Consider the following 72,089-nt stretch of genomic DNA (forward strand, 5'->3'; position numbering starts at 1 on the left):
AGAAACATTCCCAATTTTGCCCTTGAACCTAAACCAAAATAATTCCAATCTCATTAGAATTATTTGTTAATCCATCCTTTGATTCTAAACCTATCCTTTGATTCTCAATCCAAATATCCAAATTCCTCCTTTTGATTTAGCCACTAATTAAATTTCTGTGGCTTGATTTCCTTCTCGGCACAAGAATAAAATTATTACGAATATTGTGAACTCTTGTGCTAAGAAAATAGATTATATCTTTGTCATCCAAATTTCCTATTAGCCTCATTCTTTGAAACCCATGCCATATATTTTGAGGCTAAAACCCTATTTATCCTTCTCCAATTATCTTTTTCCCACCTTCCTATTTACATATTAAATTTTATTCATTTATCCCTCACCCTTTCATTTGAGTGCATCAAATAAATTCCATTATATACTACTTCTAAAATATTGCACTCAAATAATTAGGAAATCTCTATTTGAAAATTACTTCCAAAATAAATTCATCTCATAGGTTAGCCACTTAAATTTCTTCCAAATATTAATTTGGATTCAAACTCCATCCCTCAATTCCCTACACAAATTAGAAAGCCTTTCTATTCATTTGGGCCGAATTCTCCCTCTCTTCCTTCGGCCCAGACTGGCCCAATTCAGCCGAGCCGCCTTCTTCCAGGTGCGCGTGTGCAACACGCGCACGCCGCCGCCAACCGACGTCGCTAAGAAATCGGCGACGTGCTTGTTTTCTCCAGGTCGCCGCAGCCGTGTCTTCGTCGACCTTCTCCTCCGAACCGCCTCTCTCCACCGCCCTCGACCCCTATAAATAGACGGCAAACCTTTCCTTTTCTCCCCCACAAACCAAGCTCTCTCTCTCTCCTACCATGGCAGCCACCACCGGCTATTGCCGATCTCCCTCATCGGAGCATTGCTGGCCAGATCCTCGCGCCATCGGCTTTGCCTCGACGAGGCGAATCCATTTCCTCACTTCCCCTTCCTTTCCCCGTCCAAAATAAATCACCACCATCACCTCTTTTAATCGGCCGGACCAAGCCCTTGTGCTCGCCGTTCCGACCTCTTCTCTCACCCCCTTGTCCGGCTAGTGCCCTCCCTAGGTGCGCCACACCCGGGAACACCACCAGCCGTCGGAGTCGCCGTCTTTCAGCCGCCGGAAAACCGGCGCCCCTCCTCCCCTTCCTCTTTGTTCAACCGAAGGAGAGAAGAAGGAAGAGACGGGAGGAAGAAGGAGGAGAAAAAGAAAAAGAAAGACTGACAGGTGGGCCCATGAATAGTAATCTTTCATATTTTCTAGATTTAATTCAAATCCTATTCTTTAGAAGCCCATATCTCCTAAACCGTAGATCCGATTCCGATGAAACTTGGACCTAAATTCATCTAAATTCAAAATCTATATGTTGATACCCAATTTGCTATTTTATAATTTTATTTGAATTTATTCAAATACCGTTTAAATTTATAATTGCCTTTTGCAAGCATTTCCTTTTAACCCAAAATATCTTTTAGCCATTAAAAAGCCGCCGGTTGGAACTTTACGCCTTTCATGGAGACGTTTGCGGTTACCTAGGCCCTGACGTCAAACCGTTGGTTGTAAAGCGCGGCAAAACCCAAACCCAAGGTCGAAGTGCTGCTCATGGCACCCCACGCCTTGATGCGTATAACGGTCGGAGCTTCACTATTCCCTCGACCTCCATAGCACGCCGCACAGTTAGCACTCTGGCTCTGTGTGATCCTAGCCACTCCGCCGCCACTCACGGTTGTCGGAGTAACACTTCCACCCCACTAAACCTACACAAATCTCCTATTCCTCTAGTCGTTATCCTTTCTGTTGACACTGGCTAGAGAAGATACCAAATCTAGCCGATACCTTGCTAGTCAAATCCCAATTGTTACCCAAATTCCATACCCTCTACAATACCACCTATCCACCATACTCTTAGCCACCTACTCTCTATCTACCAGAACCTACACATCAAATATAGAGCCTAGCCGATATGCTGTCCTATCGGCCCAAAAATACTAAACCCTAGGTATGATCCTACCAAAACCTACCATCAGCCGATACTAGCTATATATCTGTTTAACCAGTTCAATCATCCAGTATATTTCCTATCCTCCAAACTACATAAACCCACACATGAAATATAAGTGACCCTAGTTGCTTAATTCCCCCAGCCTCCAACCCTTTAGAAACCATACATGAAATATTAGCCTAATAATCCCTATACCCAATAAAAAGGAGATATTTATACCCCTCCAAACCCAGCCTTTCTCGCTCTTCATTGTTTTCTTGCTATTTCATGATTTTTATTGAATTTGGTTCTTCGTTTTTCTTAGTAGAGTCTATTTTATTTTGGATGGCAACCTGTGGTATTTCGAGGATCGGATAATCAGGTTGCCTATCTCGGATTTATTTGCGTTGGAGCAAGGCAAGTTATTATTCCTCTCCTTTGAGCATAAATGCCCTATATTCTATATCTTTAATCTATGCATTAGCCATTCATGATTTCGAATGCATAACCTGAATATAGCAAACCAGATATGCTAGCTTTTGCTTAGCCCTGCCTAGTTACACCGCATAAAAATATAATGAACTTAGATTGGGACAGTACGCAAGAATTGGTTGATTTCCGGGTGGCTAGTACTGTCTCGGTCGATATAATTGCCACCAAATACTTATGTCAAACGAACGAGTACGACCACAGCTTGTAGAATGGGGACAGACCTAGCTATTATGTTAATTAACAATGTGGCACCTCTGTACAGTGGTTCCTTTTGTAAGTCCTCGCGCAGGAGGCAAATTTACGCCGCGAAGGGTGATTGTAATATTTACCGAGGCGCAGGTAAATATTTGAGATAAATTATGATGACTAGTCTGTTTGTGAACCCTGATTGCGATGACATGGTGTCATACAATCAGTTCTCTCTAAAGACCCCGGGAAAGCCAGAACTCCTCTTGCTGCTGATAACGTTACGTTCAGAGCGCATGGGGATTAGAGTTCATGGAACAGGTGCCACAATTGTTAATAACCTAATACTAGGCCATGACTAAAGCCGATGATTATCAGCAAGTCGTGGACTGCGGGTAAAGCGTACATCTACTGCAGTAGAATATTCATGAAACTATTCGAATAGCCATGCTCACGGAATTGAGTAGCGGGACTCATATGGTATTTGGTTAGAAACCTAATTCAAGATTTTACTAAATACTGTTGCATTAAAGTCATTACAGGCTTTCTTCTTCTACATCCTCTGCTTTCTGCAATTAAATCTAGCCCTACTCAAATGCTACTATTTCATACATTCATATTGAATATAATAACTTGCTGAGTACGTTGTACTCACCCTTGCTTCAACCCCACCTTCTTCAGAGTTAATTTGGAGTTCTAATCGAAGCCGGGAGTTCAATCACATACGTTAGTTCCCTTTAAACCTAGTCTTGAAGTCTACTATTGTTAGATGGTTTAATTCTATAGCAAAACGGCAGAGTTGAGTCATCATATAGCTTCTGCTGTATTAGTTAGCTACAAGTTTGTAAATATCCATATATTTTATGATAATACCTCCTCTGAAACTTTAATCAAATGTATGCAATGAAGATCCAGATCGTTAAACCTGTATCAATCTACTAATCCAGGGCTTGATACAGTCTAAACATGTCGGTTTCCGAATCATTAGTTTTGGGACCCGACACCAAGCTGACTCAATACTAGATAATCCCATGAAGCTCTGTTATTTTCTACTTCTAAGTTTTGTCCAAGCCTCTTTGTATATAGCCAAATTAAATGGTCAAGCAGTAGTTAAGAAACATTGTAGTATAGTCATTAATATTTCGCTTATTGGATAATCTACCTGATCATGCTTAGCAATTAGCTAGTAGAATTAGTAATTAGTGTTTGTGTACTTGTGCACCTGTCTGTAGCGAAGTCCAATTTATTGGCTTGAGTGATTTTTATGTCATCCATAATTGGTTGATGCATGTTAAATAAACCTAGAGACTATGCAATAAATCTAAGCAACATAAAATTCCTAGAAGCTCATCATGTCTATTAGACAACCTAAGATGAGCACTATGAAGGTTTCATAATTTTATCATTCTTTTGACTACCTCAAATATATCAGTCAAGTATAGTCGCACTTAGTTAATAGAAACCTAATCGGTAAATTGAAGAAATTTCTAAATGTGTATAAAATTGAACAGAAGTGTATAAGGACCATAATTTATTCTAATACTATTTTATTTATCTAAAGTTAATATAATTTTTCTATAATTTTTACACTTAGTTTTGACCTACTTAAAATTCAATTTATTTCTCAGCATACCCTTATTCACCTTTTTGCCCGAATTAAAATATTTTGAATTTTTGAGTGAAACTTTGAAAAATGGAAACTAGGTGTCTAGGTCTATCTCCACACCAAAGGATAAAACTTTATCGCTATTATTTATTGAACTAACTGAGTGTCACAGTGGAATAGGTGAAAAACTGCTGAAAATTTCTGAAATCTGCCCAAATTCTTGTTCCACCTCTATTTTAGCCTTTACCTCTTAGACCACCACGACTTGGGCCCACTTGTCAGTGACCTTGGGTGAGCCCAAAACCCACCCTTGGCCGTGCGCCCCACCTCACCTCTGGACATAAGGTGAGCAGCAAAAAAAAACCTTCTTCTTCCTCCCCTTTCACTTCCCTCGCTTGTTTTTTCTTTTCCTTCTCAAGCTGAGCTCCCAGATCACTTCTCCTCCTCAAATCCAATATAAGAATCCAAACTCAAGCTCTGCATGTTGGACCACAGCAATCCCCATCATCCAAGCTTTTCATCCATACCAACACCTTGCACATGCATGGAGAGTTGCGGGACATCGAAAAGGGAGAAGAGAGTGGTGGTTTCAGCCTGCATGGTTGCAGCAGCAAGATGACTTTGTTTCCCTACATTTGGTGAGCATCCTTCCCATCCATGGTATCCCTCTTGTGTGTGCCATTATGCTGAGCATTTCTAGCCTCCTCCACAGGTCACCGGTTCAAGATTTCAAGGCTAGGAGCAGATTGCAAGCTGTTCTTCTTTACTTGACTGACAGAGCTCGGTTTCTTTGCTTCCCTGTTTTGGTGAGGTTTTAGCCCTTCACCTCAAGCTGAAATGTGGCTTCTTAGCAGTAGGATAAAGTCCTTAATGTATGTTTTTCTTGCATGTGATGTTCTCTACATGCATGCAATAGATCGAGCCATCCAGTGTCGCAACGCTGCATGCATGGTGTCACGAACTCGCTGCCACTTGCAGCCACCGCCTGCGCGGGTTCAGCCACCACTATCTGGGAAAAGTAGAGGAATGGAATCACAATGTCTTGCTCTACATGTTCTCTTTTGATGTCGCCCCCATTCGCGCAACTGTTTGCCCGTCGGTGAGCTTGAGTTCGAGCTCAGCCATGGCTCTGTTGTGTCTCTATTCCGTTAGAGAAGAAGACAGGACCTCCTTGTAATAAAAATAAAAGCTTAGGGTTTGAGCTGCAAAAGTATAGTCCAAAGAATAATTGAAAACATATATGAGAACTAGGAAAACTTCAAAAATCCATAACTAATTCATCTTAACTCATTTTTGAGTGAGCCAAATTTCTATGTATTCGTAAATTCGTATTTTTTTTGTTGAAAATTAAAACTTTACAACTTCGGTACTGAAAAAGTCACTCAAATTGTGAGTTTCATAAATACACTTATTTTTGCACCTAGGAGTTGTATAATCTCTAGGAACTTTATGCTATATCCTAAAATTATGAAACCACTTTTGGTTACCTTATAAAGATGTAATCTTTTATCTGAAAAGGAATAATTTGATAAAACTACCTCCTAAAGTAAGTCTAAAACGATTAAGTAATCCTCTTTTTATTAAAGTTGTAAAATTCATAACTAACTATTTGAACTCCAAATGTAGTGAACCAAATTTTGTTAGAACCAGTGAGTTATGCTCCATTACTTGAAAATGGTAGCTTGTTAAAATTAGCTAGAAAATGTCAGTTTTTATATGACATAGGGTAGTTCTTATGTAATTACAGAAATGCCATTTTCAGTGTATATGGCTTATTATTTTTATATCTCTCAAACCACAAATGTAAATGAGATGATTCTTGTTTCTAAAACCAGTTTATCATACTCTTTACCTACTGTAATTAGGCCATGATTTATAGAGCATGTTTATGCATGCTTATTTGAATCTTATTTGCATATTTGCCTCTTATCGGTAGATTCGGAGAATTCGGAGTGCGTGGAGCAAGACTCTGAGGTTGAGTGTGTTTCCACACAGCAGAAAGGCAAGCGTCTATGCATATTGAACCTATGATTTCACAAAACTTATTTGATTGCAAAAACTATATATATGCATGAGTCGATTTGCCTTAAAATGTCGGTAACGGGTAGAGTAGTTTATATCTAATTTCATGCATTTCCCTTCCTTTGATATATTGTTGCCATGTAACCTTGTCACCTTCAATTGTAAATGGTTAGGATGGTTTATTCTATCATCGAATGCTTAGTTTTAGTATCGTCGAAAGCTGATGGGTCGAGCCATTGGTAGATTCTAGATTGTCTTAGCAAACAAGGGCATAAAATCTGAGAACTAAACTATTGTTAATTTTGTGAACATGCTTTGATTTGGACGGGTGATAGGGCGATGACGGGATGGAGGTTTTCCACGATGCAAGTAGCCCCATCTGGATCATCAAGGACCGAACATGTTGACATATATTCAAGCACACTACGTACTTACCACACGCCTTATTTGGGACCAGCTTGTCTTAGTACTAATTGCACTGTGATCATTTATACCACGTTGGAGAGTCGTGAGGGTAGGTAACCCTTTGGAGGGCCTCATTTGTGCCAGTTTGTTTGGGCAAGGGGTGCCTCCCGCGTGGTGCACCCGCCTTAGCCACATCACACATGCACGTGGCAGAATCGTCGGGAACCCCGGCGTGGTAGGTGGTTGGGGTGGGATTAGGAAAGGACATGTAATGTGCTTGAATGACTTGCGGACCACACCTGTGTGGTGTGTAGCACTTGATCCTTGTCCATTACGTGTGGGTCCAGTAGTACACCTCTGATCAGAGTATAATCTATTCGAATAGCCGTGTCCACGGTTACGGACGATGCTTGATGTGTATCTCACTCATTTTAGCATCAAACATGGTTCAAATGGTGTGGGTTTTTCATGGTGTGATGTTGGCATGTTGTGCCACATTGGTTTGGGCAATGGTTGCCCATAGTTGATGATGAGAGCACCGGTTGTGCTCATTTACTTTTCAATTTCATATTTACTTGCTTGCTGTCCTAAATTTCAGATTATGCTATTTCTACAAATGCTATATTTGCAACTTACTAATTGCTGAACAAAATTAGCTTTATGCAAAATCTGAACCACTTAGCCATTTTCTTTGATGTAGAAACATGCATACTCCTTTGTACTATCATATATGGTGTAAGTCTTGCGTACCTTTCGTACTCATGTTGCTATTTTCAGGTGAGGATGCCGGCGTTGATGTTGTGCCCTACTACTATCCCGCTGAGGGTGGCGAGGGTAGTGGGTAGTTGCAGCTTCGCTCTTGCCCCGGTTGGTAGCCCTTGTGGGGTTGTTGGCACACCACGGGTTTTACTTTTGCTTATGTGAATTTGCAAAACTTTCGCTGCTATATTTTGTGTTGTATGATGGGCTTGTGAACCCCGTTTTAAAATATGTATCTTGCCGTCCTTTTATCCATAATTATACCTTTGTGATGCTTATCAATTGCTTCCGATGAAAGTGTGAGGCTAGTCGCTTTTCCTGGGGACTAGCTAAGCATGAGTATGGATTTTGAGCAATTGAGATGTTGTAGAGCTTTAGCAATTTGAGTCAAGTCTCCTGAGATGCGTAACACATTTGGTCGCCGCCTTCGTGTGGTTTGACGGGCATGTCTAAGGCTGAAGTTGACTGGCATGGTAAGTCCGAACAATATCTCCTTTGCTCATTATTCGGCATTGTGGATTTTATATCGAATGGTGTCAGTTTGTGATTATATGCACATTGAGGTATGAGTGGCTATTTATGCGTGTATGGATCCCACTCATCCAAAATTATGCGGTGATCACAAATTGCATTGGACGGTATAATTTCTGGGTGCCCACAGGCTCTATTGTATACTAGATTAAGGAGAGAGTAAGGTAGAAAAAATTGGAGGAATTTCGGAGTTGTTGGTAATCTGCTCTTACTTTTTGTATCTTGTTAATTACTCTGCTTTAAGCGAATATCATTCTGAGTAATTAAGATTTATTCTGTGAGAGTTATCTCTTAGTTAGTTACTAATCAACGTTATAATATATAGTGATTACTTTAGTGAGTTATAAACGCTAAAGTAGTTATTACCTGTGTAGACGTGGTGTCTGGGTAGTTAATTTCCGGCGTTGCTTCGTATCCCACAGTAGGTTTGAGGTGGGTGTAGAGTTGGTGACAGCCCTCAAGTACACTAAAGTCCTCGCTGTCCGGGTACGTTGTAGAGCCATATCCGGGAGCAGCGAGCAGGCCAGCGCCTGAAGTACGCGTTAGGATAAAATAGAGTATTCTGTAGACACTATCTCTCACTAGTAAATCCTCTCTATCGTTTGCCTATCTTTGCTTCGTGTCCTTAGATGAACCTGGTGAAGAGCTGACACACACGTTCCCTGTGGAAATCGACACCTTAGAATACTCTCGGGTGAAGTGCTACATCGGCATCATCCATGCGCTTGCGGATTCTATCTGTGACGTCTAAGAAGGGTTAATTGGATCCATGTCACTGCAAATTTACAAAATTAAAAAAATGCCACTACTATTCATCATATCAGCTACATTCCATTGGAAATTTCTAAAATTGGAATGATGCCACTTCCGTCCCTTTTTCCGTCTCCTCCCTCACACCGTCTCATTGCCCTGTTTAAGCATTTCCATCTCCCTCTTCTTCTCTCTGCGACTTCAAAAGGACAGTGGCGGCGGCGGTGGCCGAGCACTCCCGCCGTGGATGGCGTGAACGACGGCGAGCCTCGGCGCCAGCCACCTTCTTCCGGTGGCCGAGCTCGCCTGGTGCATCGTCGAGCACGGCAAGGACAATGGCGACGACGGCAGCGACGACTCCTGAGAACTCCCGCTAAGGATTGTCCGTCGCACACTCCCGCAACTCAGCGACCTCCTCCGCTTCCTCTCCACTCCCCCGCGGGCGTCGCCGTCTTCCTCTCCAGCCTTCTCTACCTGCAGGCGCTCGCCGTTGTCTACACCTGGTTCTCCAGCTACGCAAGCGCGGCCTCAGCCTCTCCTCCACTCGCCTCCTCTCCCCCTCAGCCACCTCCGCCGACGGCTGTGGCGGCGGCGGTGCCATCGATACCGCAGGCTCCTCCCCAAGCCCTGCAAGGGAGTGGCGGATCTCGATTCCCAACGGCTTGGTGCCTGTGACGCCCCCTGTCGCTGGGTTGTACCCCATTTGCCCTGCCTAGTCCCTCCTCTCCGCCAGTGCCCACTCGACCACGGCAGCCGATGCCCTCCACCTACTCGCCACACGCACCGTTGGTATCCTCCACGCCATGGTCATCCCTGTCGAGCTCTCTGATTGCGACTCCCTTGTTGTCAAGTCCAGCCTCCTCTGCCCACTCGCCGTTGACCTTGCCGTCACCGTAATCGATCTGTCTCACCCGGACGTCCTCGATCTCCACGGCAGGGACGGCGAGGCGGACCCAGAGTTGGCATCGTCCGACTCGGGAAGTCTGCCGCAGTGGCGAGCGCGACTGCGGCCTGGACATCTTGGGCGCGGCAGTTTGTGGGCGAGGTCCGATGCGTCGAGGGAGGGGGATGAGGACCAAATAGAGACGGCGTGAGAGAGGGGACAGAAAAAGGGACGAGAGTGGCATGGTTCCAATTTTAGAAATTTCCAGTGGCATATGTAGCCGATATGACGAATAGTAGTGGCATTATTTTAATTTCGCAAAGTTGCAGTGGCATGGATCCAATTAACCCTAAGAAAAACCAATAGGCAGTCCCCTCTCGTGCCTAGGTAAATCCGGCTATAGCAGAGACCAATGTCCAGGTCCGAACTGCACCATTGCCTCTACCCTTACCATGGTATGTCAGCTAGGTTAAGTTATACTCTAGATTTAGCCTGGAGGCCACGCTGGCCTGTGGTAAGTACGATTATATCTTGCAGGGATTCCCAAGAACCGGTCCTTAATTGTCATGGGCATGACTTCCAAAATCATGCATGTACCCACAACCCACCAATTAAGCATATTTTAGTTTAATTAAACCATAACCATGGTGGCACATGATAATATAATTAAGGACTAAATTATAATGAATCCCATTCTGAGCTAATTGATCTAAGCATGGCTAAGCATTCCTAAACCAATCATCTAGTCAATTATAACCCAAGTTATCAATGACATAAGGTATTCAACAGGCTGAGTACGATAGGCATCCATCCCACGTGACATTCTAAAACAATGCAATTTAATAGAAAGCATGGGATTTTATAAAATGGGCTCAACATGATCAATGATGTATTTTATAAAATAGGCTCAACATGATCAATGATGTATGTATGACTTTCCTTGCTCTTGAGCTGACTGAACCTCGGCAACCACTTCGAAATAAACTGGATCACCGGAACTGACGGAATCTAAACGACAAACAAAGCATACAAGAAATACAAACAATAAGGCTACTGAAACAGGAAAAGAAACCAATTTTAATGGATTCTATACGTTGTAATGAATTCACTGCAATTTGAATGGGTTAAAACGGAGCTCGGATTATTTAGTTATGAATTTTATAATATGAGCTGTGTTATTACAAATAACCGAAAAACCTTAATCAATTATTACATATTATTGCCCATAGATAAATAGATCAATGGAAATATACCTCCAGTGAGCAAGCCTCACCAGTTAACGACTCAACGAGCCAATACTTCGTGATACGGGACCATCTAAATGGTCAACCGAACCGGCGAACGGAACCGGCGGCTCAGAACGACAACGGCTAAACTGGGAAAGCTCGACACAGTTTACGGCAAAGACTCGGTACGGCAAACGATTGGCCGTAGGAGTTTAGGGATGCACCTATGGCTTTGCGACTCGGATACCGAGCTGCGGGCAGAGACAAAACACGATGACGACACGGGAGAGCAGCGACGGCGGCGGCAAAGGGTGGCGGTGGCACAGTGCGGAGGCACGCAGGCGCACGGCGGCTAGGGCGGCAGCGGCGGCACATGGCGGCGTCATTACTAGGGTTTTGACGGGACTAGACAATTAGTGTTACGACGACGCTAAAATAAATAACACCTAAACCAGGAGATTACGGATAGGTTCCTCACCAAACCGAGACGATCGGCGAGGAGGAGACGACGACAATGGTCCGGCGGCAACACGTGGAGACAACGGCGACGCTAGATTAAAACCTAGGGCGGAGATAAATTAGAACATAGATAGATAATGGCGGTAGCCATGACACGGAGAGGGAAAACGAATTACCGGTGACGCAACGGCGACGACAGGAGGCGGCAGCGCTGCAGCGGCGACGGTGGGCTAGGGCGGCCGGCGGCGGCTAGGGCTAGGGACAAACAAAAAAGAATAGGAAAAACATGGGTGTTATAACTTATATAGGAGAGGGGAAAATAGAGGGAGGTGGAGCCGGTGGGGAGTCGGATTAGGAGGGTGAAAGGAGGCCAACTCGGATGGGGAGAGGGATTGGGGGGGGGCTAGGGGAGGGAGAGGGTGTGCGGTCGGCTAGGGGGAGGGAGAGGGAAAAATAGGAATAGGATTAGGATAAGGACTTTCCCTAATTGGAAAAGAAATACGGTGCTGTTTTAGGAAAAGAACGGAAACGGTCCCACGAACGGAATCGGACTCGGCTCGTCATGCAAAACGAAATCGCGGACGAAGCGAGGATTGAATCGGGCACGATTCACGATCAAAGGCGGTAGAGGAAAAAATATTATTAATTCAAGTCTTGACAATTTAAATTAACAACATTAACTCTGATGCTTTGAATATTCCGCTTTAAATCCTATTAATGATTTTAGAGCAAAGAGAATTCGAGAAAAATTCTCTCTAACATTTCCTATATTAAATACATTGTTAATTTGGGTTTTCTCCAGGTTAACCAAAGTAATTTCTATAGACAATTTATTGGTGAATTAGAAAATACGAAAAAGGGGAAACTCCGGGTGTGACATTGGAGTATCATTGCTCTGAGGGATCTTTCGTACGCTCTGATTTATTACCCTTTTTTAAACTAACACTAAATGTTTTTATTATAAGTTTGTTAGCTAACATTAACACTGCCTGCTCATAATTAATTGTTTTTCTTAGGAACTGTGAAGTTAAACTTGTATGCATATATGCTGTGTGGACTACTCTCATATGCCCGGTGAACCATTGATTCCTTTGGCAGCAAAGAAAAAAGAAATAAAAGGAAAATATTTAGGCACTTAGCAAGAAATGTTCAGTGTTACTCCAGGCATTAATTAGCTGGTGATTTGCCTGATTGGATGGCTCATGGATGTTTACTGTTTGAGCCAATGGAGAAGAATATACAAACTGTGAAACAGTTTGAGGTGATCAGCTAATGCATGCTTGTGATATACTGACAGTGCTTGCAGTCTAATCTTTTGCCAGAGCCCTTGACACCGACGGATCTTTTTAATTAATCCAATTATGTTATCACTTAAGACTTAACCACCGGCTCTGGCAATGTTCTCTGTATGATACTGATAGTGTGGTTGTTCTCTCTGTGTGTGCATGTAATCTGTAATTGGGAGATTTGCTTCAATCATGGTGAACATCGGAGTAAGTACTTGTTGATTCCTCCTATTATCAGTCAGATGCAGGGAATGGGAGGCTACTCACACAGTCACACCTTTGTTAATTACTACTAACTAGGAAGATAGCCCACGCATTCGCGCGGGCATGCGTTGTACGCTAAGTTTGAGACACTTATAGAAGCAAACATCTGCCACGATTTCTCTATAATTTTTTTTCATCGGCCTTAATTGCTTTTATAATTCTCTAACCTATTAGCTTTATAGTATATCATATTTGTGTTATGCCACGATTTCTTCATAATTTTTTTTCATCGGCATTAATTGCTTTTATAATTCTCCAAACCCATTAGCTTTATATTATATCATATTTAAATAATATTTATAAGTAATTATTTGTAATATTCTTCATCATTTGAAAAGATGGTAGACTTATTTTCTTCAGAAAACATGTCAACAAAAGTAAAAGTAAGGTGTTTTGTCTAGATTCGTAGCTAGAGTTTGTCTTTTTCTGGGACAGAGTAGTACATACATGTGAATAACAAAATTGAAAAACCAAAAGTGAATTAGGCCATGTTTAGATTCTATGCCAAAACTTTACACCATGTTCACATCAGATGTTTGAACACCTGAATGAAATAATAAATATCGGCCAAAACAATAACTAATTGCACATATTGCGATTAATTTACGAGACGAATCTTTTAAGCCTAATTGCTCCATGATTTGACAATGTGGTGCTACAGTAAACATTTGCTAATGACGGAATAATTAGACTTATAAATTCGTTAGTATTCGTCTCGCGGTTTACTAACGAATTTTGTAATTAGTTTTTTTATTAGTGCCCAAACACCCCATGCGACACCCTATATAATACCCGATGTGACACGCCAAAACTTTACACCCCTGGATCTAAACACCCCCTTAATCATCAGCCATGGCGGGACATACGAGCAATAGCAGGATGACTACGGTGACGCCCTAGGGAAGCTTCCCTCCGTCCGGCCCTTAGCCGCAGTTCCGGCGGCGGTAGGTTATTTTAATCTCAATTAAGTTGGACGGCTAAAAATATTGGACCCACTGAATTAAGTAAAAATTGAGGGATGGATTTTATTAGCGTCACGTGTTAGCTTGAGAGCATTTTATGGATTGGCACGTGGCAGTGTGAGAGCATTTTAAGAAAGTTCAAATGGACTTTTAGTATTCAACAATTAATATAAAACAAAATTATTAAATTATCTAATATTATTAAATTATTATAAATTATGGTCCTTGATGCAATAATTCAATAACATAATCCGGGTTATCGAATTTTGTTATAGTTTCTCCGTTTCACAATGTAAAACTTTCCAACATTACCCATATTCATATAGATATTAATGAATCTAAACATATATGTGTCTAGATTCATTAGCATCTATATAAATGTGGACAATGCTAGAAAATTTTTACATTGTGAAACAGAGGGAGTATTTATTAAGAGAAAGCGGGCTAATCTAATGGTCTAACATATTGCGTGTTTTTATAGTATAGAAAATCTTATTTTAAAAAGATGGTCTAATTTTTTCTACTGATGTGCATACATATAAATTTTAAGTGCGTTATAGTTCTTTTACATACGTAAGCATGTTTTTATTTTTTTAGTAGGTTTTTTTATAGTTTTTCTTCTCGTACTTACGTATGATTCTTGATTTTTTAAATGAACAGTTCCATAGCTTTTTCCCTCATAAGTAGGCATGCTAGTTTTACCCATATGCACGGGATACTAACAGCAAGCAAATAGATCTAATCTACCGGTCTAAAATTATGGGCCCACTAATTTAAATGAAAATCAACAGTGAGATTATAAAATGCCATGTGGCGACTTAGGAGCGTTCGTAGGGACGCCACATGGCGGATTAGGAGCGTTTATAGAAAGATTAATGGACTTTTAGTATATAATAGAAAATAGATAGATAGATAGATAGATAGATAGATAGATAGATAGATAGATACTAGCAGTCAACACAACTTCCAAAGACACCTAAGATAGTTTCTGCCTTTTTTCTCTAGTTTCTTTCTCCTTTTCCATGTCTTTTGACACATTGGAGGATGCAGCTTTTCATGGTTCAGCAGGGCATTGTGATATTCAGGCTATAACAACCTCAGGACCAGGCCTACAAGAACACTAGAAAAAAGTTCAGAGTAGGAATAGTAAACAGTACATTTTTCTAGAGTAAAATGAAAAAATCTACAGTGAGGAGGCACTCTCACAGTGCATATTTTCCCCTTATTACATCTGGGATTTAACTGTTTATTGTTTAATTCTTTAGTTCAGGAATTTTTATTTCAGGGTGTTCAACAACTGATCTTTTCATATGCTCTATTTGGATATATTCCTGCTAAAAGTAATTTTGTTTCAATAATTTTTACTATGCAAACAAGTCCTAGGTGCTACCTTTTAGTAGTAGTGACTAGGGCTAGTCATGATGTTACAAAACCATGATTCAGCCCAGAATAAATGAAACCCAACATAAGTTTGGGACTTTAACACAAACAACTCCAGAAACATAGTTCGACGACCCATGCAAGAATTGCATGCACAACAACATCAATGGAGCAAAGCTCCCTAAGGCTCACAGAGCCACACGCCGAGTCAGGAAACGACATGGCTAAATTACTCGTTGAAACGGAAATGATGCGGACGAAATCTCAGGTGCCAAATGGATTGAAGACGAACGGTCCAGCTTCTTGATGATCAAGCTTGCTTCTTCTTCCTCCCACCTCCACGCTTCTTGCTACCACCACTTGAGCTCCCCGGAGCATCTGCAGCACGCACGATCGAGACGGCAAAAATTGTGTTAGGATTGCATATTTGTACATGGTGATCACGTGCAAAACCAAGCAATTAAAATTGACGACGCGATCGATCGATTACCTGGGCGCGAGCGGCGGCGGTGGCTGCTGGGCGCGAGCGGCGGCGGCGGCCTTCCTCTTGTCCATCCTGTTCTTGCGACGCTCCCTGGCCTCCTTGGCCTCCAGCTCCGCCCTGTCGCGGCCACCGCCTGCCACCGCAAACATGGGGCCACCAGTTTTCCTGCTTCTGCCGATCATCTCCCATGGCGTATCGTCCACCGTAGCTTCGATCGCGCGGCGCTGCACGAGGTACTCCTCGAACGCCTCTGTCGGTGTGGCAGGCGCCAGACGCGCACGCGCTGGCCCGGTTGGGGGACGAACCAGCAGCGGCCAGGAAGGCAGGCCGGACGGCGGCGCCGGAGGCGCAGCCGGGGCAGCAGCAGCAGCAGGAGGAGTAGGCGCGCGCGGCCTAGCAGCAGCAGGGGGAGCAGTGGGCACGCGCCGTGCACGAAGATGAGGAGCAGGCGAGCGCAGTGAAAGAGGAGCGATGGGCCCGCGCGGCGTAGTATACGACAAGCTCAGGCCACCATAGCTGAAGCTGTAGCGGCCGGTGGTCGGCGGCATGGTCCTCCCACGAGGTGCAGCAGGAGGAGGAGCAGCCATGGACGGCGCACGAATATGAGGAGCAGGCGCGTGCAGTGCAAGAGGAGCAGCGGGCGCGCGCGGTGCAGCGGACGACGAGCTCGCACCGCTGTCGCCGAAGCTGTAGCGGCCGGTGGTCAGTGACACGGTCCACTCACGTGGTGCAGCAGCAGGAGGAGCCGATGCGGATGGCGCACGAGGACGAGGAACAGATACACGCAGCGCACGAAGATGAGGAGTAAGCGCGCGTAGTGCAAGAGTAACACTGGACGTGCACGGCACAGCAGATGGCGAGCTCGCGCCGCCATAGCCGAAGCTGTAGCGGGTCATGGTTGGTGACACAGTCAACCCGTGCGACGCAGCAGCAGGAGCAGCCATGGACGGGGCTGTAGCAGGAGGAACAGTCACGGGCGGCGCAGGAACTGTAGGGAAAGGCATGGACGGCGTAGGGATGGGGGGAGCAGGTGCGGGCGGCATAGGAATAGGAGGAGCAGGCATGCGTGACACACGAAGATGAGGTGCAGGCCCGCGCAGTACAAGAGGAGCAGCGGCTGCACGTGGCATAGCAGACGACAAGCTCGCTCCACCATAGCCGAAGCTGTAGTGGGTGGTGGTCGGTGACACAGTAAACCCAGGTGGCACATCAGCAGGAGGAGCAGTCACGGGCGGCGTAGGAACTGGAGTGGCAAGCGTGGGCGGCGTAGCAACAGGAGGAGCATGTGCGGGCGGTGTAGGAACAAGAGGAGGAGGCATGCGTGACACACAAAGATGAGGTGCAGGCGCGCGCAGTGCAAGAGGAGCAGTGGTGGCGTGTGGCATAGCAGAAGACGAGCTCGCTCCACCATAGCCGAAGCTGTAGCGGGTGGTGGCTGGTGACACAGTAAACCCGGGTGGCACATCAGCAGGAGGAGCAAGCGCAGGCGGCGTAGGAATAGGAGGGGTAGGCGCGGGCGGCGCTGGAACTGGAGGAGCAGGTGCGCGTGGAACACGAGGATGAGGTGCAGGCACACACAGTGCAAGAGTAGTGCGCATGCGTGGCATAGCAGACGACGAGCTCGCTCCATCATAGCCGAAGCTGTAGCGGGTGATGGTCGGTGACATGGTAAACCCGGGCGGCACATCAGCAGGAGTAGGCGCGAGCGGTGTAGGAACTGGAGGGGCAGGCGCGGGCGGCGTAGGAACATGAGTTGCTAGCGCGGATGGCATTGGAGCAGGAGGAGAAAGCACGCGTGGCACACAAAGATGAGGTGCAAGCGTGCAGTGCAAGAGGAGCAGTGGGCGCACGTGGCATAGCAGATGATGAGCTTGCTCCACCGTAGCTGAAGCTGTAGTGGGAGGTGGTCGGTGACATGGTCAAACCGAGTGGCATAGGAACAGAAAGAACAGGCTCGAGTGGTGTAGAATGACCAGTGGGCGTGAGCGGCGCAGCAGTCGACGAGCTCGTGCCGCCATCACCGAAGCGATCATTGCCGATGGTCGGTGATACGATCCACCAGCCGCGTGGCACAACAAGAGGAGGAGCAAGCGTGGGCGGTGCAGGAAGAAGAGGAGCAGGCCCCCGCGTGGTAGTAGGAGCAGCAGGCGTGCGCAGCACAGTAGAGGATGAGCTCTCGCCGCCAAAACCGTAGCCAAAGCGATAGCGGCCGGTGGTCGGCGACACGGTCCACCCACGTGGGGGCACTGGCCACGTGAACATGGTAGCAATGGGCTGCGCCGACGGCGCCGCGGGGCGGCGCACGGTGGAGACGAGCAGCGGCGGCGGTGGCGCGGGCACGAACACTTCCTCGGAAGTGAAGCTGGTGTCAATGATGTGGTAGCTCTTGCCGTCCGGGAGGAGTGACGGGATGATGCGGCTCCAGCGATTGCGACTAGGCAGGCGCCTCTGGGCTGCGATGGCGTGTTGGGTCGGAGGCTGCTGGGCTACCGCCCCGCCACCACCGCTGAGAAGCCGAGCCTGGCTGGCTAGGCGAATGGGCCGGTTCGCCATGGCAGCGGCGACAGAGTAGGGAATGATGAGGTGGCGAGGTGGAAGGCCTCGATGGGCCGGGTTCCCGTTGGCATCTCCTTGCTGGGCCAGGTTCTCGTTGGCGTCTTCCATGCTAGCCAGGTCAGGTCGCGGATTTCACCACCTTCCTCCGTTTGAATCTTGGAGACAAACCTGCATGGGGAAAAATATATGAAAAAACGGCGTTGGCCATGGCACCACACAAAACATACAGGAAGCTGCAAAAACCTGAAATAAATCGCTAGAATTTGACGGAGATCTGATAATCACAAGCATACAAGAACATCTAAACCTCCTGTAAACCACTGAGTCCCATGTAGATCTGATTAGCAAAAGCTTACAACAAAGTTTAGATCCTTAGAGGTGGATTTCAGGATTTCACAAGCAAGAAACGAGTTTTTTCTCTCTCTACTCTACGGTATTGAAAGCTATGTGCTTCTAAGAACAGAAACCAGATTAGAATTTGTGACAAGCGAGAGGGAACTTACCTCTCTACAATCTACGGTATTCAAAACTATGTATTTCTAAGAACAGAAAACATGTTAGAATTTGTGTTAGAATTTGTGACAAGCGAGAGGGAACTTACCTCTCAACAAATCTATAGTATGCAAAACTATGTACTTCTAAGAACATAAACCAAATTAGAATTTGTGACAAGACGAGAGGGAACGTAACTTACCAGGCGGCAGGAAGCTTATTTCTTCATGTATCTGATTTCCTTCGATCTGTGTGTAGTTTTTACAGAATGGGGGCTTACTTTTATAGTCGAATTTCAGTGCTTCACCCTGTCTTTGTGAACGCGTTCTGCTTCACCCTGTCTTTGTGAACGCGTTCTATACACTCTCTTGTTTCTTTCTAAACACAAACGATTTTTTATCTGTGTGAAATATGTTGCAATGCTAGAAAAAACTACTCCAAGCAAGGAAATGTTTTATAGTATATCACAATTGTATCCTCTAAAACAGGTGAGATAATGTCACGGTTACACAAGTTTCAATTTCAACCGATTCTCAGTGGTACTGATATATTGAGATATGAACACAGATTTTTTTTTGAAATAGAAAAAAATGGGTATGAACACGGAAAGTGACTGCCAACCAGTACAGCTGCATCCAACCGCTCACAGCTACTACTGATTTGGCCATAATAACATTACTGCCAAATATACAAATCTTCATAGACTTATTTGGTGGAGCAAATCCGGTATCACCAACTAATTCATATCTAAGTATGGAGGTTCTCATTTATTTTTACAGATATATACCTCCTCACTACCTAAATTAAATGTGTAAAATTCTACTATCGCCAATGTCAACTCTTTCTTAGACTTGAGAATTAAAGGATGTATATAGCTCCTAGTATAAATCAAGAGATATAAACCTACGCCACTCAAAGACTTGAAAAAAGCTCAAAAAATATAAATTAATTTCTAATCATGTACCCATGTAGTATTAGTTTTGGCACTTCGAGCTCCCTTAATAGAGGGATCTCTCTCAAGGAATGAGGTGTATATGTCTTTCTAAAAATGGGAGAAAACCTCATAAGTATATCTAAGTATAAGGGTGGCAATTGAGTTTATATGTTTAAATCTCAGCATGAAGATCGACGAGATTTGGCTGAAATGGAAATTTATACAACTAGCTTCCATGTGAGGACATGACCTGACATGTTTGAAGAGGATAATTATGATTTACTAGAAAGACATTTCCTTGCTTGGAGTAGTTCTCGCTATCATTGCAACTTATTTACATGGATAAAAAAGTGTTTGTGTTCAAAAAGAAAGAAGAAAGACTCGTTTACCTAGATACATGGGCTTAGGGTTATCACTGAGAACCGACGGAAGAAGCTTTTCAAAAGCACGGTCCCAGGAGTGGCCTTGGGGCCAAGTTTGCCACCCTCTCAATGCATTGTCATTTCCTTACTAACCAAAAGTGTGAGAGTGGATTGTAAACTCTAAGAGGACATCCCCTTATTATTCACATGTCATCTAAATGTTTATATTTTTTTAAAAAAATATATAGTAAGATAGATTAATTGTGAATATACGCTAATTAGCCGTAGTTTTTTTTTGCAACTTATAGAAGTTTAATTTTTACTGGCATGTTTGTGAAGTTATCTATCACATATTAATTTATCCAGTTGAATTTTTTAAATTTTTTCATAACCATTTAGATGACATGCAAGCAACGAGAGAATGTCCCCTCGAGAGTTTAGAATAGTTTCTCCCAAAGTGCTCTTTTCACCAAGGTGGCGGCAAAGGTGCAAGAGGGAAAGAATAATGCAAATGTCCACCCTTGATCGCTATGCCTTGATCATTTATTCCTGTGGATACCAAATCACACAAGTAATATAAGAACACATCATGCTGCACATGGGCAAGGATGATACCTTGGTCTCTACCCTAAAATCATCAACCTAGATCAAGGATGCAAGTGGACAGACCTGCAAACCCAATTATAATACAAATAAGCGGATTACCCGGCACACTTATAACCAAGATCTAGTGGCCGGTGCGTGCAGAAGACAAGGCCATCATCTATGTACAAGAAGGGAAATACAGCCCCACAAAGGATTGTATGGATGCCAAATCAACCATGTAAGAACATATCATGCCACACATGGGGAAGGATGATACCTTGGTTGCCATCCTAACATCATCAACTGAGATCTAGTGGATGATGCATGGGGAAGACGGGGTCATCATCCATGTGCAAGAAGGAAAAGCTAGCCCTGCCCAAGATCCTGTGGATTCCAAATCAGAAAAGTAAGAACACATCATGCCGAGATAAGGAAGAATGATACCTTGGCCGTCGACATAGTTCGACTAGCTGATGAGTGGGGAAGATGAGCTGCCATCCTTGCACGGTGAAGGAAAACTGGATCCAGCACAGGGAAGGGGAGCGACATCAAAAACCACCTAAACGTTGTCCGCCCAAAGGCCCTGGCCCCAGATCCTAGATCTGGGTAACCAACAACTAGGGAAGGCACTATAGAATGTGGCGGTAGGTAGCGACGATGGCAACGATTGGCTTGATGGTGTTGGAAGGACGGCGATTTGCTCTCTCGATGTCATATTGGTGCTAGAAGAATGAAGGTGAGCACCAGATCTTGGGGAATGAAAGTTTGGTAGAGTGCGGCGGAGGGGTGGTAGTGGATGGAGGGGGAGAAGTGGCATCTTCTACTGATTTTAGGGTTTCGCAATAGGTTTATATAGGTGGGGATAGTGCATCAACTTTGGCCCAACTAGGCCCAATAGACGGGGGATGGTAAAATAGTTGGTTGTTGGCTTTCATTTGTTAAACGTCCCTGTCCCCAGTGGCAAATAAAATTGTCAAACCCTGTCGAAACAAGATTTCGGCAATAATAAAAGGGGGTGGGTTTGGAGACAAAGGATTTTATACAGGTTCAGGCCTTCTTATTCAAGAAGTAATACCCTACTCCTGTCCGGGGATGATTCCGCCGAGTGTATTATTGATTGTATATACTGGAAAAAAGAATCGTGCCCCAAGAGGCACACGGACCCTCCTTATATAGGGGAAGGGATCCGTAATGCAAGGTACAATCCATATCCTAACGGAATATGGGATCACAGATAAAATACAATCATAGCCGACTAGGATCCCGGGTATTTTCTTGACATACAAGTTTAGAATCTAACCCGAGTCCTCATAAAGATATTCTATCTATATTTGGTACCATATATCCGACTAAAGTATAACTGTCATGCAGATATGGGGTATCCATAATCTCCACAGTAGCACCCGAGACCTTCGCAGTTGACGAAACAACCTTCTTGAAACAAAAACCAGTAGTCCGAGTGCTTCAATTCAACTTGCTCCAGCTTGCCGAGTACTAAAAATCAAAAACTGTGAAGGGCGAAAATAAAACATGGTGCATCGAGTAGATGCACCTAATTAGGTGTAGCCCCCGACTATGTGATTAGTTGAAAAACTAAACATATAGTCAAGAACCGAGTGGTTTTATAGCGAAGCACGCATGGTACTTAGTAAGATACCCAGCCGACTGCTTCTCAACTCGAATATATCAAGGACAAAAAATACAAGAAGGACCGAGTGACAAACACTCAAAAGGCCCAAAAATAGATATATTTGGTAGGAATCCGAGCAAGAAACTCTTAAAATGTTCCACCAAACATGACAGAAAATCATGGTAATTAATGAGTCTAACAGCCTAGGCTGTGACCCTTACCATAACCAAAATAAGCATATAACATGCTAGGAGAATGACTACTAATAAACCAGTCATCTCAAATTAACCCAACAGCTCTTGTAGCCTAAAAAAGCTTACAAAAATGGTATAACACCTTTCTGTCGGGCACCTTTTCATGTGCATCATAATAATTCTAAAGAATTATTGAATCGCGTTAAAAAAGATTTTAACAGCATCGGGCCACATCATTGTGAGCACATATTGCCAAAGCAAAAAGCGCCTAAGTCCCTAGGGATCACAACGGGGCACGCTGAAAACATAATTGGGCTGAAGGACTGTACAGGCCCAGGCCCATTAGTACTCCCGATAACCTAATAATACCGAAGTGAAAAACGTCTCTTCGTCTTCCCCGCCGAGACTCTCGCCATTTTCCCCATTTCCTGCTACAGTGCAAAACTGCACCGCGCAAACTAGGGTTCATCAATCCGCTCCAATCCACCCTCAAAAAACTTCACAACATTTCTCCCCGCATCCACCGCTCCGATTCCCCATCCCTTTCCAGCCATATCTCGAACTAAATCAATCTATCCAGTTCACATTCATGGCGGAAGAAAGAGAAAGCGAGAGTCAGTGGGCGCCCTCCGATGTGACGGAAGACAATCTGAAGGAGATGGTGGCACACGGCGTTCTTCCAGCAAAAGAGATCCTCGGGTGGCGACCGGCATTTGGTGAGGCATTCCCGACCCCCGATACACACGAAATCGTGGTATTTGCTCATTTCTTCTATGGCGGATTTTCTCTTCCAACCTCGAGGTTTTTCTGGGGCATTCTGAACTTCTACGGGATTAGCATGCATCACTTGAATCCAAACTCCATAGTACATATTGCCAATTTTATCCACGCCTGTGAAGTTTTTCTGGGCATTAGGCCTCATTTCGCCTTGTTCTGCCGCATCTTCTTCCTCAAGCCCCAGCCAAACAAAAGCAAGCCGTGCGTTGTTGGGGGAGCTGGTTTCCAACTCAGAGGAACCTTGAGCCAAAAATATTTCTCCATGCCCTTCAAAACCTCAAACAAAGGCTGGCATGCGAACTGGTTCTATGTTCAGAATCCTGAGCCCGCACTCCCCGAGTACTGCTGTCTTCCTCCGGTTTACCAGGACACATGGAACTCATTGCCTATGGGAGATGAAGCTGCTCAGGCAGTAGAACTGATGGAGAGGATGATAAAGCTGAAAGAACAGGGTCTTCAAGGAGAGCATATCACCCGGCACTTTATTAAGTGTCGGTTAGCTCCAATCAAAGAAAGATCCCGCACAGCTTTTGAGTTTGATGACAAGCATGATCCAAATCAGGAAGATTCAGATTCTCTTGACTTTAAGGTCATGAAAGAAAGAATGTACAAAATCTTCTCAAACACTATTGTTGTCAGCTATTCACATCTGCTGCCCGTTGTGCCATTCAACGCATTCAACCCTCCTCTAAATATGATCTTGTCTTCCTGTTGAATCAATTAACAATGAAAGATATTACACCCAGGAATTTTCTTTGATGAAGTCGGATCCCCCAATCACTCAACGCCGATCTCCCCGCCACCAAACTGGGCAAGGGAGCGGAGGACCAAGAATTCGGTCTGAAACTCAACCAAGTGCTTCTGGTCCAGTCGGCCAGTCAGACTCTCGAAAGAGGAAGCTGGTTTTAAGTGACGACGAAGTCGATGATACTACCAGGAGGCCTGGAGACCGAGAGACAACTAAGAAACTACCAAAACAGGCTACTCTAAGGAAGAAAACATCCAGTCGCCCTGCGCCAAAGATCAGGAAGTCTTCTAGGTACAACTCATATAATGATCTCTCTTGCATTGATGCGCATCCATTGCGGCAATAACACTGATAATCAAATTTGCAGGAAACCATCTGATATACATCCGTCTGGGAAAGATTCTGACCCGACTAGCGTGGACGCAAGTTCTTCCAAAGAAACCGGGCCAACCGCCGAGGACCGTCTGAGTGACAATCAGCCGGCAACCGATAATGTAGAATCCGGTGATCAACCCCCGACTGGAAACCAGTCGGCCGAAGCCGAAGCCGGAGTTAATTAGGAGCCCCTGACTGGAAACCAGTCGGACGCAGGGCCAAACCAAGAGATTCCAGAAGTTGGAGCTCAAGCAGACAGCCCTCGCGGTCAAGACGCCAGCAATAACCAGAGATCTGGATCTCCTTTAAAGGCATCCGAATCCACTCGTCCTTGTCCAGAAATCATTACGGGTAAAACACTTTGTCTGAAACCATGTCGACCGAAATAACTCTGACCAATTGTCTAACCTCTGTCAGTGGATACATTAGGGCCAATGATCAGTGATGAAGAAGAAATTCCCCGCATACAAACTGCTGAGGATTCACGCCCTCCGATTCTGGTCAAGTGGTGGGATGACAACATGCAGCCTCAAGGGATCGTGATAAATAAGCAAAAAGAGGACGAAGAGTTATGCCTACTGAAGAAGGCACTTAGTCAGGCAACCCGCATTGTAAATGTAAGCCCTCTGGTACCTGATCTCAACCATCTTGTTTGCCATTTAATTCATGCGCTAATTAAACTGTCTTGTAGAGGATTCATCGTAGGAACGAAGCTAAAACGGTAACCTTAGAGAGGCTAGTCCCTCATCTCGGGACCCTCGAAGCCACCAGGAGTCTGCTGCATGAGACAAAAGAGCTTGCCAGGAAAAATGAGCATGATCTGAGGAATCGAATTGCTGAGCTCCAGGAATCCAATTTTGAACTGAGTGGCTCATCAAAAGGTTTGTGCAAACTCTGCCCAACTGACTTATACTGTTATCTTTGCAATCTTGATTTACAGTAATCAATGTAGTGCAAGCTGCCAAGATATCTCAGTTGGAGAAGCAAATTCAAACTCTGGAAAATGACAAGGCAGAACTGGCAAGACAGAGAGACCTGGCTTTGAAGGAAGTTGAAGGTATCAACAATCAATACCTCAAAAGCCATTATCCTCCATATGCTGACTTATTAATATGAATCTGTCGATGCAGACCGCAAGATCAAATCTCAAGCTCAATTCGACGTCCTGGTTGGCAAGATCAAAAAACTTGAAGGAGCCCGGGATGAGGTTGCTAACGCTGCTGCCCCAATTGTTCAAGCGATGTTCCACAATAACAATGGCCCGAGTGCACTTGATGCTTCTGAAATTTTCGACAAGCTGAGAGTTCCTCCGGATATATATTTCAAGAACATCAAAGAAACTGGAAGTATGGGAGCAAGCATGGCGTTGGCGATGACTAAATCCCTTTATCCGAGAGTTGATATTGATGCCACTGATGGCTTTGCAGACGGGACGAGCGAAGAATCTGCTCTTGACCTCATCAGTAATGCGCAGAAAGCGGCTGACAAAATTGCTGCCGATGTAGTTGAGAGATTTCAGGACACCGATCTTCGACCGACTGGTCCTGATATTTCTGATGATGAAAAGACTGATACTGATTAATGTACCGATAATCTTGATGATTAATGATGATGGAGGCACAATTTGTACAATACTGATGAATTTATGCTGTGCTTGATATCTTAACTTAGCTCCTGATTTCTTAAAAGTTTTTGTCAAACCTTGTTGAGCCTAAAACCCGCAAAAGTTGTTAAAAAACTTTCAGTCCTCATTGACTAAGCCAAGAAATCAAACAGGGCAATGATACATCAAGTAAGCAAATTGAATTGATAAAAATCACACTCCATTATTATTATAGTAGCCCCCTGACTGAAAACTTCGAGGAAAAACTTGAAGTTAGCAGTCAAAGAGGAAAGATACAAACGAAATGCCTAAGCGTAAAATCGACGAAGGTGTTCAATATTCCAAGAATTGTTGATCATAGTACCATCTTCCCATAAGGGAGATAATTTATGCCGATCCTGTGTTGTTTGAATTTTCCTCAGAACCAGGTCACCGACTAAAAAGGCTCGCGATCGAACATTCCGATTATGATAACGACGCAACCCTTGCAAATATCGAGTCGATTGAATTAAAGCTGCTTCTCGGGCTTCTTCTAGTCGGTTGATGTCGTCTACTCGGCCCTCTTCATAGCCCTCCTCGTTGAAGTTCCGAAATCGTAGTGATTCAAATTCCACTTCACTCGGCAACATTGCTTCTGCGCCATAAACCAAAAAGAACGGTGACCGGCCGATAGCCCAACTAGGAGTAGTGCGTAAAGACCAAAGTACGGACGGCAGCTGATCTACCCACTTGCCAGCATAGGGGCGTAGTCGGTTGAAAACTCGTGCTTTGATCCCTTGCAGTATCATGCTGTTAGCGCGCTCAACTTGTCCGTTACTCATAGGGTGTGCCACGGAGGCATAACAAATTTTAATGCCGAAGTCTTCACAAAAGTCTTTAAATACTCCGCCAGTGAATTGAGTGCCATTATCAGTGATGATCCGATTAGGTACCCCAAACCGATGCACAATGTTGATGAAAAAATCTCTAGCTTTATCTGCTGTGATCGTGATGACCGGTTTAGCCTCAATCCATTTGGAAAATTTGTCGATAGCAACAAAGAGATGCGTGTAACCGCCGACTGCCCTTTTAAATGGGCCGACCATGTCAAGCCCCCAGACCGCAAACGGCCAGGACAACGGGATGGTTTGCAACTCTTGGGCTGGCAAATGAGTTTGTCTGGCAAAAAATTGACAACCTTCGCATGTCCGCTCAATCTTGTCAGCATCGGACACAGCTGTAGGCCAAAAAAAACCTTGCCGGTAAGCTTTGCCGATGATGGTCCGTGCAGCAGCATGATTACCACAAATACCAGAATGTATATCTTTCAACAATTGTCTCCCTTCCTCCAAAGATACACAGCGCTGCAGTATTCCTGATGGACTTTTCTTGTACAGTTCAGCTTCGTGAATAATGTAAAGTCTGCTGCGCCTGGAAATCCGCTCGGCTTCATTTTTGTCTTGAGGGAGTTCTTGTTTGGTCAAAAATTTTATGAGAGGTTCTCTCTAGTCGGCTTCAAGCATGCTTATGCCTTGAGTATCCATGGCTTCAACTGCTTCTTTTCTGGGCACAGTTGGTTCATAAAGATGCTCAACGAACACATCAGAAGGGGCTGCTTCCCGTTTCGAACCAAAATTGGCCAGTCTGTCAGCTGCCTCGTTGTTATGTCGAAGGACATGGGTGAGCTCGAGTCCATCGAATTTATCTTCCAACTTGCGTACCTCTTGTCGATAAGCAGTCATATTATCATCTAGACATGACCACTCTTTCATGACCTGATTGACAATCAACTGAGAGTCTCCATGGACGATTAATCGGCGAATACCTAGAGATATTGCAATCCTTATTCCATGGAGTAGCGCTTCGTATTCTGCTACGTTATGAGATGCAGAAAAATGTATCCACAACACGTAGCTCAATCTTTCTACAGTCGGGGAAATCAAGACGACCCCAGCTCCAGTGCCTGTAAGCCTCTTCGACCTATCAAAATGCATAGTCCAATATTCCATCTTTTCCTCTGGCATGTCTTCTTGGCACTCGGTCCACTCGGCAAGCAAATCAGCTAAAGCTTGTGACTTGATCGAAGTTCGTGGTTTGAAAGATATGTCCAAAGACATCAATTCTAAGGCCCACTTCGCAATCCGTCCGTTTGCTTCGCGATTATGAAGTATATCCTCGAGTGGAAACGATGTGACCACCATGACCGAGTGACTTTGAAAATAGTGAGATAATTTCCTAACGGTAATTAAGACACCATATAATAACTTTTGAACCTGAGGATACCTTATCTTGGAGTCGGCTAAAACCCCGCTAACAAAATAGATTGGTCGTTGGACTTTTTGAATATGGCCTTCCTCTTCACGCTCGACAACCAGGACCGTACTCACAACCTGGGAGGTCGCCGACATATATAACAGTAGCGGCTCTTGTGGATGTGGCGAGGCCAAAACTGGTGGAGTGGTGAGAAATTTCTTGAAGTCTTCAAAGGCTTTTTGTGCTTCGGGTCCCCACTGGAAATTGTCAGTTTTCTTCAGCAGCTTGAAGAAGGGCATCCCCTGCTCGTCGAGTCATGAGACGAACCGGCTGAGCGCCGCCATGCAACCAGTCAGCTTTTGGACATCTTTTTGAGAGCTTGGCGGTTTCATGTTGAGGATGGCGTTGATTTTCTCCGGGTTGGCCTGTATGCCTCTCTGAGATACCATAAATCCGAGCAACTTCCCTGACGGTACTTCGAAGATGCACTTTTCCGTGTTTAGTTTCATCTTGAAAGCACGAATGCTTGTAAAAGTTTCTTCTAAATCCGCAATCAGGTCATCCTTCCGCTTGCTCTTGACGACTACATCATCGACATAGGCTTCAACATTGCGACTGATCTGAGTTGAAAAACACCTTTGAATCATGCGTTGATAGGTTGCTCCTGCATTCTTAATCCAAAGGGCATGGTGATGTAACAGTAGGCCCCAAAGGGCGTAATAAACGAGGTCTTCAAGCAGTCAGATTCTTTTAGTCGGATCTGATGATATCCTGGGTAACAGTCCAAGAAGCTGAGTAACTCACAGCCAGCCGTTGAGTCTACCACCTGGTCAATGCGAGGTAACCCAAAAGGGTCTTTGGGACAAGATTTGTTGAGGTCGGTATAATCGACACACATGCGCCATTGCCCCGTCTTTTTCCGATCCAGGACTGGGTTAGCCAGCCAGTCGGGATGAAGGACTTCCTTAATGAAGCCTGCTGCTAACAGCTTGGTTAATTCCTCCTTGATCGCGTCCTTCCTGTCCTGTGCAAAAGGGCGGAGTCGTTGCATGATGGGTTTGGCGTCTTCCTTAACATGTAAAGAGTGCTCAATCACCTCTCTAGGGATACCAGGCATATCCGATGGTTTCCACGCAAAAATATCTTTATTATTCTGAAGAAAGGTGATGAGCGTGCTTTCCTATTTACAATCTAACTCAACGCCTATCACAGCAGTCTTGTCAGGATCGGAGGGATCTAAGGGAATCTTTTTCGTCTTGGCGTCACTTTCTTCGGTCTTCGTCAGCTTGGTTGCAGGCACTTCTCCCTCGTTTGCCGTGGTCACAGCCAGTCGGATCTCTTCGCGGGTGAGAGTGGTCTCGTGGGTTTGAGCCATCTCGCAACTTTCTTTGTCACACGTGACGGCTTGCTTGATGTCGCTCCGTAGTGATATGACCCCTCGAGGGCCAGACATCTTCATCATCATGTAGGTGTAGTGCGGGACGGCCATGAACTTGGCTAGAGCCGGTCGTCCGAGTATAGCATGATATGCTGTCTCGAAATTAGCGACTTCGAAGTAGACATTTTCTGTACGAAAATTCTCTCGAGTGCCGAAGGTAACTAGAAGAGTGATCTGACCGAGTGGTGTAGCTGACAGTCCTGGTATAACACCATGGAAGGGTGCATTACTCGGCTTTAATTCCGTGCGAGGAATCTGCATATCGTCTAGGGTCTTAGCGAAAAGGATGTTGAGTGCGCTGCCACCATCGATGAGAGTCCGTCGGAGCTTGACATTGCGAACCACTGGGTCTAGTACCAGGGGGTACCGCCCCGGGTGGACCACTCGGTCGGGATGATCCGAGCGGTCGAACTTAATTACTGTCTCTGACCACCGAAGATATTGGGGCGTGTTAGGCTGAACCGCATTGATCTCCCGTTCTGTTAGCTTCTGTTTTCTCTTGGACTCATAAGCCAGGGGTCTGCCGAAAATGTGATTAAGTTCTTTGCGATGATCTTGAAAACCAGTTGGGGCATCGTCTTCGTCATCTTTCTTCTTTGATGTGCCTTGATCTCCGTCTGCAGGTTTGCGTGCGTTCTTGACGTATTGCTCCGTGAACTATTTGTAGACGAAGCAATCTTTGGCCACGTGGTTGGAATTGGGATGATGCGGACATTGGGAGTTCATTATCTTGTCGAAGGTGTTGACGCGGGGACGTTGTCGGGAAGATGGAGAGGTGGTCGCCACAAGTTCTTCGGGCTTACGCTTGCGATCCTTGTGGTTATTACTTCCACTCCCCCCTGCAGTCGGCGTGTCCTTCTTTGGCTTCCAAGTGGTGCCCGACTGTTTGGACGCGGTGATAGCATCTTCGGCTTTGGCATACTCGTTGGCTTTTTCGAACATCTGCTTAACCGTCCTGGGAGGTTTACGTCCGAACTTGCCGACTAGGTCCTCGTGGCGAATGCCTTTAGTGAAGGCGGCGATGATGACGTCGTCGGTGATGTCGGAGATTTTGTTGCGTTGTTCGGAGAAGCGTCGGATGTAATCTCGAAGGGATTCTCCAGACTTCTGAACGACGTTGTAGAGGTCAAACTGTGTGCCGGGACGTTCAAAGATGCCCTGGAAGTTAGCGATGAAGTGATCACGAAGTTCTGCCCATGATCCGAACGTGCCACGGGGTAGTCCGTGGAGCCAGGATCGGGCGGAGTCCGCTAGGGCCACAGGTAGATAGTTTGCCATGGCCCTGCTGTCTCCTCCTGCTGTGCAGATTGCGAGTCCGTAGACGGTGAGCCAAGACTCCGGATTAGTGGTGCCATCATACTTCTCGATTCCAGTCGGCTTGAAGCCGACTGGCCAATCCACTCGACGCAGGTCATTAGTGAAGGCAACTACTCCATCCACGTCATCGTTGTAGCGATTTGGTGAATGGTGGTGACCTCGTGCTGCACGGCGCTGGTTGATCATGTCGCGAAGGTCGACGGGACGCTGGCAAGGTGGAGAACGAGGCCGTTCAGCTCGGCGCTCCCTGTGAAGTTCGGGAAGCGAGTGAACATATCGTTCGTCGTGACCCCTGCTCCTGCAACTAGATCCTGTGCCGGTGACGCTGAGGCTTGGCTGATGATGAGGGACTCGGCTACCAGTCGGGGTGCGGGTGCTTGCGGAGTTGGCTGGAACCGAGGCAGCGATCATGGTCTTCGTCTGGTTCAAGATATTGACAACATGATCGGCTTGGTTGAGTGCGTCTTCCTTGAGGAGGATGTCAAGGAGAGTGATTGCTGCAACCGCGTTCTGCTAGGGAGTGCGAAAGACCGCTATCCCGTCGACGTCTTGTTGCCCAATGAGCTCTCTCGCTCGGCGCCCAGATTCCAAGGCGCGGTGCCGTAGATCTTTAGCCTCCTTTGGAATCCGTTCGCGATCTTGTTGCTCACGCTGTAGTCGTTCTCGCTCCTGTCGCTGTCGCTCTTCCTCCAGTCGGCGACGTTCAGCTTCTTGCCTTGCGCGATCTTGGTCCGCTTCTCGGGCTCGGCGCTGTTCTTCCGTTTCGTTGTCAGCCATAAATACGCCGAAGAAGAGGGGCGTGTAGTTATCCTCATAGCTGTCGTCGAAGTTGTCGAAGTCGCCGTGGTCGTAGTGGTAGCCGAAGTCGTCGTAGTCGAGGATCTCGGTTGTTCGAGAACTGACGCCGGGGGAGCTGAGGTAGCCATCCAACTCTTCCGTCGAGACTGTCCCAAGAGGTTGGAGTATAACGCCAACCTCCCTGGATCTAGACTGGATCGGGGCCGATGCCGGAGCTCACCTAAATCTTCAAGTGGGACATGTCTTGACTGTGAAGACAGCGGCCAAGTCATCAGGAAGTTTCATTAAGATTGAGGGATAGGATCCGTCGTCTTGATCTGGTCGCGGAAGAGTAGATTGGATCTCGTCCGAGTGGTTTGAAGCCGACTCGGGAGAGATGATCTTGGAGTAGGCCTCGGCCGAGTTCGGAATACCGAATGGCACGGGGACCTGGTCTCTTCCCGATTGGTTTGAGTCCGAGTCAAGGAGAGAGATCTTGCCGAAGTCGTTAGTGATGAAGTTGAGGCTGCCGATCCGGAACGCCTGCCCGGGAGGGAAGGCGAAGTCGTCGATGCCAGAAACGAAACCCATCGCACTTAGTCGGCGAGAACTTGACGCCTCCCCTACCTGGCGTGCCAACTGTCGAAACAAGATTTCGGCAATAATAAAAGGGGGTGGCTATCAAGCTAGGAAAGTGGATGGGTTTGGAGACAAAGAATTTTATACAGGTTTAGGCCTTCTTATTCAAGAAGTAATACCCTACTCCTGTCCGGGAATGATTCCGCCGAGTGTATTATTGATTGTATATACTGGAAAAAAGAATCGTGCCCCAAGAGGTACACGGACCCTCCTTATATAGGGGAAGGGATCCGTAATACAAGGTACAGTCCATATCCTAACGGAATATGGGATTACAGATAAAATACAATCGTATCCGACTAGGATCCCGGGTATTTTCTTGACATACAAGTTTAGAATCTAACCCGAGTCCTCATAAAGATATTCTATCTATATTTGGTACCATATATCTGACTAAAGTATAACTGTCATGCAGATATGGGGTATCCATAATCTCCACAAACCCAAACCCGATAGTGGCATTTGGATGGATAGTGGAAAGAGGAAGGGATATTATGGCATATAAAGTGGTGGGTTTAAGATAGGATAGGTTATACTTTACCATTCCTATGTTCAGGTATATATGGTTTGGCATAGAGACAAAATATTTCTTGGACAAAAATACCCTTCCTGACTATATGGTCATGGCAATCACACGGCATTTTTGTCATACCACCATTTCCGACCTAAACTCACCTTCCCTGATATTGGTTGGAAATGAACTGCCCATATGCAGTTCTTATGTCCACCTCTTTTCCCAATCGCCTAACAAATATGGAAATGATTTATTTTCAAGAAACATCAATGTGTCAAAATTTTTCTATTGTTCCAATTATCACCTTTTTTGAGAGAGAGAGAATCCCTTATATGCCACTGAAAATTGGTTCGATCCCTTGTATGCCACTGAAAATTAGCTCTTCCCCTATATGCCATTGGTCCAAATTTGCGCACCCTCTCATCCAAATACCCTTCATTTTTACAGGAAGACCTCTTATATGGTTCGCCTGCGAAAATAGACTTGCAATATAAATAGAGCCAACCTAGGGCCATTTATTTCTAAGTCCTCATTCTACCTCAATCCTCTCCCGCGTCCCTCTCCTCCACACCTCTCCTCTCCCTCACCTCCCCTCACCTCTCCTCCTCCCCGGTCGCCGCCCGGAGGTGGCGGCTGTTCCCGGCGATGGGTGGCGGCTCCCTCGCATCATGGTGGTGGGCGGTGGCTGTCACACCCTAAAGTTCTTCTCCCAAGCCTAATTGAATTAATAAATGGTCTCAAGAAATTATTTGCTTAAAGTCAAGAGAAAAACCCTAATTTAATAAATGCAAATAATAATCGGAAATGGCATGAGGAATTTTTCTTGGGTTCTACATGTCGAAATATGCTAACAGGATTTTTAGTAGAATTTTCAAAGCCCTAGAAATAATTTTAACCAATTAAAATGGAGCACAGGCACTTTATAAATGCCCTGGAAATTATTTTCCTTTTCTTTTCTTTTTCTTTCTATGGGCCACCAGACCAATCCCCTCCCCCTTCCCCGCGCGCCAGCTGGGCCGGCCCAAGGCCGAGGCCCAGCAGGCCGGCCGCCGTGCTCCCTCCTCCCCTAGGTCACCGACAGGTGGGCCCTACCTGTCGGGCCCGTCCCCTTCCTGCGGCCGACGCCCGCCCCACGCCACAACCGCCGCCGCCCGCCTCTCCCGTGCCTCCCGCGCACGTCGCCCGCCTCCGGCGCCCTCTCCCGCACGTCCTGCAACCGCCGCCGCACATTCCTGCGTGCCCACACCGAGAAACGGTCGGGATTTGAATTTTGAATCCCGCCGGCCTCTCTCTCTCCACCTCCCCCACGTATCTGGCGGATACGGGCTGTTCCCGGCCACCTCCAACCTCCCCTCGCCTATATAAACGACCCACACACCTCCCTCTCACTTTTTCCTTCTTTTGCCGAGCTCTCCCGTGCACTCCACCGCCCTAGCGTCGCGCACCTTTAGCCACCTCCGGCCGCCGCTCGCCGCCGCTAGATCCGCCGCCGAGCCGTCCCGTCGCCGCCGTCGGGTTCGCAAGCCCGACGGCCACACCGTCCACCCCTCCGTCGTCGAAATCCGCGCTGCCGGAGCCCGCTTTTCCCCTCGCGCCGGTGAGCTTGCCATGGCCGCCGCCTTCGGCCGGCATCCCCGCCCTCGGTGGCCTCTGTCTAACTCTCTAATTACACTCATTTTGCTCCCAAGGTCATCCCGGAGCCCGTCCAACCGTCGCCATCGTCGTCGGTGAGCCCTCCCCTCTCTCTCCCTCCCCTATCTCGGTGCCGCCTAGCCGCCGCTTAGCCGCCGCCTAGTGCCGCCGCTCCGCGCCGCCGCGCGCCATGGTTGGGCCAGCTTGAGCCGCCCATGCGCCATCGGCCGCAAGCGCCCGCAGCCGTCCGATCTACCGTGCGGTAAATCGGGGCTGCTCATTCCGCCACCCGCGTGGCTGCCCACGTGTGCTCCCCTCCCCGGTCCCGTGGACTCGGTCCACCGTGGACCGGCGCCCTTGAGTCACTTCCATGTGGGACCCGCATGTCGGCACCCCCCTGGTGGACTGGCGCCCTTAAGTCTCTTCTCCTCTATAGTATAGTGTAGAGGGGAGAGAGATGTGGAATATTTTTATTTTATTTTATTTCACACTTATGAGCATATAAGAACCAACATGGAAAAAATAAACTCAAATGAACGAAATATATGACTTGTAGAATTTTCTAAATCTCTATTGAAAATAGATGTCATTCGAGTGTCATTTTCTTAAAACAGGCGTAACTTTCGCATACGGACTTGGAATCAGGCAAATAATATATCAACAGATATCTACAGAAAAAGTTACATCCGATTCTCCCCGGCTTTGCCGACCCGGCTTTGTTGGGTTCGGCGAGATTAAAACCTCCAAATTCCGCTTGCAAGATTGTGTTTTCGATACGAGAAGCTTTTCGGTATAGCTTTAGAAAACTCCACAGGTCACATATTTCGTCCATTTGAATTTATTTTTTCTATGATTGGTTCTTGTGTGCTCCTAAGCATGAAAAAAATATCAAAAATATAAAATGAAAATTTAAAAATTGCACATCTCTCTCCTCTACACTATAGAGGAGAGGAGAAGAAAAATTCTACAAATCATATATTTTGTCTATTTGTGTTTTTTTAATGGTTTGTTTTTGTGTACTCCTAAGTGTCAAAAAAATAATTGGGGGGGGGGGGGCGCACCTGCCACACCGGCGCGCTCCCTCTGCCACCTCAACACTGCCCCGCCACGTCGGCAGGAGGACAGCGCCAGAGAGGATGGCGCCGTCCCGTTGGATGACGGCGCCAGTGACTCTGGCGCCCCAAAAAGACCATTTTTTGGATAAGTTTTTCTAGGGGTTTATTTGCGAAATAAGTTTTTTCAAAAGGATCAAATTGTGAAAAATCTAGCAAGTTCACATGACCTTAACCTTATCAGAATTTAAATTGCATAACACAAATGACCAAAATAACCGCAGTGCTATTAGTGTTACCCAAACATCTTTTAGCCAAAAATAATAAAAGGGTGTGAATGCTTTGGAATTTGATTTATTTTGTAAGACCGCATTATCACCCAAGATTCGGGAATGAACTTTCAAATGCAACAAAACTATTTCCCTAGTTATGCACTGATGCACGTGAGTTTTCCATGTTTGGTGATTTGCTAAACCTTTCAAATATAATGGCAAACTTTTGTACCAAAAATGAATGTCACTAGTGCATACAATACGTACGAAGACATTCCCAGAATTTCACGTCGTGGGCTTCCGGGGCTTTGCCATCTTGTATGTCAGTGTTCAGTAAACTGCGAGTGTACAAGAGTATGCGTCCGAGCGCCTTGGCCTCGCACTCGGAGACCGAGACCGAGCGAGCTGATCTCTTTCCTAGTCCGATTCCGACTAGTTCGATCGTCGCGCGACTCCGACGCCGACTCTATCCAGATTCCCAGAGTAGCTCGGACGTACGTACGCGGTATATATCCAGCGCTCCGCTGATTCAACGAGCTACCAACACTACTACAGAAAGCGTTTTTGCATACGGGCGGAATCGATCTTCACATGCGGTTGGCCGGCCCGCATGCGCGAAATGGTCTGCAAAGATCACCATTTGCGCATGCGGCCGTCGCAGCCGCATGCGAAGATCGATCTTCGCATGCGGTCACTTAAGACGGCCGCATGCGAAAATAGATCTTCGCATGCGGTCCATATAAGAAGCCGCATGCGAAGATATATTTTCCCATGCGGTCGACCTAAGAAGACCGCATGCGAAGATCTATTTTCGCATGCGGCCGTCTTAAGTAGACCGCATGCGAAATTCAATTTCCGAATAGCTAAAATAATATTTATTCTAGCATTTTGGTGATTCGTAATTAATATTAAATTATTGAGGGATTTATTATCGTATTTCGGAGTAGTAAGCATATAAGATAAGACAAGTGCCGCAGTAACAAACATGTAATACATAACCATTAATTCAATCGTAATTTACATACAAATATATAATACAAGTGGCACAGTTTTTTCATCATATGTATAAGTAGTGTACATGTTATTGCATATGTTCTTTCTCCCACTCTCTGAGAGGTTTAAATTTGTCGTCCATTGCGAGTTCACTCTGGTTGTCGTAGAAGAGACCTCTTGCGTTGCAGACATCGCGACGGATGAATCGGCAGAGGTCAGCGGCCACGTTCAAGATAGTAGTGTGGTTGAATCGTTGTGCAATATATGGGATTTCGGGGATCTGCACACAGAAAGGAAAATAAAACGGTACTCAGTGAGAAGTGTGTGCGAGATGGGTTTCTTTGTAGAGAAGAGTTCGATGACCTACTCGGTTACTGGTTGTTTTGTACCTCCCATTTACTCTGAGCATCTCGCACACGTAATAACCACACAAGTTGGTTCCTGGTGGTTGTTTGTAGCACTGCGATATAATTATGGGGACCGATCTCAGTAGATATATTTAGTATATATGTACTGTTCGATAATTAGTTGTATTGGTATAAATTTGATAGTACCGGCCAGCCAGTCCTGACGGATAACTTCTTCTGGGATGGAATATGTATTGGTCCACCTCTTTTGCGGTAGTACTTGTGTGCTCTGTTTGAAGGAAACAATTGTTTTATTAGTAGTTAGAAGACTGGTGATCGACCTAAACAATTTATAGTAATGAAATGTTTATCACTTACAAATTCAAAATAGTGAGGAATTCCATAAATGTCTCCTTGTCATAGTGTGCGGGGTCCAATGATATGATCAATTGGTCTTTCGGATATACAAGGAATAATATATAGTGGTCTCTACATATAAGATAGGCTTATTGGAGACAGAAAATTCCGAAGAAGATAAATTAATTAAACAAAAAGAAGAGAGAGCTTACGTGAACTGGTAGGGGACCATTAAGACATCTTTGTCGGCGTGCGCCAACATTGCTATTGCCAAGTATGTTGCTACTTCTAGCTTCTTCCTCTTGTGCAATGTCTTCACATATTCTTCCTTTTCTTCCGGGGTCTTGCCAACCAATTGCTCGCAGTCCTGTCTCAGCTCTACGGTGTGTTGTGTTTTGCATATTCTTGTTGGATCGACGTATCCAACCTTTGCTCCAGTTCTATCAGCTTCGTGGAATTGCATACTGTACAATGAATAAAGAAGAAATGAGATTTGGTTTATTTGTTTCGAATGAAACGTGCAACATGTAATAAAGAGTTCAGACTTACAGACAGAAAGCCGCAACGAGATTAACGTCCATTTTATCTAGCTTGTAGAGGGCGTAAAGGTCTTGGAAAGAGATAAAAAATATCCCATTAGGACCACTCATGAAAGCGCCTTCCGGGACGGCGACGCTTATGAAACCGAGACCTTTCCTAGATGCCTTCATATACCATTCGTGCATTACCCTCATTTTCCATGGTAGCTTGTTCATAAGATAAGTTGGCAAGAATGGCTTGCCATACTCATAAGTTTCAGGCACATCGGCAGATAACCAGGATTGCACTTCATCTTGGGCCGCTAGTACTGACTTCTGGAAGTCTGACAAGACGTGAGCAAGTTCTTTTCTCTTCTCAGAATTCCTGAAAGCTGAAAACATGAACTTCTCCTTATCCTTGTCAATCTCCTTTGGGTCGTATGTCGATATCAACTTTGGAATTATACGACGAGGTTCCAAAGTATTAGACTTTGGTTCGGATGTAGTACCATCTGGTATGTGCACTTGTTCTACCAGAGCAGATTGGGGTGTAGGTGGAGAGGTTTGAACTGAGGGCGGAGCCGGGGGAGCATGCTGTTTAGTTGGGGAGGTGGGAGAGGCTTGAACTGGTTGCGGGGTCGGGAGAGGCGGTTGTTGAGAAGGGGAGGGTGGTGGTGTAGGTTGGCGAGGCGGATGTCGAGGTGACGGTGGTTCAGGAGGCGACGGTGGTGCAGGAGCGGCAGCAGTCATTGCCTGCGATGAGGATGGGGTTAAAGATCCTGCTGCAAGAACGGCCGCGCTCAGGATTATGTCTCTGCGGTGCCACAAGATAAACTGATTCACTGCATCACCGAGAAGTTCAATCCCCTCAGGTGCAGGTATGTCTAGTTCCAAGGAAACGTGGTCGCTATGGACCTTGGCGACCTGTACCCTTGCGTAATCCTCAGGGATTGCCGTGTTGTGGAATTGACGTCCGGGTATCGCTAAACCCGTTGCAACCTCCTTAGTCTTTCCAGCGCGGCCGATTGGTACGACGAGACTGCACGGAGTTGGTCCAGTTATACTATCCACAGGGAAGGTACTTGTCTGCACTGAGCCTACACTGCTGGGTACATTAGTTGTTTGCTGTGCGGATTGTGTGGGTTGCTGGCTATCAGGGAATAACCTTGGAAAAGCTGTCGGGTTTTCAGCTGCCAACGAGTAGAAGTGTTCCTTCACTTGCGCATAGATCTTGTCCGATAGTTGTTCTTTGTATTTGTCTCTCTTCTTATAACTTGGTGCATCTTGTGGAAACCCGACCTTCCAACTTGTCTTTGAGGACAAACCCCTTACACGTCCAGAGTGTTCAGCCGTCCCCAACGCCGCAGTAAGCTGATCTCGCTCCCTCCGTGGGACGAACTGTCCTGATCTTTCTTTCTCGACTATCTGCTGCAAATTAGTAGTCACTTCTTCTATGTCTGGAGTCTCGAATAGTATGTCTCCCTCATCCGAGACTTGACCTGTGCTGCGCGCCCAAACCCAGTTCTTGCTACGTTCAACCATGGGGTCTACCAGCAGGGGCTTACCGGCCGCGGCAAATCTTTGCTCGATCTCCCGCCATTGATCGACGTGACCAGCGTATCCGCTCGACCCCAATCTATGGGGATATCTGTTCTTCTTCGCGAGCTCGGACATTTTTTTTCCTCAAAGCCAATGCTTCAGCTGTTGTACGATCCGCAACAAACGTGTCCCAGTCAGCCTGCGATATATGTCCATAATCCGTAAACGGTGGGATTCTTCTGAAATAATCCCGATTTAGATCGGACTTCCACTGTCGCCATCGATCTCCCATCTTTTTAAGTGCGTAATCTCTCCCCCTGACCTCTGATCCAGGAGGGAACACAAAATACTTCTGCAACTCATTCCAGAGAAGTGTCTTGATGTTGTCGTCCACTGTTTCCCACAACTTGACATTAATGGGACAACGCGTCTTGACTAGAGTGCCACAGGCGTTGCTGAACTTGGACCGCACTATCGGTGGCTCGATGGGCTTACCATCCTGATCGAGTGCAATCACGTTGTAAGTTTCCTTGGGTAATTTATTCTTGCTTCTCTCACCACGTCTTTTTTTCCCACTCCCGCCTGCACTTGTAGATGTCTCCGTACGTTCAGGTGCAGACGTAGCGGTGTCCATCTCAACTTCTTGCTCTGTCCTGTTCCTCCCGGCTTTACGTTTCGAGCGGCGTCGGACTACCATCTGCATAGAATAGGTAACTCTATACACCATTAGGTTCATGTCACATCATAGTTAGGGAATAATACATGGCTAACGATTTTCAGCACTTACGGCCTGTTCGATAGGTATGTAGTCCGGATCATCATCGCGGGGGGCGACTTGTGTTATTTCCATTGGAAACGGGTCACTTGGTGTGCGCCACGTTTCTTCACTAGAAGCGCCTGGCTGCTTATTGCTACCGGAATTTTGAGGAGCGTTACCTTCTTGAGGCGCTATTGGTGCGTTCGATGGAACCTTTTCGTTCGACATCTTCCAACTTGACGTAAAAAAATTTGACATAAGTCCCAATTTTACGTAAGTCCCAATTTAACGCAATTTCACATAAGTCTCAATTTGACATAAGTCCCAATTTAACATAAGTCCCAATTATACATAAATCTCAATTTAACATAAGTCACAATTATACATAAATCTCAAATTAACACAGGTCACAATTTAACTTATTTTCACATAAGTCCCAATAACTTAATTTCACATAAGTCCCAATTTAACATAAGTCCCAATTTCACATAAGTCCCAATTTAACATAGGTCCCAATTTAGCATAAGTCATAATTAAACAGAAATCTCCAATTGACATAGGTGCCAATTTAACATAAGTCCCAATTATACATAAATCTCAGTTTAACAAAAATCACAATTATACATAAATCCCAATATAACATAAGTCTCAACTTAAACATAAGTCACAATTTAACATAGGTGCCAATTTAACAAAAGTCCCAATTATACATAAATCTCAGTTTAACAAAAATCACAATTATACATAAATCACAATTTAACATAGGTGCCAATTTAACAAAAGTCCCAATTATACATAAATCTCAATTTAACAAAGGTCCCAATTATACATAAATCCCAATTTAACATAAGTCCCAATTTAAACATAAGTCCCAATTTAAACATAAATCTCCATTTAACAATCCACAATTAAACCTTCTCAAAATTAAACAATCCACAATTGCACATATCACAATCCACGATGCACAATTAAACAATCCACAATCCACAATTGCACATTTCACATTTCTAAAAAGTAAATGTTACCGAGCGACGGCGGGGACGACCTGGCGGCGGCGACGACCTGGCGGCGGCGATGGCAACGGCGAGGGGGGAGAGGTCCGTGCGGCGGCGACGGCGACCTGGCGGCGGCGACGGCGATGGCGAGGGCAACGGTCCTGGCAGTGGCGTCGGCGACGGCGAGGGGCGGGGCGACTTCGGGAGGAGCCGGCGGTAGCGGGGACGACTTGGCGGCGGGGACGACCTGGCGGCGGCGATGGCAACGGCGAGGGGGGAGAGTTCCGTGCGGTGGCGACGGCGACCTGGCGGCGGCGACGGCGACGGCGAGGGGGGAGAGGTCCTGGCGGCGGCGACGGCAACGGCGAGGGGGGAGAGGTCCTGGCGGCGGCGACGGCAACGGCGAGGGGGGAGAGGTCCGGACGGCGGCGGCGGCGACGGCGTGGGGCGGGGCGACTTTGGGGAGGAGCCGGCGGTGGCGGGGACGACGGCGACGGCGACTTGGGAAATTTTGGCAGCCTGGCGGCTAGGGTTTCGCGGGAGCCGGGACTTAGAAAATTTTGGCTCCCCGCGCTCCCTATATATAGGCGCAGATCATCGCATGCGGGCGGCTTAAGGGACCGCATGGAAAAATATCTTTCCATGCGGTCGACATAAGCCGGCCGCATGCGAAAAAGATCTTTCCATGCGGGCTGTTAAGCCAGCCGCATGCGAAAAAGATCTTTCCATGCGGTCGACATAAGCCGGCCGCATGCGAAAAAGATCTTTCCATGCGGGCTGTTAAGCCAGCCGCATAGAAAGATCTTTTTACCAAAAAAAAACTCATATTTTTTTTTCTCTAAGTAAACTGTCCATATATATTTTTTTCCGAATATTTCGCCACAATTATACATTTCAAATGTTTTTGGCACTAAGAAAACTCATGAAAATTGCTCAAAACTCGTAATCAAATGTTAGATGCTAATGATTACAACATAAGGGGGACCTAAATTCATGCACGTACATTTGCTAATGATTACAACATAAGGGGGACCTAAATTCATGCACGTACATTTGGAATACAATGAGAACTAAAGGTTACGAAATAACTATGACTTAATAACCTTGGCAACACCATCTGCTCGAACGTACGACATATTTGCTTCATCGATTGTTCTCTCAACCTTCTTAATTCGCATAGGAAGATCAGTAAACAATGGTACATCGTCGAACTGGTTGTAATCATTGGGGTCTTTGATGTTGTCGATGCCGACGATCTGTTGCTTTCCGGATATGACAATAGTTTTTCTTTCATCTGAAGGGTCCTTCACATAAAACACTTGAGCCACACGCTCTGCTAAAACCCATGGATCATCCTTGTGGCCTGTTTTACTGTGATCGACTATCGTTAGCCCGTAGTCATCAACGGAAACCCCTATTGTGTCTTTAACCCATTCACAACGGAGCACAGGGATCTGGATGTTTAGGCCATAGTCCAGTTCCCATATTTCTTGAATGGTCCCATAATACGACCTCTTTTCTCCACTCGTGTCAATCGCTTCGACACGGATCCCACTGTTTTGTGTGGTGCTTTTCATGTCCTTCGTAGTCGTACTCAAGGTAAATCCATTGATGTCGTAACCTTGCCATGAATTGACAATACTTGAAGGCCCACATGCCAATCTTTGTAAAGTAAGTTCCTCCACAGAATCACCAACTGGCAAGTTTAGATCTTTCAACCACAGAGGAAAGCGACGCTTGTGCTCTCTTGATATCCAATCATTGGACCGCCCTGGGAAGCAGGCTTTGATTTCTTCTAGGTGTCGCTCAATGAATGGCTCAACGATAGCGAGCTGTTGAAGAACGCTGTTGTGTGCCGCGGACACCTTTTTGTAATCATTATCGAAGAACTGCTTCCTACCAACAGTACCCCTTCCAGACAATCTACCTTCATGTCGATGAACAGGAATGCCAATGGCATTAGCATCCTTTATGTAGTCCATACAACACTCGACTGCCTCTTCAGTTGTGTATCCCTCTATCATTGATCCTTCCGGGTGAGCGCGATTGCGTACATAGCCTTTGAGGATCGACATGTAACGCTCATAGGCCCACATCTGATGTAAGTATAATGGACCAAGTTCAATAATCTGAGGGACGATGTGAATGATCAAATGCTCCATCATATCTAAAAATGATGGTGGGAAATACATCTCAAGCTGGCATACAGTCTCGACGGCAAATGTCTGAAGCGGACCTAATTCCAAAGGATCAAATACTTTCTGCGAAATTCGATTGAAAAAGTAGCACAACTTTGTTATAACCACCTTTGTATGGACTGGTTTGACTGCCCTTATAGCAATTGCTAGGAACACCGTTAGCAACCTATGACAGTCATGCGCATTGTATCCCGAAATGGACAAATCCTTCATTGATACTAGCTTCCTGATGTTCGATGCGAAACCAGTAGGCACTCTAACCCCTTGTAAACATTTACAGAAGGCTTTTTTCTCATCAAGTGTCAACGAGTAACAAGCAGGAGGAATCTCGATCTTCCCATTTGGCAGCAGTACTGGGTGAAGGTCATGCCGTATGGACAAATCTACAAGGTCGTTACGTGACTTCAATCCATCCTTCGTTTTACTCGGGATGTCCAGCAATGTGCCAACGGTGCTATCAAACACGTTCTTCTCGAGGTGCATAACATCAATTGCATGTCGAATCTCTAGGTCCTTCCAGTAATCTAAGTATTTAAAGAAAATTGAGTGCTTCTTGAAAGGCGACGCAGTACCGTTGTCACCATCAGCTTTCTTCCTCTTTACTGTCTTCTTCTTTCCCTTTCCATATACAACCTTAATCTTCTTTGTTATCTCATACACGTATGTACCACCTCTTGCTACTGGGGCAGTGTCATTCTCCACTGTATTATCGAACAATCTAGCCATCTTACGGTACCTATGTCTTTGTGGTAGGAACCGTCGATGTCGCATGTACACTGTCTTCAAAGACGACGTCAGGTATTTGTATGAAGTTTTCTCCAGACATATCAGACATCCAGTCTTCCCTTTAATCTGCCCAGATAATGAAAAGTTTGCAGGTAGGTCATTGATGGTAACGAATATGATCGCACGTAGATTGAAGTGCTCCCGCTTAAACTCATCCCATAGTCGTAACCCCTCTTTCCAAAGCTCCTCCATGTCCTCCATCAAAGGCTCAAGGAAAACATCTATGTCGATTCCAGGTTGGTTTGGACCTTGTATGAGGATAGTGAGTAGAATGTACTTTCGTTTCTGACATATCCATGTTGGAAGATTATACATTGTGAGAAGGACTGGCCATGTGCTGTGCGAGCTGCTTAAGTCACCAAACGGGTTCATTCCATCAGTGCTCAACGCAAACCTTACATTCCTAGGATCCTTAGCAAATTCTGGGTGTTTTGCATCAAATGTCTTCCACTGGCGAGCGTCGGCGGGATGTCGAATCATACCATCTATTTTCCTGCTCTCTTGATGCCATCTCATCAACTCAGCATCAGTCGGGTTTGAGTACAGACGCTTCAGGCGGTCCTTAATTGGTAGGTACCACATCACCATTGAAGGAATCTTCCCGCGCTTACCCTTATCAGAATCTGGATCGGTACACTCTGAATCTACGGGCCCATTCCCCGTTTTATACCGACTTGTGCCACACGTTGGGCAACATTCCAATTCCGCATATTCTTTACGGTATAATATGCAGTGATTCTTACAAGCATGAATCTTTTCTACACCAAGAGATAAAGGACATATGAGTTTCTTCGCTTGATACGTGTTCGATGGTACAAAGTTAGGCTTAGGAAGCAACACACGCAACAAACTCATCAGATCATTAAAACTTGTGTCCGACCATCCATGTTTAGCCTTCAATCTCAGAAGTTCAAGCACTGAACGCAAGACTGTGAAATCCTTATCACATCCCTTCGTTTCATCGTAAAGAAGATCCTTCGATGCCTTCTCTAATGCTTGCCAATTCTCCAATCCTCGTGACCTGCCCGCTAGCACCTCTGGTTCAACATGGCGTAGCATATCCTCTAAATCAAAACCACCATCGAAATCATCACTATCGGTGGAAACATCGACAACCATTCTTTCACGCGACATGTCTTCGATTATAAAATTCTCTGCCTCATTCATCTCGAAACTTAACTCTTCATCGTCATCTTCCGGATTGGCGAATTCCCCGTGATAGGTCCAAACCTTGTAGTTGGCGGTGAATCCGTACTCCATTATGTGACCCAATATTTCACCAGGATCTACCAACAATTTCTGATTCTTGCAATGACGGCACGGACAAAAGATCTTTGTCATATTCTCCCTCAAAGCATGCTCCTTAGCCTGATCAATAAATTTAGATGCTTCCTTAATAAATATCGGCTGCGTTCTCCGCATCTCATACATCCATGACGACCGATCCATCTAATTATATAAAGGCAAAAAAGTTACAGATAAAAAAAATAGACCGCAGGTATTTCATACAAAAGTTTAAATGCATTTGTCTCCCAAAAAAAATACAACAATACATGTAACTAGTATGTACAATTGATTACATGCAAAATTTGCCCATCAAAACATATATTTTGAAGCTATATTTTGCAAAAAATAGTTAGAACAAACCTTGTCAAAATATTAAAAAAACTCCACTTTCCACCAACGAAATATAACAAAAATGGAGCCAAATGAAGCAGGATAGAGAGTTCTTCACCTTTCGTATAGAGTTCAAGTAAAAATTTCGAGTTGAAAACCTCCCCCCCTAATTGGGGCTTGCTTTAGGAGAGAGAAAGCTTCGTTTTCAAATGGTCAAGCTCGGGCCTGGAGGAGCATATATGGCCGATCATCGCATGCGGTCCCTTAAGCCAGCCGCATGCGAAGATCCATTATCGCATGCGGCTGCTTAGGACAGCCGCATGCGATAATGGGCCTATTTTCGCATGCGGCCGTCTTAAGGAGCCGCATGCCCTAATACATGCGGCCCCTTAAGACGGCCGCATGCGAAAATAGACCTATTATCGCATGCGGCTGTCTTAACCAGCCGCATGCGATAATGGATCTTCGCATGCGGCTAATCAACCCGCCCCCGGGGGGGCGGTTTTTGCAGGCGCCGCCACAAGCGGCCCGCATGGAACCTACCGACCCCCTCGTACAGAAAAACGATTTTTGTAGTAGTGCAAACCAGCCCGAACAGTGCGTACGTTGTTCCACCAGTATCATCAGTTCACAAATTTAGTCGTTATTTCGTTTGGTTTCGTTTCGCCGCGACAAGGATCTCCAACAATCGAGCGAGCAATCCCAGCGCCAGCGATCGAGATGGTGTCCCTGGACATGATCCGCAGCGTGGTGGGCATCGTCGGCAACGTCATCTCCTTTGGCCTCTTCCTCTAGCCGGTGCCCACCTTCTAGCGGATCATCAAGGAGAAGGATGTGAAGGACTTTAAGGCAGGCCCATATATGGCTACGCTGCTCAACTGCATGCTCTGGGTCTTCTATGGTCTCCCTATAGTCCACCCCAACAGCATCCTCGTCGTCACCATCAACGGCATTGGCCACGTCATCGAGCTAGGCCATCTACCTCACCATTTTCTTTCTCTTCTCCGACAAGAAGAACAAGAAGATGGGAGTGGTGCTCGCTACGGAGGCTCTCTTCATGGCGGCGGTGGCTCTCGGCGTGCTTTTGGGCGCGCACACCCATCAGAGGCGCTCGTTGGTCGTCGGCATCCTCTGCGTCATTTTTGGCACCATCATGTACTCCTCACCACTCACCATCATGAGTCAGGTTGTGAAGACAAAGAGCGTGGAGTACATGCCGTTGCTGCTGTCGGTGGTGAGCTTCCTCAATGGCATCTGCTGGATGTCATACGCGCTCATCCGCTTCGACATCTTCATCACCATACCCAATGGTCTTGGCGTGCTCTTTGCTCTCATCCAACTCATCCTCTATGCCATCTACTACCGGACCATACCCAAGAAGCAGGATAAGAACCTCGAGCTGCCAACCGTTGCCCCTGTCGCCAAGGACACCAACATCGTCGCCCCTATCAGCAAGGATGACGACGTCAATGGCAGCACTGCCAGCCATGTCACGATCAATACCACGATTGAGCCATAAGCTAGCTTAGTGATCGAACATAACTGAGTGTCAACGCTCTAAGTTAGTTAGGTGTTATCAACTTCTACATTCAAGTCATAGTTCTTTTTTAGTAACCAATGTAATTTGTGTTTTTTTATCTTTGTGATGTTGCAATTATATATATTATATCCTGTAATTTTGATTTGTCAAATGGATTCCAAAATTTCGGAATGAAATTTTCAAGAATGTTGTTTGTCATCCTCTTTAGGTTTGTTAATAGCCGTGCAAAAGGACCAGTAGCCAAACATGCCCTGGTGTACAGCACCATGCGACCAACATTTGATCAGCACGAGCAACCAAGTCCGTATCATCTAGTTCAGAGCATTGCGCAAAATCTCTACACAGAAACATAGAGAGAGACAGTTCTTAACAGAAATTCTAGGTCTGTGGGACCTAAGACTGCGAGATTATATCGATCGCTTGCTCTGCCATTACCTTATTAACAGTAACTAGAAACGTAACCTTCACGAATATGTGGGTATGCATTGTGGGTTGTATTTAAGAAACTTTATAAAGACGTAATATCAACCGAATAACACCTGCCATGCTTCAAAAGTATGATTTCTCCACAAACTTTCTTCGTCATCATTGCAGATAATTATTTTCAAACTATTTTTAGTTTTATTATACTCTAAAATATCTCTTATATACTGAAAATTCAACAAAACTTCCTATAAACGCTCCTGGCCCTCCACGTGATATTTCTATAAACACTTCTTAATTATCAGGAGGACCCACTATTTTTAATAAATCGGGGGACCCTCTATTTTTAACCTTTAGATTTATCTTTCGAAAAAAAACCACATCCCACCTCTTTCCCTTCTCTTCCACCGACCCAAACCTTAAGCACGGTCGTACATTATTACTTACGTTTCCTCCTTCTAATCCTCCTGTCTCCTTTCTAATATATATGGAAAATTCATTTCATATAATCGAAAGTTTCCAGGTTTACCTTTGTACCATTGAATGTTCGGAGTAAACTTTAATACCACTAAAAATTTTCCCCGGTTACTCTTACTACCACTGCCGTTTACATTTGTCTAGATTTTCTCATTTCTATTTAATTTTCCCTCGAAAAGGCCAAATAAAATGAGTGTCTACCCTTCTTTCGCATTGCAGTTCCCTGGGACGATCTTTTTCTCGTTCTTTCCATCGGCCCATCCGTGGAATTGGAAACGGATTGATTTTGCTAGTTGTTTTGATCAGCCCGATCTTTGCGTACGTTCAGATGGGAGAAAATCGTGGCTGGAGCGAGGTCGTTCCGTCGTTGCATGTGGACCTCGTCGTCATCTCGCCGTCGCCGTCCAGATTAGGTGGACAACGGAGAGGGCTCACCGAAACCGGAAAACCTTATTTGTTTTTTCTGATTTGTAGGTAGAAAACTTAGGGCATCACCAATAGATTAGCAATAATTTATTACCAAAATTTAATTTTTGGGTTTTCTAAACTAAAAATAAAAGTAGGAAGTGAGAAAACTCAAAAAATAGGAAGTGAGAAAACTCATCCATCCAAAAGATAGCCTAAATTCAATCCAAAAATTAAAAGTGGGCCCTTCGGTTAAACTACCAACAGAACTTTCCATTTTTTTTCCACGCACAAAGAAAGAAATTACGATGACCCGCATGCTTCTAATAGAAATTTCGGCGCCCGCGCAGGAAGGAGAGAGAAACGCACGAACACGAGATTGAGAGTTGCTCTCTCACCCTCAAATCCACATAACGGAATATATGGAGATGAAAACTCTGCTTATAGGAATATGTTGGATCCGATTTTTATACTAAAAACCCTCAAAATCAGTTTTGGGAATGAAATAGGATGACTGCTGGTGATGCTCTTAGGCCCTGTTTAGATCCCACCACAAAATTTCACCCTGTCACATCGAATATTTGAACACCTGCATAAAGTATTAAATATAGGATAAAAAATAACTAATTGCACATATTGCGACTAATTTGTGAGACAAATTTTTTAATCCTAATTGCTTTATGGTTTGACAATGTGGTGCTATAGTAAACATTTGCTAATGATGGATTAATTAGGTTTAATAAATTCGACATTTGCTAATAACGGATTAATTAGGTTTAATAAATTCATCTCGCGGTTGACCGGCGGATTCTATAATTAGTTGTTTTTGATAACTTTTTCACATAAGTTCATTTAGTAAGATAAAATTCGATTCGAAGGTTTAATTTTTTAAAATTAATTGAAAGGAGGGAGGTAAAATGGACTTATCGGCAAGGGATGAGCAAAAGGCTGGCCCATAACAGGTCTTTTGCTGCTCCCTCGCCGAGAAGTCTATTTTGCTTCCCTCCTTTCAATTAATTTCAAAATATTAAAACTTCGAATCGAATTTTTTCGTACTAAATGAACTTATGTGAAAAAAGTTGTCAAAAACAAATTTGTATAACTCATTGAGATCTACCTATTTTACTTTGGTCATTTCTCCATCTGAGTTTGATTGACGTATATAAAATTTGAATTTCGAATTATGACAACTTCAAATAACATTTTTAAATACTAAATAATTTCAACTGAAAAATTCATCAATAATAAAGTTGTATAACTAATCAATATCTACAACTTCTGTTTTGGTCGTTTTGCTATATGACTTTGTTTCAATAATTTGAATTTGAATTTCAAATTATGACAACTTCAAACAACATTTTCAAATACTAAATGATTTCAACTGAAAATGTCATCAAAAGCAAAGTTGTATAACTCATCAATATCTATAACTTTTATTTTGGTCATTTCTTTATCCGGTAAAGTGATAGTAACATTGTTCACAAAATTTACATACTCTCTTATAGTTCATAAACTATATAAAAGATATATACATTTTGTGAACAATGTTACAAATCGCTTTGTTGGATGAAGAAATGACCCAAATAAAAGTTATAGATCTTGATGAGTTATACGACTTTGTTATTGATGACTTTTTTAGTTGAAATCATTTAGTATTTGAAAAATGTTGTTTGAAGCTGTCATAATTTGAAATTCAAATTCAAACTGTTCAAACAAAGTCATATAGAAAAATTACCAATACTAAATTCATCCCACCCGGATCCGGCGGCGGCCTCGAGCGAAGAGTGGGCGGCAACCCCGACGACGAGTGGGCGGCGACCTCGACGACGATGACGAGCTAGCGGTGACACGGGCCTCGTCCCGCTTGGATCCGGCGGTGGCGGGCCTCGTCCCGCCCGGATCCGGGGGTGGGAGTGGGCAGCGGGAGTGGTGGATCCGGTGGCGGTGCGGCGGATCCGGCTAGGGCGTGGCGACGACGACCTCCCCGCGGCGGCGGCCTCCCTTCCCCGACTTCCCATGCGCAGCGGCGGCCTCCCTTCCCTGACGGCGGCGGGCACGGTGACGGCCTGCGGCGGCGGACCACACCGCCGCTGAAGCCCACCTCAGGGACCACATCGCTGCCCAAGCCCACCCTCCGCCCAAGCTGATATGACCATCAAGTATATACATACAACCAAGCATGAAAAATATAAACCATTGCCAAAGAATACATCGGATGAATGGATGATCTACGAGATATTAAAGTCCAATGAGTTTTGGAATCCAGTTCGGCCTCCAGAGACAACACTGACTTCAAATGGACCTAGCGCCTTCATGCCAACTCCAATTTGGATAATCTTGGACTTCGTGAAAAGCTTATCTCGCTACCTTTCAAACGCATCTGGTCTCATGTCCAAATTCATCTCGATTCAACGCGGCGGCGAGCACGGCTGCGGCCTGGACATCTTGGGCGCCGCGGTGGCTGGGCGTGGCATTTCGTGGGCGAGGTCCGAGATGTCAAGGGTGGGGGATGTGGACCGAACGGAGACGGCGTGAGAGAGGCCGTCACCTCTCGTGCCTAGGTTAATCCGGCTACAGCAGAGACCAATGTCCAGGTCCGAATTGCACCATCGCCTCTACCCTTGCCATGGTATGTCAGCTAGGTTAAGTTATACTTTAGATTGAGCCTGGAGCCCACGCTCACCTGTGGTAAGCACTGTTATATCTTCCAGGGATTCCTGAGAACCAATCCTTAATTATCGTGGGCACAACTTCCAAAATAATGCATATACCCACAACCCACAAATTAAGCATATTTTAGTTTAATAAAACCATAACCATGGTGGTACATCATAATATAATTAAGGACTAAATTATAACAAATCCCATTGTGAGCTAATTAATCTAAGCATGGCTAAGCATTCCTAAACCAATCATCTAGTCAATTATAACCCAAGTTATCAATGACATAAGGTATTCAACTAGTCAATTATAACCCAAGTTATCAATGACATAAGGTATTCAACAGGCTGAGTACGATAGGCATCGATCCCACGTGACATTCTAAGACAATGCAATTTAATAGAAAGCATGGGATTTTATAAATTAGGCTCAACACGATCAATGATGTATGTATGACTTGCCTTGCTCTTGAGCTGACTGAACCTCGGCAACCACTTCGAAATAAACTGGATCACCGGAACTGACGGAATCTAAACAACAAACAAAGCACACAAGAAATACAAGCAATAAGGCTACTGAAACAGGAAAAGAAACCAATTTTAATGTATTCTATACATTGTAACGAATTCACTGCAATTTTAATGGGTTAAAACGGAGTTCGGATTATTTAGTTATGAATTTTACAATATGAGCTGTGTTATTACAAATAACCGAAAAACCTTAATCAATTATTACATATTATTGCCCATAGATAAATAGATCAATGGAAATATACCTCTGGTAAGCAAGCCTCACGAGTTAACGACTCAATGAGGCAATACTTCGTGACACGGGACCATCCAAACGTTCAACCGAACCGGCGGCTCAGAATGACAACGGCTAAACCAAGAAAACTAGACACAGTTTACGGCAAAGACTCGGTACGGCAAACGATAGGCCGGTAGGAGTTTAGGGACTCGGCTACCGAGCTACGGGCAGAGACAAAACACGACGGCGACGTGGGAGAGCGGCGGCGGCGGCGGCGGCAGCGGCTAGGGCGACGGCACGGCTAGGGCAGCGGGAGCACAGGGCAGCGGCGGCAGCGGCGCAGGCACATGGAGGCTAGGCCCGCTGCGGCATGGGAACGGCGGCTCTACTAGGGTTTTGACAGGATTAGACAATTAGGGTTACGACGACGCTAAAATAATTAACACCTAAACCAGGAGATTATGGATAAGTTCCTCACAAAACCGAGACGATCGGCGAGGAGGAGACGACGACGACAGTCCGGCGGCAACACGTGGAGCGTCCGGCGGCAACACGCGGAGACAACGGCGACACTAGATCAAACCTAGAGCGGAGATAAATTAGAATATAGATAGATAATGGCGGTAGCCATGACATGGAGAGGGAAAACGGATTACCAGTGATGGAACGACGACGACGGCCACGACGGGAGGTGGCGGCACGGCATCGGCGATGGTGGGCTAGGGCGGCCAGCGGCGGCTAGGGCTAGGGACAAACAAAAAAGAATAGAAAAAACAGGGGTGTTCTAACTTATATAGGAGAGGAGAAAATAGAGGGAGGTGGAGTCGGTGGGGAGTCGGATTAGGAGGGTGAAAGGAGGTCAACTCGGATGGGGAGGGAGAGGGAAAATAGGAATAGGATTAGGATAAGGACTTTCCTTAATTGAAAAAGAAATACGGTGCCGTTTTAGGAAAAGAACGGAAACGGTCCCGCGAACGGAATCGGACTCAGCTCGTCATGCAAAACGAAACCGCAGACGAAGAGAGGAGTGAATCGGGCACGATTCACGATCAAAGGCGGGAGAGGAAAAAATTATTAATTCAAGTCTTGACAATTTAAATTAACAACATTAACTCCGATGATCTGAATATTCCGCTTTAAGTCCTGTTAATGATTTTAGAGCAAAGAGAATTCGAGAAAAAAATCTCTCTAACATTTCCGATTATTAAATACATTGTTAATTTGGGTTTTCTCCAGGTTAACCAAAGTAATTTCTATAGACAATTTATTGGTGAATTAGAAAATGCGGAAAAGGGGAAACTCCGGGTGTGACATTGGAGTATCAAAGCTTGCGTATGTTAGAATGGCATGTAATCTGACCGATACACTCAAGAGGGTCATTGCTCTGAGGGATCTTTGGTACGCTCTGATTTATTACCCTTTTTTAAACTAACACTAAATGTTTTTATTATAAGTTTGTTACCTAACATTAACACTGCCTGCTCATAATTAATTGTTTTTCTTAGGAACTGTGAAGTTAAACTTGTATGCATATATGCTGTGTGGACTACTCTCATATGCCCGGTGAACCATTGATTCCTTTGGCAGCAAAGAAAAAAAAATAAAAGGAAAATATTTAGACACTTAGCAAGAAATGTTCAGTGTTACTCCAGGCATTAATTAGCTGGTGATTCTCATGGATGTTTACTGTTTGTGCCAATGGAGAAGAATATACAAACAGTGAAACAGTTTGAAGTGATCAGCTAATGCATGCTTGTGATATACTGACAGTGCTTGCAGTCTAATCTTTTGCCAGAGCCCTTGACACCAACGGATCTTTTTAATTAATCCAATTATGTTATCACTTAACCACCGGCACAAGAGGGCTCTGGCAATGTTCTCTGTCTGATACTGATAGTGTGGTTGTTCTCTCTGTATGTAATCCGTAATTGGGAGATGTGCTTCAATCATGGTGAACATCGGAGTAAGTACTTGTTGATTATTCCTCCTATTATCAGTCAGATGCAGGGAATGGGAGGCTACTCAAACAGTCACACCTTTGTTAATTACTACTAATACTAGCAGTCAACACAACTTTCAAAGACACCTAAGATAGTTTCTGCCTTTTTTCTCTATAGTTTCTTTCCCCTCTTCCATGTCTTTTGACACATTGGAGGATGCAGCATTTCATGGTTCAGTAGGGCATCGTGATATTCAGGCTATATCAACCTTAGGACCAGGCCTACAAGAACACTAGAAAAAAAATTCAGAGTAGGAATAGTAAACAGTACATTTTTCTAGAGTAAAATGAAAAAATCTACAGTGAGGAGGCACTCTCACAGTGCATATTTTCCCCTTATTACATCAGGGATTTAACTGTTTAATGTTTAATTCTTTAGTTCAGGAATTTCTATTTCAGGGTGTTCAACAACTGATCTTTTCATATGCTCTATTTGGAGCATTTGGTCTCTTTTATATTCCTGCTAAAAGTAATTTTGTTTCAATAATTTTTAACAACCGAGAATAAATGAAACCCAACATAAGTTTGGGACTTTAACACAAACAACTCCAGAACATAGTTCGACGACCCATGCAAGAATTGATGCAGACGAAATCTCCGGTGCCAAATGGATTGAAGACGAACGGTCCAGCTTCTTGATGATCAAGCTTGTTTCTCCTTCCTCCCACCTCTACGCTTCTTGCTACCATCACCTGAGCTCCCCGGAGCATCTGCAGTACGAATAACTGAGACGGCAAAAACCGCGTTAGGATTGCATATTTGTACATGGTGATCACGTGCAAAACAAGGCAATTAAAATTGACGACGCGATCGGCGGTGGCTGCTGGGCGGGAGCGGCGGCGGCGGCCTTCCTTTGTCCATCCTGTTCTTGTGACGCTCCCTGGCCTCCTTGGCCTCCATCTCCGCCTTGTCGCGGCCACCACCTGCCACCGCAAACATGGGGCCACCAGTTTTCCTGCTTCTGCCGATCATCTCCCATGGCGTATCGTCGACCGTAGCTTCGATCGCGCGGCGCTGCACGAGGTACTCCTCGAATGCCTCTGCTGGCGCGGCGGGCGCCAGACACACACGCGCTGGCCCGGTTGGTGGACGAACCAGCACCGGCCAGGAAGGCAGGCCGGACGGTGTCGCCGGAGGCGCAGCCAGGGCAGTAGCAGCAGCAGGAGGAGTAGGCGCGCGCGGCGTAGCAGCAGCAGGGGAGCAGTGGGCACGCGCCGCGCACGAAGATGAGGAACAGGCGAGCGCAGCGCAAGAGGAGCGATGGGCGCGCGCTGCGTAGCATACGACAAGCTCAGGCCACCATAGCTGAAGCTGTAGCGGCCGGTGGTCGGCGGCATGGTCCACCCACGAGGTGCAGCAGGAAGAGGAGCAGCCGCGGGCGGCACACGAAGATGAAGACCAGGCGCGTGCAGTGCAAGAGGAGCAGTGGGCGCGCGCGGTGCAGTGGACGACGAGCTCGCACCGCTGTCGCCGAAGCAGTAGCGGCCGGTGGTCAGTGTCACGGTCTACCCACATGGTGCAGCAGCAGGAGGAGCCGATGCGGACGGCGCACAAGGACGAGGAACAGATACATGCAGCGCACAAAGATGAGGAGCAAGCACGTGCAGTGCAAGAGGAACACTGGACGTGCACGGCACAGCAGACGGCGAGCTCACGCCGCTGTAGCCGAAGCTGTAGCGGGTCGTGGTCGGTGACAAAGTCAACCCATGCGACACAGCAGCAGGAGCAGCCACGGACGGTGCTGTAGCAGGAGCAGCAGTCACGGGCGGCGCAGGAACTGTAGGGGAAGGCATGGACGGCGTAGGAACGGGGGGAGCAGGTGCGGGCGGCATAGGAATAGGAGGAGCAAGCATGCGTGGCACACGAAGATGAGGTGCAGGCCCACGCAGTGCAAGAGGAGCAGTGGTTGCACGTGGCATAGCAGACGACAAGCTCGCTCCACCATAGCCGAAGTTGTAGTGGGTGGTGGTCAGTGACACAATAAACCCGAGTGGCACATCAGCAGGAGGAGCAGTCATGGGCGGCGTAGGAACTGGAGTGGCAGGTGTGGGCGGCGTAGCAACAGGAGGAGCAGGTGCGGGCGGTGTAAGAACAAGAGAACGAGGCTTGCGTGACACACGAAGATGAGGTGCAGGCGTGCGCAATGCAAGGGGAGCAGTGGCGGCGTGTGGCATAGCAGAAGACGAGCTCGCTCCACCATAGCCGAAACTGTAGCGGGTGGTGGTCGGTGACACAGTAAACCCAGGCGGCACATCAACAGGAGGAGCAAGCGCAGGCGGTGTAGGAATAGGAGGGGTAGGCGCGAGCGGCGCTGGAACTGGAGGAGCAGGCGCGCGTGGCACACGAAGATGAGGTGCAGGCGCGCGCAGTGCAAGAGAAGTAGTGCGCACGCGTGGCGTAGCAGACGACGAGCTCGCTCCATCATAGCCGAAGCTGTAGCGGGTGATGGTCGGTGACACAGTAAACCCGGGTGGCACATCAGCAGGAGGAGCAGGTGCGAGCGGCGTAGGAACTGGAGGGGCAGGCGCAGGCGGCGTAGGAACATGAGTTGCTAGCACGGGTGGCGTAGGAGCAGGAGGAGAAAGCACGCGCGGCACACAAAGATGAGGTGCAGGTGCGCGCAGTGCAAGAGGAGCAATGGGCGCACGTGGCGTAGCAGATGATGAGCTCGCTCCACCGTAGCTGAAGCTGTAGTGGGCGGTGGTCGGTGACATGGTCAAACCGAGCGGCACAGGAACAGAAGGAACAGGCTCGGGCGGTGTAGAATGACCAGCGGCCGTGAGCGGCGCAGCAGTCGACGAGCTCGCATGGCCATCACCGAAGCAATCGTTGCTGGTGGTCGGTGGTATGGTCCACCCGCCGCGTGGCACAACAAGAGGAGGAGCAAGCGTGGGTGGTGCATGAACAAGAGGAGCAGGCACGGGCGGCGCGGGAAGAAAAAGAAGAGTAGGCCCCCGCGTGGTAGTAGGAGCAGCGGGCGTGCGCAGTGCAGTAGAGGATGAGCTCTCGCCGCCGAAACCGTAGCCAAAGCGATAGCGGCCGGTGGTCGGCGACACGGTCCACCCGCGCGGGGGCACTGGCCACGCGAACATGGTAGCAATGGGCTGCGCCGACGGCGCCACGGGGCGGCGTGCGGCGGAGACGAGCAGCGGCGGCGGTGCTGCGGGCACGAACGCTTCCTCGGAAGTGAAGCTGGTGTCAATGATGTGGTTGCTCTTGCCGTCCGGGAGGAGTAACGGGACGATGCGGCTCTAGGGATTGCGGCTGGGCAGGCGCCTTTGGGCTGCGATAGCATGTTGGGTCGGAGGCTGCTGGGCTGCCACCCCGCCACCACCGCTGAAAAGCCGAGCCTGGCTGGCTAGGCGAATGGGCCGGTTTGCCATGGCAGCGGCGATGGAGTAGGGGATGATGAGGTGGCGAGGTGGAAGGCCTCGATGGGTTGGGTTCTTGTTGGCATCTCCTTGCTGGGCCAGGTTCTCGTTGGCGTCTCCCATGGTAGGCAGGTCAGGTCGGCGGATTTCACCACCTTCCTCCGTTCAAATCTTGGAGACAAACCTGCGTGGGGAAAAAAAAGAAAAAAGGGCGTTGGCCATGGCACCACACAAAACATACAGGAAGCTGCAAAAACCTGTAATAAATCGCTAGAATTTCACAGAGATCTGATAATCACAAGCTTAGAAGAACATCTAAACTTCCTGTAAACCACTAAGTCCTATGTAGATCTGATTAGCAAAAGCTTACAACAAAGTCTAGATCCTTAGATGGTGGATTTCAGGATTTCACAAGCAAGAAACGAGCTTTTTCTCTCTCTACTCTACGGTATTCAAAGCTATGTACTTCTAAGAACAGAAACCAGATTAGAATTTGTGACAAGCGAGAGGGAACTTACCTCTCTACAATCTACGATATTCAAAACTATGTACTTCTAAGAACAGAAAACATGTTAGAATTTTTGACAAGCGAGAGGGAACTTACCTCTCTACAAATTTAAAGTATGCAAAGTTATGTACTTCTAAGAACATAAACCAGATTAGAATTTGTGACAAGACGAGAGGGAACGTAACTTACCAGGCGGCAGGAAGCTTATTTCTTCATGTATCTGATTTCCTTCGATCTGTGTGTAGTTTTTACAGAATGGGAGCTTACTTTTATAGTCGAATTTCAGTGCTTCACCCTGTCTTTGTGAACGCGTTCTATACACTGTGTCTTGTTTCTTTCTAAACACAAATGATTTTTTATCTGTGTGAAATATGTTGCAACGGTACAAAAAACTACTCCAAGCAAGGAAATGTTTTATAGTATATCACAATTGTATCGTCTAAAAAAGGTTAGAAAATGTCACGGTTACACAAGTTTCAACTTCAGCCGATTCTCAGTGGTACTGATATATTGAGATATGAACACAGATTTTTTTTTGAAATTGAAAAAAAAGGTATGAACACGGAAAGTGACTGCCAACCAGTACAGCTGCATCCAACCGCCCACAGCTACTACTGATTTGGCCATAATAACATTACTGCCAAATATACGAATCTTCCTAGACATATTTCAGAACATATCCGGCATCACCAACTAATTCATATCTAAGTATGGTGGTTCTCATTTATTTTTACAGATATATACCTCCTCACTACCTAAATTAAATGTGTGAAATTCTACTATCGCCAATGTGAACTCTTTCTTAGACTTCTGAAATATAAGGGTGTATATATCTCCTAGTATAAATCAAGAGATATAAACCTACGGCACTCAAAGACTTGAGAAAAGCTCAAAAAAATATAAATTAATTTCAGTATTAGTTTTGGCACTTCGAGCTACCTTAATAGAGGGATCTCTCTCAAGGAATGAGGTGTATATGTATCTTTCTAAAAATGGGAGAAAACCTCATAAGTATATCTAAGTATAAGGGTGGCAATTGAGTTTATATGTTTAAATCTCAGCATGAAGATCTACGAGATTCGGCCGAAATGGAAATTTATACAACTAGCTTCCATGTGAGTACATGACCTGACATGTTTGAGAGGATAATTATGATTTTACTAGAAAGACATTTCCTTGCTTGGAGTAGTTCTCGCTATCTTTGCAACTTATTTACACGGATAAAAAAGTGTTTGTGTTCAAAAAGAAAGAAGGAACAATGCATAGGACTCGTTTAGCTAGATACATGGGCTTAGGGTTATCCCTGAGAACCGACGGAAGAAGCTTTGCAAAAGCACGGTCCCGGGAGAGGCCTTGGGGCCAAGTGTGCCACACTCTCAATGCATTGTCGTTTCCTTAGTAACCCAAAGTGCGAGAGTGGATTCTAAACTCTAAGAGGACATCTCCTTATTATTCACATGTCATCTAAATGGTTATATATATTTTTAAAAAAGTATATCATAAGATAGATTAATTGTGAATATACGTTAATTAGCCGTAGTTTTTTCTTTTTGCAACTTGTAGAAGTTTAATTTTAACTTGCATGTTTGTGAAGTTATCTATCACATATTAATTTATCCAGTTGAATTTTTTAAATTTTTCATAACCATTTGGATGAAATGCAAGCAACGAGAGAATGTCCCCTCGAGAGTTTAGAATAGTTTCTCCCAAAGTGCTCTTTTCACCAAGGTGGCGGCAAAGGTGCAAGAGGGAAAGAATAATGCTAATGTCCACCCTTGACCGCTATGCCTCGATCATTTATTCCTGTGGATACCAAATCACACAAGTAATATAAGAACACATCATTCTGCACATGGGCAAGGATGAAACCTTGGCCGCTACCCTAACATCATCGACCTAGATCAAGGATGCAAGTGGACAGACCTGCAAACCCAATTATAATACAAATAAGCGGATTACCCGGCGCACTTATAACCTAGATCTAGTGGCTGGTGCATGCAGAAGACAAGACCATCATCTATGTAGAAGAAGGAAAATACAGCCCCACAAAGGATTGTATGGATGCCAAATCAACCATGTAAGAACATATCATGCCACACATGGGGAAGGATGATACCTTGGTTGCCATCCAAACATCATCAACTGAGATCTAGTGGATGATGCATGGGGAAGACGGGGTCATCATCCATGTGCAAGAAGGAAAAGCTAGCCCCGCCCAAGATCCTGTGGATTCCAAATCAGAAAAGTAAGAACACATCATGCCGAGATAAGGATGAATGATACCTTGGCCGTCGACATAGATCGACTAGCTGATGAGTGGGGCAGACGAGCCGCCATCCTTGCACGGTGAAGGAAAACTGGATCCTGCACAGGGAAGGGGAGCGACATCAAAAACCACCTAAACGTTGTCCGCCCAAAGGCCCTGCCCCAGATCCTAGATCTGGGCAACCAACAACTAGGGAAGGCACTATAAAATGTGGTGGTAGGTACCGACGATGGCAACAATTGTCTTGATGGTGTTGGAAGGACGGCGTTTTGCTCTCTCTATGTCATATTGGTGCTAGAAGAATGAAGGTGATCACTAGATCTAGGGAAATGAAAGTTAGGTAGAGTGCGGCGGAGGGGTGGTAGTGAATGGAGGGGGAGAAGTGGCAGCTTCTACCGATTTTAGGGTTTAGCAATAGGTTTATATAGGCAGGGATAGTGCATCAGCTTTGGCCCAACAAGGCCCAATAGACAGGGGATGGTAAAATGGTTGGTTGTTGGCTTTCATTTGTTAAACGTCCCTGTCCCCAGTGGCAAATAAAATTGTCAAACCCAAACCCGATAGTGGCATTTGGATGGATAGTGGAAAGAGGAGGGGATATTTTGGCATATAAAGTGGTGGGTTTAAGATAGGATAGGTTATACTTTACCATTCCTATGTTCAGGTACATATGGTTTGGCATAGAGACAAAATATTTATTGGACGAAAATACCCTTCCTGACTATATAGTCATGGCAATCACACGTCATTTTTGTCATACCACCAATTCCGACCAAAACTCACCTTCCCTGATATTGGTTGGAAATGAACTGCCCATATCCAGTTCTTATATCCACCTCTTTTCCCAATCCCCTAACAAACATAAAAATGATTTCTTTTCAAGAAACATCAATGTGTCAAAATTTTCCTATTGTTCCAATTATCACCTTTTTTTTTAGAGAATCCCTTATATGCCATTGAAAATTGGCTCTTCCCCTATATGCCATTGGTTCAAATTTGTGCACCCTCTCATCCAGATACCCTTCATTTTTGCAGCATACCTCTTATGTGGTCCGCCTGCGAAAATAGACTTAGAATATAAATAGAGCCGACCTAGGGCCAATTTTTTCTTAAGTCCTCATTCTCCCTCAATCCTCTCCCGCGTCCCTCCCATTCCCCCTCCCCTCCACACCTCTCCTCTCCCCTCCCCTTCCCTCACCTCTCCTACCCGGACGCCGCCCGGAGGCGGCAGTGGCTCCCGGCGGTGGGTGACGGCTCCCTCGCGTCATGGTGGCTCTCAACGGTGGCAGGTGGTGGCTGTCACACCCTGAAGTTCTTCTCCCAAGCCTAATTGAATTAATTAATGGTCTCAAGAAATTATTTGCTTAAAGTCAAGAGAGAAACCCTAATTTAATAAATCTAAATAACCATCAGAAATGGCATGTGGAATTTTTCTTGGATTCTACATGTCGAAATATGCTAACAGGATTTTTAGAGGAATTTTCATAGCCCCAGAAATAATTTTAACCAATTAAAATAGTGCACAAGCATTTAATAAATGCCCTGGAAATCATTTTCCTTTTCTTTTCGTTTTCCTTAGTCTTTTTCTTTCTTTGGGCCGCCGGCCCAATCCCCTCCCCCTTTCCCACGCGCCAGCTGGGACGGCCGCCGCGCCCCATCCTCCCACGGGTCACCGACAGGTGGGCCCCACCTGTCGGGCTCATCCCCTTCCTCCGGCCGGCACCGCCCCACGCCACAACCACTGCCGCCCGCCTCTCCCGCGGCTCCTGTGCTCTCTCCCGCACGTCCCACAACCGTCGCCCCACTTTCCCGCGCGCTCGCGCCGAGAAACGGTCGGGATTTGAATTTTGAATCCCGCCGGCCTCTCTCTCTCCACCTCCCCCACATGTCCGGCGGATACGGGCCGTTCCCAGCCACCTCCGACCTCCCCGCGCCTATATAAACGACACCCGCACCTTCCTCTCGCTTTTTCCCTCTTTCGCAGAGCACTCCCGTGCACTCCACCACCCTAGTGCCGTGCAACCACTGCCGCCGCCCCTTTAGCCACCTCTAGTTGACGCTAGAGCCGCCGCTGAGCCGTCCCGTCGCTGCCGTCGGGTTCGCAAGCCCAAGGGCCACGCCGTCCACCCCTCCATCATCGAAATCCGCCACCAGAGCCCACTTTTCCCCTCACGCCGGTGAGCTTACCATGGCCACCGCTTTCGGCCAGTGTCCCCGCCCTCGGTGGCCTTTCTCTCACTCTCTAATCCCCCTTATTTTTCTCCCTAGATCATCCCGAGCCCGTCCAACCATCGCCATCGCCGTCTCGCCGCCGCCGCCGTCAACCGTCGCCGGTGAGCCCTCCCCTCTCTCGGTGCCGCCTAGCCGCCGCTTAGCCGCCGCCAAGTGTCACCGTTAGCGCCGCTCCGTGCCGCCGTGTCTCGCCGCTCGCCGTCGTGTGCCGCCGGTGGCCACGCCATGGCCTGGCCGGCTTGAGCCGCCCGTGCGCCATCGGCCGCGACCGCCTGCAGCCGTCCGATCTACCGTGCGGTAGATCGGGGCCGCTCATCCCGCCGCCCGCGTGGCTGCCCACGTGGCCGCCACTTCGGCGCCACGTGTGCTCCCCTCCCCAGTCCTATGGACTCGGTCCACCGTGGACCGGCACCCTTGAGTCACTTCCATGTGGGACCCGCGTGTCGGTGCCCCCTCCCCCCCGCGTGGACCGGCGCCCTTCAGTCTCTTCTCCTCTATAGTGTAGAGGGGAGAGAGATGTGCAACATTTTTATTTTATTTTATTTTTTTCACACTTATGAGCACATAAGAACCAACCGTGCAAAAATTAAACTCAAATGAACGAAATATGTGACTTGTAGAGTTTTCTAAATCTCTACGAAAATAGACGTCATTCGAGTGTCATTTCTTAAAAGAAAAAGTACGAATTAACCTCCCCCCCCCGAACTATCGCGGTCTTCCGAATTACCCCCCTGAACCACAAAACGGGACATTCTTCACCCCCAACTATACAAACCGGATGAATTACCCCCCTCGACCAAATCCGCGGTGGTTTTGGTCTACGTGGCGTACACGTGGCAGTCCAGTCAGCATAGTATTTATTAAAAAAATGTGGGACCCACCAGTCATACTCATCCCACTCTTCCTCTCTCTTCTCTCACTCTGTCTCACTCTTCCTCTCTCTCTCTCACACGCACGACGAGGCAAGATGGAGGAGGCAAGGCAGCGGCGAGGTGAGCGCAAGCACGAGGAATGGTGGAGGGGCAGCGGCGGCGGCGAGGCGAGCACGAGGCAGGGCGGAGAGGCGGCGGCAGCGGCGAAGCGAGCGCGGTGGCGGAGGAGGCGAGGCGGTAGCGAGGCAGGGCGGCGCAGGGGCCGGGCGGGTGACCGGGAGGCGACGGCGACGGGGGATGAGGACGATGACGAATGGGGAGGTCCACGCCGGCGACGGACTTGACCAGCTTGCTCGTCCAGGTGCCCATCATGGAACTCCTCGCCGCCGCTCATCTTCACGAAGACTCCGGCCTCCCCGTCTTTCTCGACGATGCCGACGACCTCCATGTTGTCCCTGCCTCGCTGCCGCCTCGCCTCCTCCGCCGCTGCCGCTACACCTCCGCCCTGCCTCGCGCTCGCCTCGCCGCCGCCGCCCATCCGCCCTGCCTCGCCGTCGCCTCGCCTCCTCCGCCGCCGCCCCTCCGCCCTGCCTCCCATGCATGTGAGAGAAAGAGAGGAAGAGTGAGACTGAGACTGAGAGAGAGGAAGAGTGGGAGGCGTATGATAGGTGGGTCCCACATTTTTTTAATAAATAGAATGTTGTCTAGACTGCCACGTCTACACCACGTAGACCAAAACCACCGTGGATTAGGTCGAGGGGGGTAATTCGTCCGGTTTGTATAGATGGGGGTGAAGAATGTCCGATGTCCGGTTTTCTGGTTCGGGGGGGGGGGGCAGGGTAATTTGGACGACCGCGATAGTTCGCCGGGGGAGGGGGTAATTCGTAACTTTTTATTTCTTAAAACAGGCGTAACTTTCTCATACGGACTCGGAATCAGGCAAATAATATATCCATAGACATCTACAGAAAAAGTTACATCCGATTGTCCCCGGCTTTGCCAACCCAGCTTTGTTGGGTTCGGCGAGATTGTGTTTTTGAGGCGAGAAGCTTTTCGGTAGAGCTTTAGAAAATTCCACGGGTCACATATTTTGTCCATTTAAATTTGTTTTTTCTATGATTGGTTCTTGTGTGCTCCTAGGCGTGAAAAAATAATCAAAAAATAAAATAAAAAAAAGTTGCACATCTCTCTCCTCCACTAGAGAGGAGAGCTAAAGTTCTACAAATCACATATTTCGTCCATTTGAGTTTATTTTTTTAGGTTGGGGGGGCACCAGCCACACTGGCGCGCTCCCTCTGCCACCTCAGCACCACCCCGCCACGTCGACAGGAGGACGGCGCCAGTGACTCTGGCGCCCCAAAAAGACCATTTTTGAGATTAGTTTTTTTAGGGGTTTATTTGCAAAATAATTTTTTCAAAATGACCAAATTGTGAAAAGTCCATCAAGTTCAGATGACCAAATCGTTGGTTTAACTGAAAGTGTCAATTAGGCCTAGAGGGGGGGTGAATAGGCTAATTCAAAAATCAATTAAAAGCGGAAGCAGTAATTTTCGGATATTTCCGAAATTTTCGGATATATTTTCAGAGTCGGCACAAATGGCAAAGTAAATCCTAGATCTCGTTGCCTACAACAAGAATATGCTAGCACAAATAGCAACTAGACCTATAGCGGCTCGAACAAGCAAAGCTAGTGGAGAGGAAGGAAGTAAAGTCACCAAAGATGAAGCTCACTAGGTTGTTCCCGAAGTTCGAATCCATAAGGGGATTCTACTCTCCGTTGAGGAGCTCACTAAGAGCAGGGTCTTAGCTAACCCTTTCCTCAAGAGGTTGCACTAAGCACTCCTCCTTCTACTAAGGGTATCTGTTCCCTTTCAGAGGTGAGATCCGACCTTCACAAACTTCACCCGGCTAACCACAAGTAGATCGGTGGCTCGGGAGCGACATCTAGCCGCCTAGGAGTCCTCAACCTCCAAGAGTAACAAATGAAGCAAAGAACTCCTGGAGATGATGCAAGTGCTCACAAATCTTCACGAAGTCAACAACAAGCACTCACACAAACTCGAATCCACAACTCTCACACACACACCAAATCCAAATCGAACACCGGTGAGAGGGGAAACAAGAAAGCAAGGCTCAAAAGTGCTAGAGAGAGAGAGCAAGCCAAGAGCACAAATGGTTGGAATGGAACCAGCAGCCCTCACAAGTGATGGGAGGAGGCCATTTATAGCCACATCCCAAATTCTGCCTGTTATGCACGATAATTGAGATTTTCGGATATTCCGAAAGATTTTCGGACAAGTCTGAAAATTCCAGCTCAGCACCAACAGCAAAGTCAACGAAGGATTTTCGGACATTCCGAAAACTTTTCGGACAAGTCCGAAAATTTCCAGTACCAACAACATCGTTCTGAATGTTCTCAGAAAAGTCCGAAAATAACTTTCAGACAAGTCCGAAAATATACAGAAGCGAAATTGACTCTACTGATGATTTTCGAAAAATCTAAAAATCAGTTTCGGACAAGTTCGAAAATATACAGAACCACTTTTGCCTTCGCAGTCATTTTCGGAAAGTCCGAAAATCATTTTCGGATATATCCGAAAATTTCCAGAAGCAAAAATCTGGTTCTGTGTGTTTTCGGAAAGTCCGAAAATGAGTTTCGGAAAACTCCGAAAAAATCCAGAACACACCAAACTGAGGAGAAACACTTTTTAAAAATAGATTTTGAGCACTTTGATCACTCCTCGTATGTCAATGCATCATCCCTCTTAATAGTGCGGCTTTCCTATTAACTCAAGGAAACGAAAACGTACAAAATACCATTTGCTCATTTGCCGCATCACATCACATCAACGTATTCGGCGGGATATGCATTACGCTAACTCATTGCGGACATGACAACCTTCACATTTGCTTAAATAAAAATGTTAGTCCTCTCTAATCGCATTGTAATTAATCACCAAAATCATTAGGGGCCTAGAGGCACTTTCAATCTCCCCCTTTTTGGTGATTGATGACAATACGATTAGAACACAAGAGAGAATGAATATAATTTAAGGTTTTTTTGGTGCAAAGTTTCAGTGGAAGCTCCTCCTAAGAGTGTGCATAAAAGCAGGTGGAGAGCTCCCCCTAAATTATTGAATCCACATTGAAACTCACAAGAGAACAAATATATCACATATGCTCATTACATCCAACACATCGCATGCAAAGGAATAATTACATCTCATCACAAGCACCATATAAAGAGGATAAGGCATTGCACCACATTAAAAGATAAAATGATCCATTACATCACAAGCATTCATAATAAAACAATAGTCTTACAAAGCTTTAAACTTAACATTAAAAAACACAATAGTCTCATACAGATAAAAAGCCATGATAGATAGTCTCCCCCTTTGGCATCAAGACACCAAAAAGAGAGGACGATGAGATGACGACTCAAGCGAAGGGTGCCTGAGGAGGATCCTCTGGAGGTGGTGGAGGAGGATAGCTATAGCCATGGCCATATCCAAAGAAGTCGAAGTCAGAAGGCAACCCAGCAAAAGGATCCTCAATCGCTTCATCCTCTGGCTCATTGGGCTCGGCCTCGAAATCCGGAGGAGAAAGAGGGATATCAATGTGGTGGTCCTCATAATACCTTGCCTTGAGGAACTTGACATCACGAGCCGTTTTCTTCACCGAATTCCGCAATCGGCGGTTCTTTTTGGCCTCCGCGGAGCAAAGACCAAAAAGACTCCGCAAAATACGAAATAAGGGAGACGGCTCACGACGAGCCACAGAGGCAGGGCGCTCAGGAGCAGGAGGCGGCTGAGTGGAAGAGGAGGGTATGTCCCGAGTAGCTGAGGAGCGGGGGGCCTTAAGAAGGCGCAAGTGAAGCTGAGAATGAGTCACATCATGGCGAAACTGGAGCTGAGTCACAGTCTCGATCATCCGCATAATGTGAGGGGCATAGACCAACCCCTTCTTGTACTGAATTGAAGCCATGCGGATTTCCTCCCACACAAAGTGATAGACATGGAAGCGATGAGGAGGGGGATCAAACCGGAGAAGCATGGTCCTAGAGAGGTGGTTAATGCTGCTAGCATCACCATCCTTAGGCAGAAAAGACCGGCGAAACATCCGGTTCAAGTAGGCAAAGTACGGCTTGAGGCCGTCGACCTTGCCCAACACCACATTTGGATCATTTGGAGTGTAAAGGGGAAGCAATTCTGTGTTGGCAGGAATTTGAAGATTATGAAGGTCATCAAGGTTGAGCAAAGAACGAAGACCGAAGCCCTAGATCTCAGCCAACTGCTGATAAGAAACAGAATACCAGGACCCCTGAGTCATCCAGTGCATGGCACGATAACGATCAAAGTAGATGGTGGCATAAAACTGAGCAATGACCTCGTTGCACCAATTTTGCTGCAACGTCATGAAGGAGCGGATACCCATGAGATCACAATTGGCAATCACAGAGTCAATCACCGGATCATTGTGTGCCTGCAACTCCTCCCAATTGATCCATTGCATGGGAACAGTGGGATGAGCTTTGGACTTAATCACAGACTCATAAAAGTCTTGCTGAAAGAGGGTCCAAAACCGCGGATCCGTGGCGGTGCGGCGAGGGGAGCGCGGATGCTCATCCCGACGAGGAGCAACAACCTCAGACTTGCGCCGCCAATCATACACTTGGCGAATCACCGTCGGATCCCTCTCGGGGATATGAATGCGGAGAGGCCCAATGGGGACATTGGGTTGGCGCGGCAGCGTTTGCGGTTGACGAGAGGAGCCCTCACCATCACCACCACCACCACCATGAGCTTGAGTAGACCGTCGAGCCACCCGCGCAACCTGAGGAACCGTATCCTCTCCACCGGACCAATCACTGTCCGAATCATCATGAGAGGATGGAGTGGGAGAGCGATCCCTCAGGTGCTTCGACTTGTGGGAGGTTTGCTTGCGGGGAGGCATCCTTCAAATAATAGAGATACAAGGAATCAGGTATGGAAGCCAAAGAGGCAAGAAACAAGTGAGTGAGGGCAAGAATCATGCAAATCCGAAGTGATAGGGGTCGGCCAGGAATTTTCGGATATATCCGAAAAAATCCGGCCGAACCCTATAACTCAGATGCCGCACAAATCCGCCAACAAAAATTTGGGAAACTGAATCTGCAGGGCCTATGGCACTAGGGGAACATCTCCACCAAAGGAAATCACAAGATAAAACTTGAGGAATCTAGGGATTTGATTTTAGGGCAAATACCTCAAGAACGCGAAGAACACGTGAAGAACGCGGCGAAGATTGACAATGTAGGGCCCAAGAAGTGCCTCAAACGTGCTCCCTCGAGGTTGGAGAGGAGGGGAGTCATGGGAGGTCGCCGGAGAGGAGGTCGCCATGGGGTCGCCGGTGGGGAGGGAGGAGGGAGTCAACCCGTGGGGAAAAGAAGTGGAAAGGAGAGGGAAGGGAGTCCACAGTGTGATATATAAGGACCCCGAGATTTTCGGATATTTCCGAAAATTTTCGGATATGTCCGAAAGGATATAGAAGAGTTGCGCATGGTTCTGATGTTTTTCGGATATGTCCGAAATTTTTTTCGGAAAGTTCGAAAAATCCTGGGATTGCAGCAATTGAAACAGCGACAGGACAGAGATTTTCGAAATGTCCGAAAATTTTTCGGAAAGTCTGAAAATTCCTGGAAAACACAGTTTTGCAAAGAGATTTCGCCGAGAATTTTGATGAAACTATTTTTCAAACATTTAAAAGGAATTTTGCAAGGGACAAGCACCGGGAATTTTGACAAAAACAATTTTTACAAAGATTTTTGATAGGATTTAGGAAGGAAGGGATGGTCGAGCACTAGAGGCTCCATTTGAACTTGTGACTAGCACACAATCAGTCACACAAAACAATAGCCACAAGTCAAATGGACGATCCAAGGGATCAAAAGACAGGGAATTACCATGAGACAAGATAATTCACCCTCGAGAGAGGGAATGTGTGAATCTATTTTAAGTTGTGCTAGGACCAAAATTCATTGAAAAATGAGATCCCCATACACATAGATTCAAAATCTCCACAAAAAAATGACTAGTGTCCATCCATGAATTGAATGACCATTTTGTCACAAAGTGGTATGCAAACCTATTCTACCAAGCAAACATGCATGCAATAGATCAAGCCACATTCCGAGAATCCAAAATATTTAGTTCACTCCTCAACTCACAAAACCAAGCTTCATCTAGAGGCTTGGTAAAGATATCCGCCAATTGTTGTCGGTTCTCACATGTTAGATGTCTATGTCGCCTCTTGTGGAATGATCTCTCAAAAAATGGTGGCGAATATCGATATGTTTGGTTCGGGAGTGTTGAACGGGGTTGTTGGCTATCTTAATGGCGCTCTCATTGTCACATAGGAGTGGGATTTTGGATACATTGAGGCCATAGTCTCTCAAGGTTTGCTTCATCCAAAGAAGTTGAGCACAACAACTCCCCGCCAAAACATATTCCACTTCGGCGGTGGATAGGGCGACAGAGTTTTGCTTCTTGGAAGACCAAGAAACAAGGGACCTACCCAAGAATTGGCAAGTACCCGATGTGCTTTTCCTATCCACTTTGCACCCGGCATAATCCGCATCGGCATAGCCAATGAGATCAAACCTCGCTCCCTTAGGATACCAAAGACCAAGGTTAGGTGTGTGCACTAAATATCTAAGAATTCTCTTCACGGCCACAAGGTGACACTCCTTCGGAGCGGCTTGAAATCTTGCACACATGCACACACTAAGCATAATATCGGGCCTAGATGCACAAAGGTAAAGAAGTGAGCCAATGATAGAACGGTATACCTTTTGATCGACGTCTTTACCTTGCGCGTTGAGGTTGAGGTGGCTATTTGATGGCATGGGAGTGTGGATTGGCTTGGCGTTCTCCATCCCAAACTTCTTAAGCATGTCCTTCAAATACTTTGTTTGGCAAATGAAAGTTCCTTCCTTGAGTTGCTTGATTTGAAGGCCGAGGAAGAACTTCAATTCACCCATCATGAACATCTCAAAACGTTTGGTCATCATCCTACTAAACTCTTCACTAAAAGACTTGTTAGTAGAACCAAATATAATGTCATCGACATATATTTGGCACACAAAAATATCATTATCATGTCTTTTAGTAAAAAGGGTTGAATCGGCTTTCCCGATTTCAAAGCCGTTTTTCACAAGAAAATTGCGAAGACACTCATACCAAGCTCTAGGGGCTTGCTTAAGCCCGTAGAGTGCCTCGTGGAGCTTGTACACGTGGTTGGGATACTTCGGATCCTCGAAGCCCGGTGGTTCCTCCACGTATACCAACTCGTTGATAGGCCCGTTGAGGAAGGCGCTTTTGACATCCATTTGATATAGCTTAAAATTGAGGTTAGTAGCAAAAGCAAGCAATATGCGAATCGACTCAAGTCTAGCTACCGGCGCAAAAGTTTCACCGAAATCTAATCCTTCGATTTGGGTGAACCCTTGCGCCACTAACCTCACCTTGTTCCTTATTATGACCCCGGCCTCGTCTTGCTTGTTGCGGAAGATCCACTTTGTGCCAATCACATTTTGCCGAGGTCGCTCCACCAAAGTCCACACTTCATTCCGGGTGAAATTGTTCAACTCCTCTTGCATCGCCATCACCCAATCCGGATCATTAAGAGCTTGTTCCACCCTTAGAGGTTCAAGAGAAGACACAAACGAGTAATGCTCACAAAAATTTGCAATACGAGAACGAGTGTATACTACCTTGTTGATGTCTCTAAGATGTTGTCGGTGGGATGATCTCTTTGGATACTTTGGTGGATTCTTGGGCGAGCTAACTTGATCGGTGAGGGTGGCACTTGCTCGCCTTCTTCACCTTGATCCAAGCTTGAGATAGAGGGATCGTCGGTTTGGGTTGATGTAGGTGGCTCCACTTGTGTTGAGGAAGAGGCTCCTTGTTGTGGCTCCCTAGGACGTACGTCCCCAAGAGCCAATCTTTTGATTGCTTCGCTCGGATCCTCCTCTTCACCTAACACATGTGAGTCAACTTGCTCTACTTGAGAACCATTAGTTTCGTCAAATGTCACATCACGCGCGATCTCAACAATACCGGAGGATTTGTTGAAAACGCGGTATGCGCATTCATTTGACCCATACCCAAGCAAGAATCCCTCATCCACTTTAGGAGCGAACTTAGAGGATCTAGCCTTCCTATTAAGAATGTAACACTTACTACCGAAAACATGAAAGTAAGAGACATTTGGTTTGTTACCAGTAAAAAGCTCATAGGGAATCTTCTTAAGAAGGCGGTGAAGATAAAGGCGGTTGATGGCATGGCATGCGGTGTTGACGGCTTCGGCCCAAAAACGGTCCGATGTCTTGTACTCATCCAACATGGTCCTCGCCATCTTAATGAGAGTCCTATTCTTCCTCTCGGCTACTCCATTTTGTTGAGGTGAATATGGAGCCGAGAACTCGTGCTTGATACCTTCTTCATCAAGGAAACTCTCGATGCACGTGTTCTTAAACTCCTTGCCGTTGTCGCTTCGAATGTTCATGATCTTGAGGTCGAACTCGTTTTGTGCTCTTCTTGCAAACTTCTTGAAGATAGCTTGTATCTCACTCTTGTCATGCAAAAAGAACACCCACGTGAAGCGTGAAA

At 46.2% G+C, this 72,089-nt stretch overlaps 2 protein-coding genes, 1 long non-coding RNA gene and 2 pseudogenes across 12 annotated transcripts; 2 read left to right on the plus strand and 3 right to left on the minus strand.

Moving 5' to 3' along the window:
• Window positions 1-4,397: 4,397 nt before the first annotated feature.
• LOC107278903 (uncharacterized) lies at window positions 4,398-7,758 on the plus strand. The gene is made up of 4 exons (XR_010734865.1): window positions 4,398-4,928; window positions 5,003-5,096; window positions 6,227-6,292; window positions 7,495-7,758. It is a non-coding gene; the product is annotated as an uncharacterized lncRNA (long non-coding RNA).
• Window positions 7,759-15,163: 7,405 nt separating this feature from the next.
• On the minus strand, window positions 15,164-21,445 carry LOC107278466 (vegetative cell wall protein gp1). 6 transcript variants are annotated; one of them, XM_066304304.1, is made up of 4 exons: window positions 21,075-21,445; window positions 20,908-21,014; window positions 15,708-20,714; window positions 15,164-15,595 (listed from the first exon to the last, which is right to left on the minus strand). In XM_066304304.1, exons 3-4 carry the CDS (start codon window positions 17,471-17,473, stop codon window positions 15,568-15,570), a joined length of 1,794 nt encoding a protein of 597 aa, XP_066160401.1. In that variant the 5' UTR covers window positions 17,474-20,714; window positions 20,908-21,014; window positions 21,075-21,445; the 3' UTR covers window positions 15,164-15,567. The 6 variants fall into 6 exon arrangements, with proteins under 6 accessions (XP_066160401.1, XP_015611008.1, XP_066160400.1 ...); XM_015755522.3 differs by having other exon boundaries at window positions 15,708-21,014; XM_066304303.1 differs by having other exon boundaries at window positions 20,908-21,445.
• Window positions 21,446-46,657: 25,212 nt separating this feature from the next.
• LOC107277111 (bidirectional sugar transporter SWEET7b-like) lies at window positions 46,658-47,456 on the plus strand (annotated as a pseudogene).
• A 6,967-nt stretch (window positions 47,457-54,423) lies between these two features.
• Window positions 54,424-60,721, minus strand: LOC107277682 (vegetative cell wall protein gp1). Of its 5 annotated transcripts, none has more exons than XM_066303932.1 (4): window positions 60,563-60,721; window positions 60,352-60,432; window positions 58,258-60,291; window positions 54,424-57,744 (listed from the first exon to the last, which is right to left on the minus strand). In XM_066303932.1, the coding sequence occupies exon 4, from the start codon at window positions 57,279-57,281 to the stop codon at window positions 55,695-55,697; it is 1,587 nt and encodes a 528-aa protein (XP_066160029.1). In that variant the 5' UTR covers window positions 57,282-57,744; window positions 58,258-60,291; window positions 60,352-60,432; window positions 60,563-60,721; the 3' UTR covers window positions 54,424-55,694. The 5 variants fall into 5 exon arrangements, with proteins under 5 accessions (XP_066160029.1, XP_066160028.1, XP_066160027.1 ...); XM_066303931.1 differs by having other exon boundaries at window positions 60,559-60,721; XM_066303930.1 differs by having other exon boundaries at window positions 58,258-60,432.
• A 6,158-nt stretch (window positions 60,722-66,879) lies between these two features.
• The window catches only part of LOC136351857 (uncharacterized), a 7,915-nt pseudogene continuing 2,705 nt past the window's right edge, over window positions 66,880-72,089 (minus strand).

Source organism: Oryza sativa, chromosome 9 (assembly GCF_034140825.1).
Source record: "Oryza sativa Japonica Group chromosome 9, ASM3414082v1".
NCBI classification, from domain to species: domain Eukaryota; kingdom Viridiplantae; phylum Streptophyta; class Magnoliopsida; order Poales; family Poaceae; genus Oryza; species Oryza sativa.

What these genes read in the sequence shown, in the direction of transcription:
- LOC107278466 (XM_066304304.1), bottom strand. Translation starts at nt 17,473, where the DNA reads ATGCCATCCGCGCTAGCAACTCATGTTCCTACGCCGCCCGCGCCTGCC. An exon ending in CCGCCGCCGCTCGCGCCCAG is followed by an intron (nt 15,596 to 15,707) that starts GTAATCGATCGA and finishes TGCGTGCTGCAG; the next exon opens with ATGCTCCGGGGAGCTCAAGT.
- LOC107277682 (XM_066303932.1), bottom strand. Translation starts at nt 57,281, where the DNA reads ATGTTCGCGTGGCCAGTGCCCCCGCGCGGGTGGACCGTGTCGCCGACC.